The sequence below is a fragment of the Pipistrellus hanaki genome (assembly GCF_964339955.1).
Source record: "Pipistrellus hanaki genome assembly, chromosome: 7".
Lineage (NCBI taxonomy): Eukaryota > Metazoa > Chordata > Mammalia > Chiroptera > Vespertilionidae > Pipistrellus > Pipistrellus hanaki.
In genome coordinates, this window is record NC_140509.1 from 32570746 (window position 1) to 32642834 (window position 72089).

The following is a 72089-nucleotide window of genomic DNA, read 5'->3' on the forward strand; positions in this document are numbered from 1 at the left end:
AAGAGTAAGCTGTTAAAAGTAGGCACTTCAGGTACTTTCCATGCAAAAATAAGTGACAGAGAAAAAATAATCCTAGCTCTTTAATGGCATAGGAGTTAAGATATTCAGTAGAATTCACAAGTACATAGTGTTGCTGCAGGTTTCAGCGTTTAGGGACTATATGATCAACAGCTTTTTCTGCAAAATCAAAGTAGTTTATATTTTCCATAATTCCTTTTTGTTAAACAATATTTTCTGTGCACAAAATTAGTACCCATGACATAGTAAAAAATAGAAGTGTATTTATGGGGAATAGGACAGAGTATTTGAAATGGTACCGTCATAGGAAACTTTAATATAAACCACTCAGCAGGATCAGGCTATATTCAGTATAGATTGAAAACACTTGCATTCTTAATTACAAAATGGCATCGGGCATTGGAAATTATTAATAGTCTTTAATATCTCTGAATCAAGCATCAGAATAAGATGAACTACTCAAAATTCTACAGCGCAGCCTGTGGAGTTTGCTCAGATTGGATTGTTGTTTTTCATTAGCTCGTGTATTGCTGACATGCATGGTTGGTCCATAAAATTTGGGGACACATATTAGCCATCCCCCTGGCCCACCCCTGCCAATGTGAAGGCATATATGAGCCATAGACCCACATAAAGTCAGGAAATGGGGAAATTTATGGAAAGTTCCTATACGAGTGAACCATTTACATAAGGCAATTTTCTGATGCGTTCTGATTACCTAGTGATATCAATATATGTGTGTAAACATCAAATGTGCACTATTATTTAAAGCTTTTTTGCCTTAAAGTGGTTTTGTTCCAGGACAGTGCTTACAGCATCTATCATGCGTGTGTTTCCAAGAGCCTTCCTTAGCCCATGGCCTGGGTTTAGTGCCACTGGCTCCTCCATTCTGGCAAAAACACAGTGAACACTGTGTAAGGAGAATTTCAATTTCTTGATTGACTAAGTTAGCTTCTGATTCATACTTCCAGTGTTTTTCTCTCAAGAAATAAAACATACATTTCTCTTTCAGTCAGTATTATATAAGCTGATGATATATTTATTAAAGAAAAGAGTGAATTATTTTTTTTTAAGTTCTGGCAGATTCACTCTAATAAAATTTATGTTGGACAACACAGTCTAGCATTCCCATAATGAATAACGGGATGTGTGATGAGGGCCTAGGATGGCCTAGTTGACTTTACACTGCCAGAAAGAGTGGCATCTGACTCTCAAAGCTAAGTCCTATGCAAACCGGTGACTTTTCTCTCCAGCCTGTCTGAGCAGGACAAGAAATTGCCTCCTGTGCCCATCAGGCAAAGCACAATCAATACTAGTGCCATCCAGAGGGCAGTACTGCTCTCCTTTCTCAAGCTATTGGTATTGTTTTTTAAGTTAATCTGTGCTCAGAAATCTGTTTCCAATTATTTTACATTTTAAGAAAAACAAATTGTCCCTCATCCTGTGAACCCTGAGTGGGGGTGGGGGAGACACCTACTAAAAAGGGCTCCCGATGGCTCACTGGCTCAAACAGAGAGAAGAGGAGCCAAGGAGCCACTTTCGTACAGGAGCCTCTCATACAAAACTATTCTTCATGGAGAAGCCTTCGCATGGAACCGCCGGCCTGCACGGTGCCTGCCACCTGAGACAGCCCTTATAAGGACGGAGACTTTTGTCATTCCGTTGGAAAGCTGTGCACCTCTGACCAGTCAGAGCAGCTCTATTCAGACCAATCAGGCTAGTGCCTTTGGACCAATCAAATGGCAAGGATGGGAGCGAACTGGGAGCCAATCACAAAGCGGGTTTTGCAGCCAAAGTGCATCGCAATTGAGCTGTTTCACAGCAGTACTTTCTCCACAGCCATGCTCTATCACTGCTTGTACTGAATAAAGTCTCCTACTTCACCTCACCCCAAATTGAGAATTCCTGTTGGTTAAAGAATTGGCATGAACAACAACCGATTGACAATCCAAACCAAAGGGAATTCACAAGCCTGGTGCAAAGCTGAAAATGGCCAATTACTGTAGCATGTAGTATGGCCAATAACTGTAGCATACTATAGCATGCTTTTTGTGCATGTGAGTAGAAATATCCTAACAGGTAGAACCTGAATATGAGGGCCATTTAAGGTAGTGGTATTTTAACATGATTATGAAAAGCAAAATGCCTTCTATTCATAGGCTGGGACATAGGTAAAATGACCTTTGAGTACCAAGAATGTGTGCATCTTTTGAGTAAGGAAACAAGAAACTTGCATGATATTTGGACATAATAAATACCATTCATTAAATAGCTATTGAACAAATTAATGTAAAAATATGAGCTGTGTGCAAAACTAAGGAATTTTGTATATATGTATGTGGTTTTTCTTTTTATTAGCAATCTAGGTTTATATGGTGAAATTTCAAGTAAAAAGATGGCAGTCTCTACTACTGGCTCTATTCCCATCTCTTATTTCTAGGGTTGCTACTAAAATTTTGTTCATGTTTTCTTCTAGGAGTTTTGTGGTTGATAAGTTCCTTACTTTTATGTAGCTTAAAACTTACCAAAATAGACACAGAGGCAGAGAAGCATCAAACAGACTGTCAAACTACAGCAGAAATGCTGGCAGGATTAGGGAGGCAGAGGAGAGGGAGGGATCTGGGGGGTAAGAGATCAACCAAAGGACTTGTATGCATGCATATAAGCATAACCATTGGATGCAAGACACGGGGGTGGGGTCGGTGGGGGGTGGGGAGGTGTGAGGACATGTGCTGGAGAGTAGGAGAGGCAGAAGGAAGGTCAATGGGGGGGGGGAAAGGGAGACATATGTATTACTATTTGTGATACTTCAAACAATATGATAAAATAAAATAAACTTACTCAGTAAATAAAATCAAAACAATAATGGCACCTCCATTTTGTCCTGCGGAACCACTCATTTGCTATTGTTAGATAATGTGCTTTAGGTAAAATCTAAACTCTCCCAGCTCTTTGAAAATATGTACTTAATCTAAGCCCAGACCCATTGGAGAAAATCACTGGTCACAGTGATTTTATAGAAATCACATAGAATCCATGGTGGCTCATCAGAGCTGCTGACAATTCATTCTGTTTTATTATTATTATTATTATTATTATTATTATTATTATTATTATTATTTCAGCTATCAGGAAAACAAACTATCTTCCCTACCTGGCCAGAGCCTGGAAGTGTAAAGTACCTGAGCTGTGGCCACCAATTTACAACCATTAAGTCAACTTTGTCTGTGATAATTTTCTACAATAAGTAGAAGGCAGAGCTAAGAGTTACAGAGAAAACCATGTCCTGATGATTTCATTGATGATATCACTGACCAAAGCTAGATTTATTCCTCAACTTTTGGGTTAGGTGAGGCAATAAATTTTATTTTGGTTCAAACCAGTTTGGTTTGGATTTTCATTCACTTGTAATCAAAATAAGTCTAACCATTACAACTCAGCATTAAAAAAAAATGTCTTGTCCTTTTACCCCAGACAGTAAAAAATTTGAAATTTCTTTTCTCTAAACATTTTATTGCAAAACTATGGTGTATTACAAAATTTAAAGCATTTGAAATCTAAGAAGAATGGTATTTTCATGGAAATAATTAAATGACTATCTATGGAAAGTTATAGTACCTTCCAGTCTGTTTTAAATTATGGTATAAAGTTCACATCTGAATGTACTTCAATTACCAGAACTCACAGAAATCTGGTCTTTAGGCTGTTACAAACCTACTGTTATTTCTCTTTTGAAATAGCAAGAATGTTACTGCGTAATTATTTTATTGGAGAATAATTGAAGTTCACTATTTATTGCAAAGTAGAATCTTCTAAAAAATTAAATAGCTCTTGTTTTTGAGAATCTCTCATTTTAGTGGAGGATGTGAATCTATAACCCACTAAATACACTAAAATCAGTGTATATGTTGCCTTGACCTTTATCTTTATATTTTAAGCATTGTTCATTGCAATGAATTCTCATGTCTTTCATCTGGAAACAATGACAACATTGCTTGGGTATTTTGAGGAATTTTTTCACGCTATGTATGGTCATTATTCAAAATCAGCTTGGAAATGCGGTATTAGACATAATCAGACTTTCAGACATGAGTAAATACGCTGCTGCTTTGCTGACCCAGAGTTTCCCTCCCACACGATTATAATTTACACAGTCTTCCTTGTGTGTACGCTTTGAGCAACCACAAGGATTTCAATTCCGGTGTTCTGTATTCTTTCTTTGTGGGGATAGTTAGAAAAAGAAGATAGTAGCAGTTGGCCATCAAAAGGAAACATAAGTTTGTAGAGTTTTCTTTTTATTTTTTTCCATGATGAAGATTTGAGCAATAAAGAAAATGGCAAATAATGACCCAAGTTTCTCCTAACCCAATTTTTAACATACGAAGCATGAGGCTAAAAATACTACTGTTTATAGCTACCTCACAGGCTTATTAGGAAGAGTACATAAAGTAATTTTTATGAAAGTGGGTTGTACATTACAAGTGCTGTACAAAGTTTCCTAGATGCAATGTGTGGTCGGGGCCAGTTGGGCAGGCTGTGTAATACACAAGGGTGTCATACTACATCATATAGATTTCTAGATATGTGTGAGTGATTTTCTGGTAAATGGCAATAAAAAGAGTCTTGTTCCAACAGGAAAGTGTACGTTTTAAAATTCCCACAAAGACCCTTTGTATGATGATAGAGGAACATTACCTTAGCCTCCTTTCTCTCTTTCTCCTATCCAATATTCACACTATAGCCTCATAATTGCTCCTCAAATGCCAATTAAATAGTGTTATTCCTCTGCCCAGACCCTTACAATGAGTCTACAATTGCCTTCAGAATAATGTGCAAATTTCTAAATATAACAAAGTTTGAAGCCCCTCCTGAACCCAATCTCCTCTCTCCCAGCTCCCTGCTAGCTCCACCCAAGCTCCAGTGTCAAGAAATACCCACAATTCTCTGAACAGCATGCACTTTCTTGCCTCTGAGCCTGAGGAAATACTCCTTATGCCTGAAACATCTTTCTACTCCTCCTTCCCTATATGGAGTTTAAATGCCACATTAGATGGCACCTCCTCCAGGAAGCAATCTCTGAGCTTCCCCTTTTACTAACCCTGTAGGAATCTTGTTAGCTTTTATGTTCTCACTCTTTAAAAAAAAAATACGTTAGGGAGAGAGGGGGGAAGAAGAGGTATAGAGAGAAGCATTGATATGAGAAACATTGATTGGTTGCTTCCCATACACACCCCAACTGGGGACCTAATATGCACCCTGGGCATGTGCCCTGACCAGGAATTGAACTTGTGACCTCTTGGTGCATGGGGTAACACTCAACCAGCTGAACCACACCAGCCAGGGCTCTGTGTTCTCCCTGGCAATAACCTTGTTAGTCATTCAACTCCCTCAATTACAATAAATGATGAGCAACTGGAGGACAGAGAGTGTGGACCACTCAGCTTTGTGCCTGGCACATTTTCAGTCTCACATTTATTTGCTGAATGAAATGGGATCTGGCTTCTAGTTGTGGTTGTGCTGCTTATTTGTTTTGTGACTTTGAGCAAGTAATTTAATCTCTCTTAATCTCACCTTTCTGCTAGAAAAATAAAAGTTTGAATTAGTTCATCCATAAAGAGAATGATTACACTTGGAACTATGCCCTCAATTTTTCAGACATAAACTCAGAATCCTCTGTCTTTGCTACTGAAATTGAGAAGAAAAAGAGGGAGATCTTGGTGGTTGAAACAAAATATATATATGAAATATGTGTGTGGATTTCCCTAACAATCTTTAAGAAGCTTTCTAACAAATAATTATGGTAAGAAAAATGCTTGGCAAATGAAATTCAGCTATTTTACAGTGGTTTAACATTTTCCACATGCCACATGTAATTTAGGTATTGGACATTGCACATAATTCTTGGGATCTCTTTTTCACTTTTACTATAAATGTATAGATTAAGCTTCAGGGTAAATGGCTTCACCACACAATCTCTGACTATTCTGAGACTGTGAAATGGAGAATTGTACAATTATCTCATTAATTTGAAAGTCAATATGCATAACTCAAAGGCCAACTCCTCCTGGATAACAGTGTCATGATCTTAGCCATCCTGAGGATTTCAGACTATGGTCAGAGCAGAGTATTATTAGGATATGAAGGAAGTAGCAAAAAAGGAAAGGGGCTATAGAAATTGGAAAATTATGGGGAGAAGAAAAGAAGTGAGAACAGAGAACAGCTGTTGAAAAATTCTAAAGCTTCTGGTACCTTAAGATTAACAGACTGAGCAATAATATCACTAACGAATGTTGACCAATGTTTTGTAATATTGCCTTTTGATACCTACAGGGCATGAATGCTCTCACAATCCCTGCCAATTTTTATACCATGTCATTCTGGAGGCTGATTCCCGGAGGAATCCATTGTCTTCTGTGTATCCCCACTATACAAGGTTTTGTTGAGCTTTATTAACAAAAAGAATGAGTATTTTTGTGGAAATAATTAAATGACTATCTACTTATTTTCCGTTGGTTATATTATAAAAACAATACTTTTACCAAATAAAAAAAAAACTAGAGTACAACCTTGAAAACAACTTTCAATATACACATGTGCTCTTCCTACAACTATGAGATTAACATATGCTCTTTAGCCCTCTACTATAGAATCATAAATATATTGTGTGTTAAAGAAGCAGCATGTACTGTAAAGAATGACAACCAAAAGAAGAAAATACAACTGAGCTACATTTGATCTAGAATTATTTCTGAGTACAACCCTTGAATCATTGAGAAGTTCACCTCACATGAGATGAACACAAATCCCCTGGCAGTACAGAGTGGTCACACATGTTTGTAAAATGAATGTTGGATTGAAAGTATCAGTTGTGCTATAATGTGACAGCAACAGCCATAAAGGCATCAGTACAGAGAAGGGAACACATTTTACTACTGTGTCACCCTTTATAGAGTCACACATGCAGGAGCCTGCCATATATTTTTCAGTTGAATTAATCAGTGGTTTTTCAAGGCCTGTCAGTGAACCAGTGCCATACTGGCTAGATAAGAATCACTGAGGAGCTTATTATAAACTAGAGGCCCAGAGCATGAAATTCATGCATGGGTAGGGTCCCTAGCAGCTGTTGGCTGCAGTCCGAGGCCTCCCTTCCGCTGGCTGCCTGCTGCTGCTGCTGCCCAGGGCTTCCCTTAATATCTACTTTGGCCTGTCACCGCCCGCTCATCTGCTCCACCAGCCTGCTGCTGTCCTGCTCTTGTCAAGGCCCATCGGGGCTGGCAGCACCTTCATTGCCACCCACTGCCAGTGCTGCATAGCCAACACCCGCCATGTTCTGCATCGCCCCCTGGTGATAGGCACACATCTAACTCATGGTCTGTTGAATTCCTGCCCCTGAGGACAATTTACATATTAGCCTTTTATTATATAGGATAAATTCACCTGAGTGAATTCTTTCCTCAGCACTCTTGAATTGGAATCCTTATGGAGAGAGTCCAGAAGTCTTTATTTTAAATGTGTTTTGGTGGGAATTCATTTCACCAGCTTTTGAAACCACTGATACATCTTATTTCACATGCTAATAGCTGTAAAATGAACTTTTGCTTTACCATGACGTTTTATGTAAGTACAATGTGTATTTCTTCTTTTGGAAAAATAACTGAAAAGATTGATGATGTCAATTATCTGAAGAAGGAAGCATTGACAGATGATACAGCACAGTATCCGAACTGGGGTATCCGTTGCCCATCCTCTGCAGATGAAGCAATTTTTATCTCTGGAATCTTAATTGCCCTCTTGGCAGGGTCACGAAATTGGAATCTTCCTGAAGTGGAAGTACATTAGTAGACTTTTACTCATTTTCTGGAACAAAATGAAAAAGTCTGTATTCATTCACAGCAGAAAAAAAAAAATGCTGTCTTTAAGTCAAAACGTCTTAACACTTCAAATGAGGCCAGACTTCACTACTGCGCAACACAAAATATTTTAGAAGTGGTAGCTCATACATCACCCAAGCACCCATGGTTTTAGTTATTCAGTGCAAGTAAACTGCAATGAAAATTAGAAGTATGAATTTAAAGATGAAACTTTGACCTAGTTTCTTAATATCAAAAGTATGGGACTTGAAGGGAAGCTGAAATGCCAGACTGTTTATACCAGGAAAAAAAACACTATTAAATGTGAAGCTTTACAAATGTACATGAAAAATTATTGGGGGGAAAAAACTATTTATCAGGTGTTATCATTTCTTCACTTTATGAGAATGTGAGCTTTACTAGAAAAGTCATTCATTCATTCACCTATCCAACAAATCTATTTGAAGTTTTTAAAAGTCACCTCTACTATACCCAGCACCCTGATTAGCTTGTTCACTCAACTATATAAAATATATAGTTTGCATTTAATTCTTTCCTTTACATTAAACAATTTTTTATAAAATCTGGACAGAACTAAAAGATGTATTTACTTATTCATTCATTCATTTGAATAGTTTTTCTTGATTATCTTGCATAGCACTGTGCTATACTTTACTTAAAAATGTTAAAAATGATATAAAGGGCTTCTAACAATTTATAATCCTTAAAAACTCATAAAATGACTGTATGCCATGTTCCTCAAATAGTAGAAAATAAATGTTTATACTTTCAGCTTCTTTGCTTTTTTTTTTACAGGAAGATAAAAACAGTTGTGAAGGGAGCCAAAGAAATACAGGTACAAATTCTTTCCCAGTGAAGGTCTATAGGGTTGATAAAGCATGCTGTTTCTCTTAAATTATCTGAGTGGGTAATCTTCTAGTGTAATATTTATTTGTCCATGAGGTGGGATTTCATGATTATTCATTATACTAATGCCAGCTGGACATGCTCTTGAGGAATGGAGCAAACCTGTTCATTCCAGATGGATTTTATAGTTTTTGCTTAAAATTTTTCCATTGGGTTTTTTGTTTGTTTGTTTTGTTTTTTGGCATTATATCGTCTTACAAGTTGGGAAGAATTATTGACATTCTTTTCAAATAACATTTTATTTCTTATCATTCAACTTTTCTTGTAAATGCACTTGTTAGCTATACTAAAGTATAGCTTTATTTAGTTTCATAACCTGTTTCTCATTAAGAGTAAGGTTGGGTATTTGTATATTCATTGCTCTTGTTATTAAGAGCTATTTGTCATTGTTTTTACAGGTAATATATGGATAGTATGATTTGTGTTTGGGGGATTTTCGGGAGAGCAAATTTATTTGGCATCTGTGCTTCTTTTAAAATTCTTCATTATAAGAGCATTTTAAACTAATTTTCTGGATTATACTGTATGTCATAATTTTGTCTCTGACTATCCTTTGTGTCAGCCATAGAAGGGTTTAAAAAAAACACACAAAGAATTTTGTATAACAATAGGACCATGAACCCTGATTTTAGTGAGATGTATTCTAAGATTTTATATGGCCTGTGTATATACTTGTCCGATGGTCTAAATTGTAGGACATACATGTTTCACCCATGTTACTCCATCACTTCCTCTAATACTACATACTATTCCTATATACAGAGCATACTTTAAATTAGAAATTAAAAAATTAAATGATTTAATGAAAATAGCACTTGGAATAATGACTATATTTTTACCTCACTGTTGCATTTTTCTATTGCCTTGTGAAGACATATACTTGGAAAGAATTCAACGTGCAGCCTTTTCATGGAGCACTTGGCTGTATGTTCTGAGTAAGGGAAGCCCCATGGAGAAAGCTGCTTTGAGATAATTCTGAAGAGGTGGAACCAGCATGAATATATTGCTTTAAAGCTGAGACATTTTATACCCTTCTGTGACACTCGAAATGGAAGCAATAAAAGTTGGTGACAGAAAAATTGCCAGTCTCACAGGTTCATTTCTTCTCTCTCAACCAAATACTATTGGAGAGAGGATTGGTGCTGCCAGAGATAAACTCATAATCAGAAAACCCCAAATAGAATTGGGACTACTCAGGAGCAAGCCCACCAGTGGATTTCCCTACTAAATAATTAATATACTTCAAAAGGTTTTCTAAGTATGGAGGAAGGGACTGAAATAAGGATCCATTAGGAGGCTTTCATTGGAAACATCTCTGGCTCACATGCATACACACGCATGTGCACACACACCCACACACTTATCTTGGTGATTCTGCTTTTGTTAAACAAAGAAAATCACATTCTTTAAACACGCAATACTTAATGATAAAGCCAGATGTCAAAAAGCATGTGGATACATTAAGATTGAATATTTGCCATGGAAAATCCAAATAGAGATCAAGGAATTTTTTTTAAGTAAAACTTATAACAGTCTATTTTTCATAGTCAATGTAGAAGACAAGATATCCTATATGCTGTGAAAACAGTCATTGAACTGAAAATAATATTGATTATAACACCAATAACCACCTTCGTTATAACCACCTTTATTAGAATAATAAACTGACAGTACTTGCATTCATATTGTCAAATTAAACATACAATCCAAACCCTTTCCCCAGTTCTGATATTCTCATGAAGTCCACCTTCTTCAAAGTCTAACATCACACTCTGAGGCTAAATACATTTGTCAGTTTCACTTGAACTACTCTGTCCTTGTAAAAGCATCTTATTTTCCTCATGTCTGAGGACAACTTTAGTTTGGGGGAAACATGGAGGGTTTTTTGGGTTTGTGTAAAGGAAGGGACTCATTAATAAACACGCTTTGTTTTAAGATTTTAGGGAAAGCTCTCCAAAAAATTACAGCGCAATGATAAGCTGACACGTTATTTTGTCTAAATAAATCCATGTGTTGAAGCACGGATTCTAGGATATCTTCCAAAGCTCCAGACCTTTGGTGCTGCCCTTGTTGCGTGCCTGTGCATCTGCTGAGCTAGCATGCTATGCTGCTTTGACTCCAAAGAGTTGTCTATATCCAGGCATTAAGTCACTATACCGAACACGCACCGCTGGAATGCTGTGACCTACATACGGTGTATGTGGTTTACATTTTCAGTAACTGGGAGGCAATTTAATTGTCTGACTCAATTACAGTAAGCGAGAGCCAGACTGCCAACTCTTCATTCACCTCACTGAAAACGGACCCCTCCAAGGCAAGCCAAATTCTCGGCGGAGAAGCTGGGTCAGCAAAGCTGCTGCGGAGGCACATATGTTCCAGTCTGTATCTTGAGAAAGCTGTTGCTTTTCCTTGATCCTCCACTGGCAGCTCTGGCTCTCGGAAACCGGTCAGGCTCTAGGATCAACAGCACTATTGAGTTTGACTCTAGCAGAATGGAGGATCCTATTTTTTGGGCAACTGCTTCTTTGATTAAAGCCAAAGGAAATATTGCTCAGTAGGAGGAAGCTTAATAAAGCCGGATTTTAATTAAATCGGAAAGTGTACATTTTCCAAGCAGCCCTGATATGCTTGGAATTCTACATTAGCCTTAATCTTTGCTAGAAAGGGGAGCCTGGGCTCCTGGGGCTAGACTACCTCACATCCTCTGTGGTTTGTCTGAAGATTGGCTTGTCAACCGACTCATTCTTTGACCTGCCCAAACTGACTTCTGACCAGAAGGTGCCGAGTGTGCTCAGCCAGAGAACAGCCACTTAGCGAGAAACAGCCCAAGGGTCCCCTGGGAAACCACTGGGCTCACTCTCGGTTCCTGATGGAGCAAAGGGAATCTGTCCAAATCTTTCTGTGGAACGAGGCAAGCAGTAGGCATTAGATTTGAAGTCTTCCCTCTTTGGTAGCTATCTTAAAAGAAAATGGAGCTAATCCCAGCAGGAGTGATGATCAAGCCCGGTCTGCTGTAAGAAGCTAGAGAATGGAGGTCCTTTTCTGTTCATCAGGTCTGAAAGCAAATAATCCTGAGGTATTTACAGTAACTACGAAAATCCCCACAACTTGATATAAGCAGGTGGGCCACTGACACTATTGAGAACTACTAATCATTGTGTTGAAGACTTGTTTCTCTTTCCCTCACAAGATGAGTTTACATAGTGAAAGGAAGGCCCCAAGTGGGGCAGAAGAAAAGGCCACCAGAGAACCATCTGACCTGTGGCTGATGCTTTTTTTGTTTTTATTTTCAATTGTGGTAAAAGACACATAACATTTATTATCTTAACTTTTTGTTGTTGTTGTTAATCCTCACCTAAGGATGTTGTTTTTCCCATTGATTGTTACAGAGAGTGGAAAGGGGGGTTGGGAGAGAGAGAGAGAAAAACATCAATGTGAAAGAGACATGTCTATTGATTGCCTCCCACACATGCCCAGACAGGGGCTGAGGATCAAACCTGTACCCCAGGTATGTGCCTTTGACCAGGAATCAAAACTGCAACCCTTTGTTGCATGGGCTGATGCTCTAACCCAGTGGTCGGCAAACTGCGGCTCTGGAGCCACCTGCGTCTCTTTGGCTCCTTGAGTGTGGCTCTTCCATAAAATACCACGCGCAGAAATCAGTTTTCAGCTCTCAAAATAAATTTCAATTGTTGTACTGTTGATATTTGGCTCTGTTGACTAATGAGTTTGCCGACCACTGCTCTAACCATTTAGAAACACCGTCCAGTGCTATCTTAACCATTTTTAATGTACAGGTCAGTAGTATTAATCACATTTACTATTACACTGTTATGCAACAAATCTCTAGGGCTATTTTCATCTTGAAAAACTGTAACTCTATATACTCAGCAACTCCTTGCTGCTTTGTTTTCAAATTGACATTATATCTTATTGAGAAATCTCAGTGAGTATAAAACAGAGAATTTTTAAATTGTTTAATCTGGTAAGATACCTACTGATGCAGTGGAAGGCTTTATAAAATGTAAATCTAAGCAGTGCATTTTTTGTTTATATATTATGAACATCTTTAGGATCACATGGCTATATTTGAAAGACTAGCAGACCAGGAATTAACATAATTTAGGTTCCATGACATTATGTCCATTTAAAATATGGTATGGAGAAGATATAATAACATACAACAAAATGGTAAGGCAGATAGGCATTATCTGTCAGCACCAAATTGCTGAAAGCTGTTCAACTTTATGAGGAGGATATTAGTCATCAATGCTGGCAGGCTCTTTTGGAGTCTTCCACTTGCCTTTCCTTATAGCACATTTTTCAATATCTCATAATTTGTTAAAAATGCATTAATGTTAAGATTTTTTTTGGAAATTGTATGCCTTAAAATATATTCTTAAAGCAAATGAGTCCACACAGTTGTTCAGGGAGAGTGATAAGGAGTGGGGGAAGGTAGTTGTGTGTAGTAGACCAAGAACCAGATGAATCTGATTTTGGATCCAAGCTCTACCATTTTGTAGCTGCTGCCTACACCTTTCTATTCTATTCCTCAGTTTCTTCATTCATAAAATGGGAGGAAAAATGATTAATGAAATAATGCATGCTATATAGGAAACAGTTAACAAAAGTTACTGATGAATATTATCTTAAAAATAAGCAACTCAGCAAACACACACACACAGATTGTCCTTTATTCACCCATCGGTACTAAGATACCCATGTAGTTCTTTAGCAGAAGGACCTTTAACATTCTTGTTTTTAGATATAAGTTAGAAAATACTTTACAGGTTAAGTAAGGGAGCATCTAAAAAATGTGGTTTCAGGGTTCCTGGAAGAGACCTCCTCACATGCTGAGGGGCTGTTGCTCCAAATACTTTAAGCTTCATCCTATTCAAATTTTATTTAATAATATCTTTAAATTAAAGTTTAAATAACTTCTCTCTTCTTCCCGTCCTCTTCTTTTCCCACTCCTTCAAAATCTCTCTTCCCCTATCTGGGCTGTCCTGGTGGGCTTCCCAAAGTTCCTGTCGATGGTATGAAGCTGGTACAAGCTACCCAGGGTGCAGATTTACTAAGCAGACTTGCAATGTAAGTGCTACCATCTGTCAATTATTATCTAGTTTAACTGTAAGATGAAAATGTTTTCAGAGATAGATAGTTTAGTCTCTAGAGGATTGCAATATGCTTTCACTTTCTTCATTATTTGTATGTTTTTAATTAATTCATTTACTTATTGCAATTAACATGTATCATTTTCATAATCAGAAAAGTAAATGTTTAAAAATAAATAAAGAAATTGATAGCATGATTTAGAATGATAAGCCAAGACAGGAATCAATCATTTGTTCCCTTTCTGCTGCTTCTACCACAATTTCTAAGACTCGTGGGTGTGTGGAAAGTGTTGACTTGTATATCTGGGTGTATTTTATGGTTCTTGTCTTTCATCATAACATTTCTGACAGTTTTCCTCAGGGGAAAAATGTCAATGTAAAGTACATTGACACATAACATTTTTTCCCTTCCTGGGGTGTGCCCAGCGTATAAATTAGATAGCAATTATAAAAATCATTTGCTATCTTTATCTGCTGTTTGACCTCAGAGGTTTCTTCACACTTTTATTTTTTTCCTTCTCTGCGTATGACAATTCTATTATGCTACATGCTTTAACTTTTACGTCATCTTTTTTTGAAACTTTCAGTGTAGCAGATCAATTTCTCATGTTCACATGGAATTATATTTCAATAGAATGGCTCCTCAATTTACATGATGAATAAGAGTAAAGACTAAAAGCATTCTTTGAAAATAACATGCAAAAAAATAAAATTTACAAATATATTTATAGAAATCAACTTAACGTAGCAATTTCTCTAGTACATAGACATATTTTTCTTTTTTGAAATTTTTATAAATTTGCATCTATTAATTTAATAAAACCAATGAAACAGTTATGATTTTTTTTCCTAGGAGAAAAAATGAAATCGAATATATCAGTTGTTCCAAATGCCTGTTTGGCAGTGATGAACTCCTTTAGCTTTTTCTTATCTGTGAAGCTTTTCTCTGAACTTCTATTCTGAATGATAGCTTTGCTGGGTAGAGTAATCATGGTAGTAGGTTCTTGCTATTCATCACTTTGAATATTTCTTGCCACTTCCATCTGGCCTGCATAGTTTCTATTGAGAAATCAGCTGACAATCGTATGGTAACTAACTGCTTTTCTCTTGCTGCTTTTAATATTCTCTCTTTGTCTTTTGCTCTTGGCATTTTAATTATGATGTGTCTTGGTGTGGTCTTCTTTGGATTCCTTTTGTGTGGGGTTCTCTGGACTTATAAGTCTTTTTTTTTTTTTTACCTGGTGGGGGAGATTTCTGTCATTATTTCTTCATATATGTTTTCAGTATCTTGCTCTCTCTTATTCTGGCACCCTCATAATTCAGATGTTGATATGCTTGAAATTATTTCAGAAGCTCCTTACACTATCTTCATATTTTTGGATTCTTTTTTTTTGCTCTTCTGGTTGGGTGTTTTTTGCTTTCTTGTATTTCAAACCTTTGACTTGATTCTTGTAATCCTCTAGTCTGCTGTTGGATCTCTGTATATTATTTTTTATTTTAGTCAGTGTATGCTTAATTTCTACTTGGCCCTTTTTCATATCCTCGAGGGTCTCACTAAATTGATCGGCTTTTTCTAGAAAATTTTTGAAAAACCTAAAAACCACGGTTTTGAAATCTATATCCACTCATTTGCTTTCCTCCATTTCTTTCATTTGTGACCTGTTTCTTTGTCTCTGCATTTTGGCTACTTCCTTATGTTAATAGAGTAGCTTTGTGTGCTAGGTGTCCTATAGGGCGCAGTGGCTCAGCCTCCCCAGTTACCTGAGGTAGACACTCTTGGTGCACTCCTTTGTGGACTGTGTGCACAATCTTGTTGTAGTTAAGCCTTGATAGTTGTTGGTATCACTGAGAGGAATTGACCTCTAGGCCAATTGGCTGTGAGAATCAGCTGTGTCTATGATGGGAGAACTTCTGTGCTGGAGGCACCCTTATGAAGCAAGACTTGCTTCAGTGGGGCTTTGGTGCTCACTGAGTCTGCCCCCTTGAGTGTGTGCCTTATAAATCTGAGAAGTTGTAATCTGGATGATCCTAGATACACTGGCTTTTGGATCTCTAAGGAGGTGCTGATTGAGCCTCAACCTGAGGTCACCCAGCAGGAGTTACGGAGACATCTATAGATTCCTCTTCTTTGTTTGGGTTTTGGAGGTGTCCCGATGAGGCCCAGCTGTGAAAGAATGCAAGCTGCTGTGAAGCCTTGGGCCTTTTTTTAGATGTTCTGGGTCTCACTGACTCAGCTGCAGTTTGTTAGGTAAGTTTAGAATTCAAAGGACCAGGCCATTCATATGCAAAAGCCTCTGTGCACAGCTGGGGTGAGGTGGAGTCTCAGGGCAGAGCAAACAGCAATGGCTTCCTGTTAGCCCTGCCCTAAGAGGCCCCCAGGTCTCAGTGTCCCTCGGCAATTGCTGCAAGCACCTCTGAGAGAAAGCCACCCTTGAGTTCTGCCCACTGCCAGACAGTCGAGTTTCTTCTCATATGAATCTGGGTTCTCAGAGTCTCCCCTGGAACTGGAGTTCAGAGCAATCAGGAGCTTTTGTCTCCCTCCCGCTTAAAAAAGCTTTCTGTGTACTCAGCTGTCAGCCTTCTCCGTCCATGCCGCTGTACCTCTGCCTTTGCTTCCGCAGCTCCTCTGAGACTCAGTGTGATTTTTCTCTTTCCTTCTAGTTGTAGAATTTCCATCCGGCCACCCTTCCTGTAGTTCTGGATGATGTCTATTTTGTCTTTCAGTTGTAGTTTTGAAGTTGTTGTGTGAGGCAGCAGTTTCAAGTGTTTACCTATGCTGCCATTTTGGTTTCTCCCAGGTTCAATTCTTAAATCCATTTTAAAAAAATATATATATATATTATATATATATATTATTGATTTTTTACAGAGAGGAAGGGAGAGAGATAGAGAGCCAGAAATGTCAATGAGAGAGAAACATCGACCAGCCGCCTCCTGCACATCCCCTACTGGGGATGTGCTCACAACCAAGGTACATGCCCTTGACCCGAATCGAATCTGGGACCTTTCAGTCCGCAGACCGACACTCTACCACTGAGCCAAACCGGTTTCAGCTCAATTCTTAAATCTATTTTATCACACTGCTTTGACCTGACTTTTCCTTTGTGAGGCAAGAACATTAGAGTATTAATTAGCTTGACATTAAAGACAATGAGGATACTATCAGTACACATGTGGCCTTCACATCACACCTGCTTAAAGAAAAAGTAGCATTTTTTCAGACTCAGAAAAACACTTTTCAATTTAAAAAAAATCACTTGTCAGTAGTTAATTAAGAGAGTGACACATATTTTTTAAGTACTGAAAAAAAAATAACTGTCGACCTAGAATTCTATATCCAATAAAAACATCCTGTATTAATAAATGGGAAATCAAGACATTCTTTAATGAAGAAAGAGTAATATAATTTGTAATGAGAAGACCTACTCTAATGGAATGGTAAAGTAAATTTACTAAATGTAAAGAAATGAAACAGAATCTTTGAACTTTAGGAAGCAGAGAGAATAACAGAAAAAGTAAAAATATGGGTAAATATAGTAGAATTCTCTATTATTCTTAAGTTTTTAAAATTATATTTGACTATTTGAAGCAAATATTATAACATTATCAGATATGATTCTGAATGTGTATATTTCCTTTATATTAACTTTATTGGAGTGACACTGGTTAATAAATTACATAGGTTTTAGGTATACAATTCTGTAATACATCATCTATATATTGTGTTGTGTGTTTACTATCCAAGTCAAGTCTCCTATCACCACTTATCTCCCCCATATCTTCTACCACCCCTAGTTCCCTTTGCTTCTGGTAATGACCATACAGTCTGTGTCTATGAGCTTGTTTATTTTCTTAATTTCTTCTCCTTTTCACCCAGCCTTGCAATCTCCCTTCTAAATTTGAATATATATTATAAATAAAAAAGGGTAAAAGAATGTAAAAGGAGATAAGGTTTCTATATTTCACATCAACTGATAAAGTATTAACAACAATTGACTGTGAGTTATATATAAACTAGAGGCCTGGAGCACGAAATTTGTGCACGGGGATGTGTGTCCCTCAGCCCAGTCTGCACCCTCTCCAATCTGGGACTTCTTGAGGGATGTCTGACTGCCCATTTAAGCCTGATCCTACCGGGCAGTTGGACATCCCTCTCTCAATCCAGGACTGCTGGCTCCCAACTGCTCGCCTGCCTGCCTTGCTGATTGCTCCTAACTGCTTCTGCCTACCAGCCTGGCCACTCCCTAACCACTCCCCTGCCAATTTGATTGATGCCTAACTGCTCCCCTGCCAGCCTGATTGCCCCTAACTGCCCTCCCCTGTAGTCCTGGTCTCCCCCAACTGCCCTCCCCCAGACCTTGTCACCCCCAATGTCCTCCCCTACAGGCATGGGTCCCCCCCAACTGCCCTCCCCTGCAGGCCTGGGTATCCCCCAGCTACCTTTCCCAGCAGGCCTGGTCACCCCCAACTTCCCTCCTCTGCCAGCATGGTCACCCCCAACTGCCCTCTCCTGCAGCCTGATCACCCACAACTGCCCTCCCTTGCAGGACTGCTCCCTCCCAACTGCCTCCCCTATGGGCCATCTTGTGGTGGCTATCTTGTGTCCACATGTGCCATGATCTTTAACCACATAGGGGCAGCCATCTTGTGTGTTGGAGTGATGGTCAATTTGCATATTACTCTTTGATTAGATAGAATAAAATAATGATGCACTAATGGTATATATGATTTAATTTATATAATGTTGAGATGACAAAATTATAGAGATTTAAGTTGACAGACATTAGGGATAGTAGGGGGAAGGAATGGGTTTAATTATAAAGAGGTATTAGGAGGGAGATTTTATGATAATGAAATAATTCTGCATCTTGATTGCAGTAGTAGTAAAACAAATCTACAATCGATAAAATGGCACCAAACTATGTACATTCATTGTACCAATGTGAATTTCTTGGTTTTAATGCTCTGCTATCTATAATAATAAAAGCATAATATGCTAATTAGACCAGACATTCTTCTGGATGAAGCCGGGGCTGTGAGGGAAGCCGGGGTCCCGGGTGCCAGAGGGTAGCTGCTGCCAGCTGCCAGGGGGGAGGAAGGTCTATTCTTACATGAATTTTGTGCATCTGGCCTCTAGTTGTTACATAAGACATAAAGACTGGGGAAATAGGATCTCTTCATACTATCTTTGCAACTTCCTGTGCACCTGCAATTGGTTCAATATAAAATATTTAAACAAAACTTGCGTCATCTATCAACTTGGCAATAAATTAACTAACTTATATGATAGGCTCAGAGTAAAGAGACTAAATATATTTTTTCCCTCTGAAATTTAAAGCACAACAAAATGAAGTTATTCCAGGAGAGGTATTGATATGCAGAACTAGATTAGACTGTAAAATAAACAATATCTATGGCTGACCCAGAAGAAAGTCCTCCTTTTCTGTCATATGAATTTAAGTTAGAGAAAAACATATTTTGCTGGTGTTGGCAGAGTCGATACAGCTTAAATATCATTAGCTTTTGTATTTGCCTTGAGCCTTGGGACTTCCTGTCAAATATTACATGGGCACTCCAATGTAATGAGCTTAATATAAATTATTTTTCCTCAAAATGGTCTATGAATTGTTTAATTTGGAATTTATCTAGTTATCATAATCTATTTAGATGAACAATTCAGATAATTTACATTACAAACTATAAAGAAGTGACTTCTGAAATTTTCCCTTTTTTTGGAATTAGATATTGAAATAATGAGAAATACAAGAGAAACACATTCACTTTTATAGTTAGAAGAGACATATAAATGCACATGAAAATATATACATGCATGACAAATATGACATATATATAGATATATGTGTGCATATATATAAAATTAATATATATGTAGATATTATGAATAGGTATATTTCTTATGTGTGCTAATAAGCACTTCTTTATGCCAAGCACTTACTGAAAAATATGCTTATGGTCTCATTTCATCCTCATATAAACTTGATTAGATATATAATAGTATCACCGTTTTAATAGAAGAGACAACTGAAGATAAGAAAAGTTAAGAGACTTGCCCACATTCATCTGCTAATAAGGGATAGAACCAGAATGTTTAAAAATAAATGCCTTTATATCCCAATACTCAGGCATTAGGAACCCCACCTAATTCCCCTGAAGCTCTCTAAACAATATATAAAGAAGTATATATTTCTTAAGCTTATTTACCTTATTTTTTTTAACACAACTTATATTTCTTAAATGGTGTGTTTAAATTAATTCATTATTGAGAATTCTTTTTAAAAGCCATTGCATAGCTTTGAATTCAGAATGGAAAAAAGTGACATTTTCAAGGAACAGAAATTAAGCAATCCATATGGCCATGTTTCCACTCAGATTGACACATTCTGGCTCACTGCTGGACCATGCATCAGAACCGGGCAGCCTTTCGCACGTGTCTCAGAGCCACTTGATGATTGTTTTAGCAGGAGGCACCAACACTTGAGCAGAGTTAAAGCAGGCATTGTGCAAATAAGTCCTGGCTCCTCCTGCACAAACAGCTGATGGGAGACAGACTTCACGTGTTCTAATGTGGGAGAACTTCAGGGCATGGCGTGGTGTTTTTAGTCACATGTTTATGTATGAGCTGCTTCACAGAATGATAGAACTGGAAGCTGTCAGAGAGAATGTCTCATCTGACTTCCACAGTTTGCATTCAGGTCTAGAGAAGAAAGTGGTTGGATCGGAGACAAAGCTACTCAAAGGCAGAGTTAGGATGAGAACTGAGGTCTCTTGACTAAAATACAGTGGTTTCAGCCCCCTAACATCACCTGAAGAGTATTCTTTTCATTGCAAGTGTGAAATGTTTCATTGAAAGTGTTGGTTCATGTAACTGAAACAGCCACAGGATTCCATTATCAGGCTTCTCTCTGTAGCAAGAGAGTTTTTATAGCTATAACTTCAGTATCTCCTTAAGTTCAAGTGCAGAAGAAATGGTAATTTTTCTTTCTCCAAACGATTTCAAACTAAAATCTTGGGCCTGACTTTCACTCGTTGGAATTGGATTTGCCCCAATTCTTGAAAAAATATCAATGCTAGGTCAATAAAATGCATCAGTTGCATGAGGCAGGGTCTAGGTTACATGTCTTTGGGAAGCCTTACATTCTAGTTGGAGCAGTCAGTAATCCTAGAAATAACAAATAAATTTATTATATAACTAGAGGCCTGGTATACAAAATTCACTGCGTTTTCTCAACTTATACTACCATATTAGTCCCACAGTTGTTCCTTCAAATATATTAAGTTCAATGCCAGCTGGATGTGATGTAATTTTTTAAAAAAAACGTATATTGAGTGTTTCTATTTTGAAATGCATTGGGAGCATAAGAATAAGTTGTATATTAAGAATTATTTATATTTTTCTTTGGCAAAACAAAATTAACTTTTTATAATAATTAATGCTGCAGTTTACCATTTGGTCTTTTATAACCTTTTTTTTTTCTATTTGTGCTCAATGATAGTTTATTTTTAAATGGATTTTCCATTGAAAGCTTAGGTTGATGTCTAATGGAATTAATGCATTAAGTTAGGGGCAGACAGCATGAATTATTCATTGGGTTCTCACACTTGCCTTTATGGTTAAGTCATCATAATATATCATTGTTACCATGGAGAATGTTAAATTTCTAAAACCAAAGATTATTAGTCTTTTTAAAGTGACTTTTATATTTCATGTAAATATATATGTTTTAAAATCAATCATCAGGGACTAAGGATTATTACATATTGGTATCATAACTATAAATAAAACATAATTCTTATTTTTAATAAACTTAGACTTATGCACATAGTTTCATAAAAATAAAATACTTTTAAAACTTTTAACTTCTTTAAATACTGAATTTTAATGTATTTATTTTACTATATAGTCTATAATTAATTCTGAGTTTTATATCCCTTAAGATTATGCATAAATATAAAGTAAAGAAAAATACCAAATCTGGTCTGTAAGACAGACACTAACTGTTTTAGATATTTGTCTTTTAACTTAATCATTTTAATTTTAATTAGTATATCTTAGAGTAGTACTAAACTGTTGATTCATTTCTTGGGCATGTGTCTAAAAATTGGGTTTACAGACAATGAGTACCATTGCACTTAGAATAAAATATAAACACATTTAAAGTGATCATTTTGATGAATTTGTGAGTTCACACTGATAACTATAAGTTGTTATCTGTCTCTCATGGAATGCAACCTACATGAGAATAGACACTGGTTTCTGCCTCTGTTGGTCTATGTATCCCCATCACCACAGTCAATGAGCATGCCCAACACAGAGTAAGCTATCATTAAATATCTGTAGAGTGAATAAACCAGGATCTTCTAGGGCAGGGATTGGCAAACTTGTTCTGGGAACAGAAAGATAATAAATATTTCAGGCTTTGTGGACATATTGTTTGGTTTTCTTCCTTTTTTCTTTTCTTTCTTTCTTTAACCCTTTAATGAAAGACCATGCTTGGTAGACTTTACAAAGACAGACAAACCATGGGACAGATTTTACAGAGTCATAGGCCATGGTTTCTGGACCCCAGATCTTGGTGGTTTGATATACAGTAGATTGCTCCTAGAGATGCCTGAATCAGTCTCAGGATGTGGAACCCAGAAACCTGCATTTTCTCCATGGAGCTCAATCAATTTTCAGTCACAGGTAAATATGAGAACTAGGGGATTAAAATGAAGTGAATAAATTTAATGAGTCCTAGGAAAGAAAATAATAAAATTCCACTGAGCAATAAGTCTTTTTTAGTAAAATCTATACTAATAAAAGGAGAATATGCAAATTGGTCAGGATGCTTTCACATAACAACCAAACATCAGGCTGCATAGGGAGATAAGGCTGGCAGGGGGGTTAGTGAGGGCCAGCCAAACGATGGAACAGCAGGGTGTGTGGAGTGACCAGGCCAGCAGGGGGGACAGTGAGGGGTGACTACACAGTGAGGGTGACCAGGCCAGCAGGGGGGACAGTAAGGGGCAACCAGGCTGGAAGGGGGGGCAGTTGGGAGTGACCAGTATGGTAGGGGGTCAGTTGGTGGTGACCAGGCCAGCTGGGGGCAATTGGGAGTGACCAGGCTGGCATGGGGGCTGTGAGAGGTGACCAGACCAGCAGGGAGGCATTTGGGGGTGACCAGGCCAGCAGGGGGGCAGTTGGGTGACCAGGCTGGCAGGGGGCAACAAGGCTGGCAGAGGGAGAGAGTTGAGGTGACTAGGCCTGTAGGGGGTGCAGTAAGGTGTGACCAGACTAGCAGTGTGTGTGTGTGTGGGGGGGGAGTTAGGGGCTAATAGGCTGACAGGGGGGCAGTTAGGGGCAATCAGGCAAGCAGGTGAGCATTTAGGAGCCAGTAGTTTCAGATCATGAGGGGGATGTCCGACTGCCGGTTTAGGCCCTGGGATCAGGCCTAAACTGGCAGTCAGAACATCCCTAAGAACTCCCAGATTGGAGAGGGTGTAGGCTGGGCTGAGGGGACCCCTTCCCCATGCACCAATTTCATGCACCAGGCATCTAGTATTAAATAATAGCTTGATTTTTGCAAAAATTATCTCAATTTAGCTCAAGCCTCGATATCTAATGAGGAACAATACTTTATCTGGTTTTTTAGATGCCAGGAAGTAGCATTTCATATATAATTCATTATAAAAAATTTTAACTTAAATATAAATGAAAAATTCCAATGCTTTGTTACATCAATTTTCAGACACTGCAGTAGTCACCAGTGCTGGCTACAAAGTCAAACTCTTTGTTTAGTAGAAACCTGACATGGAAGTGGGTCACTGAGAAGAAGACAACTTTAACAGGACTTTCTTCAAAAGGTTCTTAAATTCTGTCTCAGCCAATTGATGCAGTAGCATTTCAATGGAATGCAAAGCACAGCTGTGACTGTTCTCACTTTCAACATTAATCCTTCAGTGCAGGCCTTGAAACCATTTTCCTTCTATAGTTGTTGTTGTCAAATTACCAGACACTAGGAGCAATGTGAAACATAAAAAGTAAAATAATTAAAAGTAACAACTGCAATCTATTTTTAATCATTCAGTGCGCTTTTTCCCAATAGTATTCAAGCCTGGACTATATTTCCTCATGATCTGACATCCAACATGTCTAGTCCAAAGCTTTGTGGTTAATATAACCTGCTATTTGATTATTTATTTTTATAGTTTTATTTATTAGTACTATTTATACCTTTATTGCTGTTTATAATGCTTATTTTAAACATTAATTATGTTCCAGGCACTAAACACTGCCTAGACATGATCTGTTTTCATCCCCTCTCCCTGCTTATCCTGCCATCTACATTTTATGGACATCAACCTAGGCCACACCCCTGGAAAGCAGTGGAGCTGGGTAGGTATGAAATATGCCAATAGAATGAGAAAAGTAGAGAAACCAAGGGTCTGGACAAAAGTAAAGAAGAAAAGACGATAAGCAAGGTGGAGAAGGAGAAATTAGAAAAGCAAAGTCTTGGATTCATATCAATTAGACTTCTCAAGACAATAATAAGCAATGGTAAACAGCAATTCTCTGCAATATATTCTTTGTTTCCTGTCTTTTTACCTTCAGGTGAAAAGTATTATAATGCTGCTGAATATGAGGTGCATCTTATAATTTTTCCTAAATTCTGTGTATTTTGAAGGAAAACTTTACCAAAAACAAAAGGCAAATCTTACCCAAATCATTTTTATTACATTTATATCCACTCAATGTAATTTTTACTCTAGAAAATGACCAATTAAATAACAGATAGATAATAATCAATCTAGACAAAAAGTTTATATTTGATTGTGAGGGACTTGGATTGAACATTCTCTCTTCAATGGAAAGTTTTCCCAGCATACAAGTCATTTCATAATAGATCCTCTAAAGTGCAACCATGATATGCTAAGAGGCCAGGATACAACGTGGAAAGTTGATTAAAATACGGAGAGTCACAGACCTACAAATAAATCTGCTTGCACGTGCACATGCATACAAACACACCCAGCTTTCTCTCCAGGAAATGTTTCAAATATTTCTTCAAACGCATAGAAGCATATTTCTATGGTCCTATCAATGTTCTTGGTTTGTTTTTTTTTTAAGCTATTATTTTACATTCAATGCCAACTTTCTAAAACTATGGTTACTTATTGTGAGATATAAATGACAAATAATTGAATTTCTATGCCTCTGAAATTTGCTTACTTGAATGAGGAAAAACTTTTACTTGATAAAGAGGTGATAACAGACACCTAAAAGACCAGGACCTACAATTATCATGTTGAGGATTTTGGCATGAAATAATCTCCAAAGCAAATATATATATGGAAATATTAGTATCTCCGTAAAAGCTATACACATTGAACATTTTCCTCAGGCTCCCTATATGTCCACTTGCAAAGCACAATGTGATGCCATGATTATTTTATTCTATGCACTTGTGATGTTTAGTGAGTCCCCAAACTTGATCTGATTACACTTTTCCGAAGCAACTAGGGATCAGAGGGTAACAAATGTGATCTCTTTATAGTGTAGCTGTGTTATTCAATAAATTGGAATAAAAGTTATTACTTTGGGGGGATAGTAAAAAGAAAAATTAGAGTATTCAATAATTTCAAAGCGTCTTTGACTTCCAGAGTAATTTATATTATCATAATTACCGTTAGAACTACAAATTATTTAATGCCTTCATAGGATAATGATAATTAGTTGATAATTATTTACAACTCTAAAGTTACTTAGCACAAACATACAGACTTTTATTTTTTATAACATAATAGACTATAAATCCTGACATTTTTATCCTCATAAAAATCTTTAAAATATTAAAACATTTTTTAAAAGATGACATCCAAGCTCTTAAGTAAAGAGAATTTTCAGAAGGCAAAATAAAGTGAGAATGCCAATCCACAGTGGTTAAAAAGATGCCCAAAGCCAGAAGCTTGCCCTGAGGACATTGGCTGGTTTCCAGGATCTGTAAGTCTTAATGGAGATCATAAGCAACAAGAGACAAGGACTTAAAAGTGGGGATTCCAGTGAAAGGTCCTTTATGTTACATCAGAGTCCCCAGAGGGCTAAGCTCAGGAAAAGGAAGAAACAGGAGAGGAAGTTGTCCCACAAGTGGAAACAACTGTGCCTTGCTCAGCATGGCCAGGAGTGAACCTGAGGAGCAGCAGTGAAGGATTAAAGAAGACAGACAAGAGAATAAAGATGGGTCTGGGTAGGACACTGCTCTTGGATGGAAAGACAGTACCACAGAATTGCAAGCCGAGTCTTTATTCTATAGCCAGTTTCCATGAGGCAAAGTAAGGGCATGGTCAAGATGTTTACAATGTTCTCTCCAGTTTCGAATCTACCCAATTACATGCACCTGAACTCTATCAAGCTTTGTTTTGGGAGCACTTGCTACACCTCCCACAGCCTACCTCACTTAGCTACCTGAGACCACAGCTACAGACCATAAGGTCAAGCTTACAACCATAGTCTTTGACTATAATTATTGCCCTCCAGTTGGGACCTGCACGTGGCTTTGCCATGAGAGGCTTGACCCTGTCCAAATGCTGTAGCCACTCTCCACAAACAACAAGGAAGCCTATCTGACAAAGCCTTGGATCTCAGGTAAGGTGTGGGGGTGGGGAGGATATTAAGTACCTGAGTTAAAATTTATAGTAATTTCAAGGTACCAGAATAACCCCACAAGTCTTTAACTGATAACTTAATTTATGAGTAGCCAGGCAACATACCTAGGTACCTAACAAAAGAAAGAAAATTAATTATTCTAAAATAAAACAAAAATAAATCCCAACATCTTCAACTCTTTCTTTCGTTCTTTCTTTTCCCTTTTACTATTATGAAATAACCGCTGTGTTTTTTCAGAGATGCCATATTACTCCATATAAATCCTCTGGGAGAATTTATAAGTGGAGCATTATTACACAATAATAATAATGATATTAAATATATTATATACATCTTACTAGATCCATATTAGTTTTTTTTTATTAAATTATTATCTTTGTACATATACCATTGACCTCCCTCCCCAGAGTTTTGAGTCTATTGGTTGTATTTATATGCATATATACAAGTCCTTTGGTTGATCTCTTATCTACCCCAGATCTCCCTACCCTCCCCGCTGTAATTTCACATATTAGTTTTTAAATTTAAAAAAATGGAAAGATATGACTCTATAAATGTCATTTCTCTAGCTTCACAGAGCCTCAATATGCTTAACATACCCAGACAGTGGTGTGGTGAAGGTCTAGGGAGGGGAAGGAACCAAGTGGAGGGGGGTAAATGAGGGGAAAAAGAGGGGACATCTGTAATATTCTCAACAATAAAGATTTTTAAAAAGGAGAAATATAAATAGAAAGACATAATCCCTTTCTCAGATTTTACAACTTAGTTGAGAATAACCAATTGGAACAAACACACATACCACCATTTCCATAGGAACAGATATACTTTCCTAAAGAGAAGATTTCTCCTAAGATTTCAGCCAAGATTTGAAATTACTAATGTGCTGTTGAATTAAGTTTCTCCAGCCAGGTCTACATTAATAAGGGGAGTAACTCTATTCAGTGTGACCACTGCTTTCTTACAGATAAAGTTTCAATAAGCTCAAAGTCACACAAAAATATACAAAACAGAAAAACACCATAGTATCAAGTAAGAGTAAGCAGAGACACTAAAGAGAAGAATAAAAATTTCAAAGATTTAACAATATTGGAATTGTTCTTGAACTGCAAAATTAGTGTGCTTGATATGCTTATGGAAATAAAAGAGGGGATTAAAAACATGCCTAAAGGTTATCACAAATGGTTAGACAAATATAAAATAAATAACCTAAGCAACTACTATAAATGTGAAATATAATAATTAAACGGCAGATTGGAAACTGCTCAAGATATTTAACAAGTTAGGAGATAATTCTGAAAAAAAATTACTCAAAATGCAAGAAGAAGAAACAAAAAAAAATTGAAAAATTTTATAAACATAAAGTGAGAAGCTCTAATATACACTTAGCCAAAATTCCTAAAGGAGATAATAAAATTATGGAAAGATTTAAAGATATAATCACAGAGAACTTTCCAAAATTGATTAAGGGACATATTTTTAGATTTAAAGGTGTCTTAAACAAATAAATAAAATAAAATTCACAACTTGTCATTTTATGGTGAAATTGCAGAACCAAAGACAAATCAAGCAAGGAAACAGATTAGCTACAAAGTAACAATAGACCGCCAACTTCTCAAAATAAAAATTGGAAGACAGACTGCTTCCCAAGCCCAAAGTTCATCTTGCAAAGCCTCGGCCAAAAAGCTCACTTCTATTCATCACTTCATCAAGATGACTTCTAATTTGTTCAAGTTCCCATGCCATTTTGCACAGTCTTAGCATTATTCACAGTTTATTGCTGTTAATAGCCCTTCATCTCCCTTTAAAAAGTGTTCCCCTCAAGGGCAGGGACTTTATCAAGTTTACAGCATCTTCAGTACCAACCACCATAAAGTGTACTGAACAAACAAATGAATACTTCTGGCCATCCCCATTCAAATTCTCCTCTCCCAAGCACTTTCCCACTAACCCTTTGAGGGAACAGGGGTTGCTAATCCAATTGCTCAGAATATAAAACAAGTGGGTCCCATTCAGTGGTGTATCAGTTTACTCTACCTTATGGGTAACACTGTCTGTCTCGCCTCCTCTACTACCAATGCAACAGGCTCTCTTCTTTCTGATTCCACCTGGACAGGGCTTCTTTTTACTGGGAGAGCTTTGTCCTCTTTCCTTTCTGATCCAGCCCTTAGAAGGTGAGGCTATTTAGGTAAAAGATTTGGTATCTTCCCCATAATCACAATTCATAGCACTCTCACCATAGGCGTGTGTGAGCATGTGGTCTTTCACATTAAGATTCAGAATATTCAAGGGGAAGCCCCAATTTGGCACGGTATCTAGGTCACATTAAACACACACACACACACACACACACACACACACACACAAAAAAAAAAAAAAAAAAAAAAAAAGTCTGCCAAATCTTCCCTCTGTCATATTGAATACTTTCCAAGGAACTGGCAAAATTGTCCTGTGGTTTCATTCATGGCAATTATTTTTTGTGAGCCACCATGTCTTCTTAGTTGAGAACTCCAAAGTGTAGGAGGATTAATGAAAGCATTTGGGTACTCAAAAATGTTACCCCAAAACTTAACAGGTAGTTCCTAATATACCCCTCCACACCCAAAGTAATACTTTGTGTGTAGTATATACCCTGTTCTTAATAAATAGTCCCTTATTTGTAAATATTTATTTAATAATCAGATGTAAGGAAACAGAACAAGTTGCTTTTAGGCTACAGCTAGGTAAAGCTACATAAGAATTAACTGGCCTTAAGGTGTAATCTGGGTAATGAGGGTAAAAGGACAGCAGTGAAGGAAAAGTCAGTGAAAGCTAGAGAATCAATGGATTGGAGATCTCTGTAGGGCTGCAAGATTGATGGCATTGATGTTTTAGAGAGAAAGAGTTTGAAAGGTCAAAGGTATTGGTTAGTAATTGGGATACACAATAAAAATTATTTGGAGGTTCAGTTAATAATAATGGCAAAGTTTAGGGAATTGCCCTGGGAGTGAGTAGCTAAGGAAGTGTGGAGAATAGCAGCATTGGAAGAAAGGAAGATGCTACAAGGATCATATACTTGTATAATAAGGTTAAGAGGGGTATGAAAAAGTAAGAGTGAGTTAGGGGTTAAGATCATGAGGATATGAGAGGCAATTACCTGGTGAATGGCAGTAGCAGAATATTCATCTGACAGCGTGGGATTTAAATATGAATATGGGAGGTTTTAGGGAAGGGCATGGAGAGATCAGGAATGGACAAAGAGACACCCAGACAATATCTCAGTCTCGGAGGACAAGAGCCATAAGAGGAAAAATAGAACAGACAGACAAAAATTAGCCACAATTTGAGAGAGCTCGAGGGGTAACAGGGTACTCTCGGTTGGGAGCCGGGCTTATCATGAGGCTGAGAATAGGTAAAAGGGCAGAATGAGTTTGGTCTATTGGACTGAGGACAGAGTAGGGGTCAGGCTGGGAGTGCTATGGAGCAGAGGAGTGGGTTCTGCGACGCAGAGTGTCTCAGTCCTAGTGTCCAATTCACCCTTGGATCCTGGGAGAGATATTTATTTTTTCTGAGCCACTATTTTCTTATTTTAAAATGCTAGCAATAACTGTGATCAGTGTTTCCCAAAGTGTGGTATGCGTACCCCCAGGGGTAAGGGAAGAGTTTGGTGGAGGTACGCGTTGCACCAGAGTTTGGTGGGGATATGCACTGCATTGTGCTTAGCTACGCCTAATTCTATGTTCTCATGAGTACGAGGGGTACTCAGTGTTACGAATATTATAGAAGGGATACACATATGTCAAAAGTTTGGGAAACACTGACTGTGATAATGAAATGAAGGAATATATAAAATGCTTGATTGAGTGTGCCTCTTAGTAGACACTTAGTAGATGTTGTTACCTGTTTCTGTTTATTCCCCCAAACCTTAAGCTAATCATCACCTAGGAAAGATCAAAGCCCATTGTTTTGTTCTTATGGTTAGAATTCAATCCTCTCCCACTCAGAAATATGCTCGTTGACTTCCAGAAATTATTTAAGCTTTACCAAACATGTCCTGAAGGTAAATCATGTAATAGTACCATTTTAGCACCTAGGGTGGAGAAATGGAGGATACCTGGAAAAGGCATGTTGGTTTGAAATTAGTTGGTAGTCATGGTTATGTCTGTGACATTATTGAATACATTATCTGTTGTGTCCACACATTCTATTTTTGCTCTAACCAATGATACTCTACAGACTTCCTGACCTGTGGCACTCATGGTGAAACTAATTGCTGTAATTCAGACATTGTAATGAAAACATAACATGAAAATGCAGTTTATTCTTTCTGAGATAAAAAATTGATAGAAAATGGAAAAATAATACAGATCACATTGGCATGCTTTTTTTCTTAGAACGTCATACAGAAAACTCATACAGGAAGATGACTATTTAAACCTTTGAAGGGATTTGATTTTTACCAATAGCATTTCATGTTACTCAGTCTCACCTATATGCCTAAAGGATAAAGAAATACTGATGCCAAGAAACTTCGATATTAAATTATGTGTCTTTTCAAGCAAAATCATCTAAATACAAAATACCTTCCAGTGCATGGCATCTAGAAAAAAATAATTTTAATGTGTACTGTTTCAGTAATTTAGCCGTATAGTTAATTTTTTTCATTAAATATATAAATCATATGTTTTAGCTCTTGAAATAAATATTTGAAACAATACTTAAAATATTTGGGGCCGAGTCAAAACTGGTTTGGCTCAGTGGTAGAGCATCGGTCTGCGGACTGGGGGGTCCTGTGTTCGATTCCGGTCAAGGGCATGTACGTTGGTTGCGGGCATATCCCCGGTAGGGGGTGTGCAAGAGGCAGCTGGTCGATGTTTCTCTCTCATCGACGTTTCTATCTCTCTCCCTTCCTCTCTGTAAAAAATCAATAAAATATATATTTTTTAAAAAATATTTGGGGCTGAGACCAGTTTGGCTCAGTGGATAGAGTGTCGGCCTGCAGACTGAAGGGTCCCAGGTTCCATTCAGGTCAAGGGCATGTACCTTGGTTGCGGGCACATCCCTGGTAGGGGGTGTGCAGGAGGCAGCTGATCGATGATTCTCTCTCATCGATGTTTCTAGCTCTCTATCTCTCTCCCTTCTCTGTGAAAAATCAATAAAATATATTAAAAGATATATTTGGTGATATATATAGATGTTTTTATACTATTCTTTTGCTTCCTAGAAACTGTGACTTAATTTGAAGTAAGGTTTAAACTTTTCTTGAATCTCTGCACTAATAGTTTATTTTCATTTGCTTCAGAATTGTTACATTTTAAACACAATTTGCTTTAGATTTTCTATTCTAACATTTTTGCATGATCATTACAAAAATACATAAAAGAAAGAAGTAAAGAAGATTGAGAAAATATTATTACTGTGCTCAGTAACAATACAACTTTTGCTAATACAATGGCATTATTTCATTCTGAATTATAATTTCTTTTTGAAAATGTTTTCTAATTTTCTTCACTAGTGTTCTAATAGGTTGTGAATATAATTCATCAATATGAAAGTATTATTTTCCCATTACTTCCCAGTTAAAATGTATAAAAACAGGTTTAATGAATGGTTAAAAACTAACTAAAGCAGTCTCACATGCCTGATGTACCCTCTCTCCATCCATTGCTCTTCAGAAACAATGGCTTTTACCTTTACCTTTTACCTTTTCATGTGATTATTACGTAAGTTAATATATACATATTATAAGTATATATGTAAAAATCTAGATGATATGCATATTCATATATATGTATATTTTTTGCTTAATTTTATTGTCAGTTGGGTCTTCACTTACATTACTATAAAAATAAAATAGATCACTCCTGAGCCATATAGTAGTGATCATCTCTTCTATAATTTATATTGATTTTCCTGGAATTGATCATTGTTTTATTGTTTTTCTTAAACAATTGACCATTGTTTTTCTTAAACAGTGTTTTAGTTTTTCCTCAGATTTCTCTTAGTCTTGTGACCAGAGCCATCATTTAGCAGCATTTGATTGCTTTCTCCTAGGTCCCATATCTTTTTCCTTTTTGGTTCATCCCTCATTTTGCTAGTTGCAGGCATAGGAGTAAGCATTTGAGGTCTGTGTGTTTGGAAATGTCTTTATTCCACCTTCACAGTTGACTCATAAGTTGGCAGGATATAGAATTCTGATTTTCTCTCAAATTTGAAGCCATTGCTTCCAACTGCTAGCATTTTGTAATTCCCAGTGTATTCGGCAGGAGCAGCAGAATCCAGGAACTGGTTAGAACAGACCTCTGGCTCCACCTCAGAGCCACTGAATTAGAATCTGCATTTTAACAAGATCTCTAGGTGATGTGCATGCACATTGACATGTGAGAAGCACTGGTCAAACCTGCGGTATTTGGTCTTGTTGCGTTCATTCAGTTGGAGATGCAGTGAGTCATTTAAGACTTGAGAATCGTGTTCTTTGATTCTGGGAAATGTCCTTGTATAATTTCTTGGTAATTCTTCTCTGCCATTTTGGTTTCTACTTCAAAGATTTTCTAAATGGATGTGGAAACTTCTAAATGAATCTTCTAAGTCCTTATCTTTTTCCCAATTTTCTCTTTTTCATCTTTTTCTTTTTCTTTCTAGGAAATTTCTTACACTGTCATCTTCCAACTCCATTGAACTTTGTGTATAAGCTATCAAGGTTGTGATTTCAGTGAGCTCTGTCTTTTTCCTGATTATTTATTTATATATCATTGTAGAACCTGGTCATAATGCACACTTACCTGCATGGGATGCTGAGAAATGTTTTGTGTGTTTTTTTTTTTTTTTATTCCAGGAAAATGTATGGCCTGCTAAAAATTAGTATTATGTTACCTAGCAAATGGAGAAAGTATATTTTCATTGGCAAATAGCTACCTCTACTCAAGTACCAAATAACTAACTTATTTAAGATAAAATAATGTTTAATCAGTTTATCTATTTAGTTTACATTTGCCTATAAGTCTTCTTGTCATGAAGTAGAATAATGACTAGTAAGAATTGAAGAAAAAATATTTTAAATAGGATAATTATTTGAAAACAAATGTGGTGACAGATGCCATTGTCCATTCACTCTCTCTTATCCATGAATTTATTCAGACTACATTTATATTCTTCCATTTGGTCAGCTCTTGAAAAACACAGTGAAAATCCTGGAATAATTTAAATTTACATACAAAAATCTGCCATGTGGCAGTGAAACAATCCTACAACCCTAAAAATTAAAATTCTCCATTTCTCACTGAAGAGAAAGTATCAGTGGAACATGCAAATCTAACCGTTATTTGAAATCTTTCATATTATTTCTGTATGCAAAACCTCATTCATTTAGCTAGAGAATATTTTTAAGTGTGTACAGAGTTACTTCAGCCACATTAAATTAATATTGATATTTCTACCTATTAAAATATGCAAGTTAGAAAAGAATTATGATCGACAGAAAACAAACAAAATGACTAAAGAATCTGATTAGAACACATAAGTTCTCAGTATGCTTACTTGTCAGTTATTATTATACTTAAATATTGTAGGTTCTTTCTCTGAAAATTTACATAAACTCCAGAAATTTATATTTCATTCATAAAGTTGAGCTTTACTTAATTTACATTTATATTATTATGATAGACTACATTTTTCTTACATTTCTAATATGTTTTTTGTACAACAGATGTCTATTATATGTGCTATCACCTATTTCTCATGCAAATATGGAAATCTCCTTAACATATAGATCTTAGCTCTGTCCAGTCTTTTTGAGACATTAAAAAAAAAATAGGAGAACTAAGAGGAGCAGCAAAATTTAGCTAGGTTCATTCGTATTACTGGAAACTTTGCTCCTGGCATAGCAATTAACACTGATGCTTGTGACTGCCAGAAATAATGAAGTTTTGGATTTATGATGAGGAACTAAGAGTTATGCCCTATTTTATTTTTAAGGTTGAAAGATTTACGGTCGATGAGGCTTGAACTGACGTGGCTCATTCATTCCAGAAATGTGGGAGTGAAGGAATGCGAGTGCCAGGCCAAAAACTGCTATTGTGTGCAGGTGGAAGTGGAGCAAGAAAAAGGAAGCTACTAATTGGGCGATTCGTTGTAAAATGCGTTGTGTAAAATGTATAAAACCCTCAGCTCTTTGGTAACAGAATCAGAAAACTTAAGTTAGAGTTACACATTTATGTCATTATCTTCTTTATCTTTATTTCCCTACAGATATTAAATCTCACAGCAAGGTGTTCTTCATTAACCTCTAGAAAACTCTCAATTCCCCAGTGAAGCCAATTTACATAGAAAATAATGTTCAGGAAAAAACAGGTTCCTGCTTTTTCTTCATTGACCCCTTTGCTTTCCTTTGGTTTTTATCCTGGTGTTTTTATCTGCAGCACAATTTCTACTTAAATAATCTGTGTCCCAATAACCCTGACTCTTCTTCTGAGAGGTGTGGGGGGGCAGGGTGTGGAACTAGGCATCTGTAATCGTTATTATTTAACGATTTTCTTTTCCTCAAATGTTTCTAAACTTTTGCTTTTAGCTTCCTTTGGGTTGAGGCCCATGGATTTAAGTTATTTTTCAGTTTCCTGGTGCTATCTGGGTTTTCTGAGATGGTAACAATTATGCCTGCCATGCATTTGGAATCAAGGGTCTGGAGGACACAGTGCTGTGTTCACATCCATTCAGAGCTTTAATGGGGGAAGGGGGAATTTTTGTCTTTATCTTTTCCTTTTATATGTATCCAAATGATGCTAGAATAAAATCTCCCTTAAGCCAGGTACAGCTTTACTTATTTAGACACTACTATTAGAGCCACACAGGTTAGATAAAAATGGATAATAATTTTAAATTAGTAGACAGAGATTTACTGAAAACAAGCACATTATTTTTTCAATGAAAGATGAATGCAAGGTTCAAAGATATCCAAAAGGTTCCTATGGAAATATTCACTATGAATAATGTTCTCCCTGCTGCCTTTTATTTTAAATTTATGTCATTATTTTTAACTGAAGTGTAAATGAACATGTAATGTTAACATATGTACGTTTATGTGCAACACATAGATATATAAGTATACTTATGTGCATGTCTCTGTGGTATTTTCTTGTTTGTGAGGCTCTCTTTTGTCAATTACATGTGTCCTTCTTGAACAGAGAAATCTACATCACAGAGGAAGAGAAGGGTGAGGCAGAAATGCAGATAGAAGGGATCAGAGTCTGTGCATCCTGCCCTGCCAGCGGCTGAGAGCTGCAGGCTACTGAAGATGACCTATTCCCAGGAAACATTGGACTCCTTGTTAGGCCAACCTGCTCAAGGAATCCTGATGACTTGCCAAACCTTTACACTGCATACAAATCTCAGAGGTGTCCACTCGATCTCCTCCAGCTTCTTCTGCACTTGGGGTCCATCTGTATCTTGGTTTCCCATCTTCCCCAGCCTTTCCAGCTCCATCCTTATTTCCTTTGACATATCTTTTCCCCTAGTAAAATTTCTGCATATTGGATCATGTTTCAGAAGACCCAGACAAATACAGGGTTTACATGTGTGAATGCACCAAGTAGTCCATGACCTGATGCCTCAATAGCAGCTGGTTTTTAGAGAGCTAGGGATAAAACTGTTCTGTATGGTATTGGAGTGGTAGGATGTGCCGATATGCATTTGTCAAATATTCTAAAGGCAATACATCCTCCAAAATGAATTTTAATGTATGCAATTAAAAAAAATCACACCACAGCCTATAAATACAGAAGGGTCCTCCTCAGTCAGGGAGAAGATGTGATTAGAGCATGAGCTCACACTTCTCCATTTCTTGATCAAAAAATAGAGTTTCAGCCCTACTTTACCGAACTTGGTCTTGTTCTATTGGCATGAATGGCACTGGGTCCCTGGCCTGGGAGGGTCAGTAACATAGTATATAGAATGGTTAAAACACAAAGAAAAATCTATTTTTTTTTTAATCCTCACCTGAGGATATTTTTTCGATTGCTTTTCATTGCTCTTTGCCCTGACACTTAGGGCAGGGAGTGAACACAAAACCCAGGTACCTAACCTTGACCAGGAATCAAACCTGTGACCCTTAGGTGTGTGGCCAATACTTTAATCACTGAGCACACAGGCCAGGGCATATCCCAAATAGTTTTCTGAATTAAATTATTTCAGGTTAATAAATTACTATAATAAATAACATAATACCCCCCACACACACACACACACAAAAGCACCCAGTACTCATATCTTGATTTCTAAGTACCATTTGGAAGGAAACAGGAATCCTGAGAGAAATGGCTGAGTCTAAAGCTGGTTAGGAAATATATATGAGGAGCCTGGATCATCTCATACTGCCTAAAAGTAAGGAAGTACTCAAAAAAAATAAATAAATAATGGGTCAGGAAAAAGGAATGCTGAAAACAATTGGATAGAGCTTCAATGACCAAAGTTGGAAGAAATTGAGCAACCAAATAAATAGTATGACACAATATTACATAAATATCGTAAAATAGTATGACACAATATTACATGGATATAAAATAAATATCCACGGGTCCTCACTAATATAAATAAATGACTGAGCAAATAACCTAGAAGGGATGAATCTTTCATATGACAGAATTCCAAGTAATAAGCAGCTACACCTCCAAGAGGGGGAACTTAGCCCTTGGGTGTGGGTTAAGTTTAGTAATTCACCTTCAAAAACTAATGTTTAGGGCCCAGATGGCATGGCTCAGGAGGTCATGGTTCAGTTCCCGATCAGGGCACATGCCTGGGTTGTAGACTCACTTCCCAGTGTGGGGTATGCAGGAGGCAGCCAATCAATGATTCTTTCTCATCATCGTTGATGTCTCTCTCCCTCTCCATTCCTCTCTAAAATCAATAAAAATATTTTTTTAAAAAAAACAAAAAATTGTGTATAGGCCGAAACCAGTTTAGTTCAGTGGATAGAGCATCCGTCTGCTGGCTGAAGGGTCCCGGGTTTGATTCAGGTCAGGGGCATGTACCTTGGTTGTGGGCACATCCCCAGTGGGGGGAAGAGGGGTGCAAGAGGCAGCTGATCGATGTTTCTCTCTCATTGATGTTTCTAACTCTCTATCCCTCTCTCTTCCTCTCTGTAAAAACTCAATAAGATACTTTTTTTTTTTAATTGTGTATAGGAAGCTGAATCCCTCCTCACAGACTGCTTATCTCAAAGTTACAGGCTATGACCATCCTCCCACTCACCCCTATCTATTAACTGGTTCCTTCTTTCCTTGTACTTGATGCTGCAGACATACCTGTCTAGAAACCTCCTGCACGCAAATCCCTGTCTCAAAGAAACCTGATCTAAGATATTCTATATTGTGAAAGGGAGGAGGCAGGCAGAATATAAGAGGTGGGTATAAGGTGAAGAAGAAGGTATAAAATGAGGGAGTAGATATAGTGGTGAAACAGAAATAAAAATGCACAAGTAAAAAATGATGAGTTGGTTTACTGGTCTAGATAAGGTAAGTTATAGGGCAAAATGTGACGGAGATGCACACATTTGAGGGAAGGAAGATAGAGAATTTGAAGACCACAGGCATGAGCTGATCCTGAATGGATCCTCTGCTCTCACATTACACAAGATTCCCTAATGCCCTTCGCATGCACTTTACCTGCACCAGCATCCCTACTCAGCCTCAGCCACTGCTGTGGTATCACTGGTGTGACCTGTCCCTATCACAGTTTAAGGGTTACCTTTGGCCCAGCCCAAATTGTCTTGATAGCTTAATAGTCTTAATTCTAGTTTAGCAGAAATATAAACATTATAACCAAGTTTCATCAAGTCTAGTAAAGTCTTGTGTGGGATTTAAACAGACCCAGAACATAGTGGAATTCTTTATCTTTAGGGCGAAGACAGGAAAAAATTGAGAAAATGCTGGAAAGTATACGAAAAATTGTGAACCGTGTTGCATAAATTGAATACATGGCTACAAGGTGGAAATGAATGTAAAAGGAAACATGGACTAAATTGTGTTAGACTAGTTCCCATAGGGAGCAGGCTCAGCTGAAACTCCTTATGGGTGGCTCTAGGGCTCCAAGGGGTAACAGGAGTTATTGAATTCCTACAAATTAAGATGGAGGGGCCAGCATTAAAGGAGACCAGAAACACTAGAAATATAATAATAAGCCAAGGGTCGTAAACAGACAAATCTAGTTTCTCGGGTTGAACCTTGTGGCTTGAGAAACTATTCAGTAAGATGAGAATTCCAGACCCTCAAAGGCTAATGTACCATTCCATTGCACCCTTTCCTCTATTAAACTGTGAATTAAGACCATTCTTTTCTGAATTGCCACTTTTACCCACAGTAAAGAAATATCAAAAGAAATCTATATATCTTGTTACAGGCTCTTGATGAAATTTATTTATGTGTGTGTATCATCTAATTATTGAAGATTATGGTTAGAGAAAGGATGGGCTCCAAAAATACCATACCGCAGAAACAAGTTTATTTCCTAATTGATTTCTGCAGAAAATTAGTTTAATCTGTAAATAAAATCAAGAATTTCCTGCCCAGCTGGTGTTGCTCAGTGGTTGAGCATTGACCTATGAACCTGGAGACCATGGTTCAATTCCCAGACAGGCACATTCCCTGGGTTGTAGGCTCAATCCCCAGTAGGGGGCATGCTGGAGGCAGCCAATCAATGATTCTCATTATTGATATTTCTATCCCTCCCTCTCCCTTCCTCTCTGAAATCAATTAAAATATATTTTTTAAAAGAATTTCCTAAATTCCCATATTGAGAACTGACCCAAAGGTCAAAAATGTAATCTGAAAGTAAAATTGAAAGTCAGGAAATCGTTAAGCCCCCAAGATTATTCAAGAAACAGATATGATTTTGCCCATTGCAAAGATTTTATTTGAATTGTATTTTTCAACATATTAGAATTCCAGAAATTCGTTTCTGTGAGGATGATGGTAGTGGCACAGGCAATTTTCCTAAAATGTATAGTGGGATTTTAATGGTCTGTATTTTTCCTTCTTCTTCCTCTTTATTTCTATTAACCAATTTGTGCTTTCAATGAAGTTATTTACAAAATAATTGATAGTTTTGAAAAGTTGTTATTTCTGTTTGCTTCATAAAGTTTTCCAAACCTAATCCTTTTATTTTAAACATTTTGTATTTGTCAGTATCTAATTGTTATTAACACTAAGACTTTGGAAATAAATGCCTTAACTGACAAATTGTTTAAATTTACATACACACATAGAAGTTAATTTTAGATATTTCAATAGCCACCATATTTTATTTATTCATTAAATTCTTAAGAAATTGGAATACTATAAATTAGAATGCATATGAAATACTAACAGTAGAAAAATATAAATTTGGTTCTGTGCTGGAGTTTTCAGTTTGTTTTAAATTTAATTGATTTTTGTTCATAAACAACCCTGTTAATTTTCCTTTGCAAATATCTATAACAGATACAATCTCCAATTATTTCTTTTTAACTATGTTAAATGTTCTTAGAATAATAAATGATTCATATGAGATACCCATTTCCAAGCATGCAAAAATAATTCATAGAAATATGTACTATGTGGTAACCACCTATTCATGGCATTTCCTTTTTTTGTGTGCATTTAATTCATTTTTCCTTTCCCTTTCATTTATTTTTACATTTTATCCCATGCACAGTTTTTGTGTGAGTAAACTATGTTTATATTATTCAGAAAATATAAATCAGCTCATCACATCCAATTTTCCTGAGTTTAAAATGAGGAACAGAAGATGGTAAAATTTTTAGCTGCATCTAAAGTGCTCTGAACTATCTTGTTAGCTTTTTGACTAATTACACTGAAAGTGAATTAAATGTTACAACTAGCATCACGAGTTTCAAAGATTTTCACTAGTCACATTGGGAAACATACCAGAGTCTGAAATTAGTGCCTTAGACTATCTCACATCTGAAATTGCATTTTAGAAAAAGGCAGAGAAAGACACAATAAAAATAAAATACTATGAAATTAAAGAATGTGACCTCGTGACCTTTTGTTTTGTGGCAAACCCTTTCTCCATAACTGCTGAGCAAGGTGCAGTTTTTACTGGAGAAGTTCTATATTGTTTCTCCTGCTAGACATTACAAAAAGCTTTTTCTTGTTCAAATTCTATGACAAGCTCAAAGAGTTTTGGAAAAAGAAAGAAAAAAAAAGATGTCTTACTGATTCTGAGAATGATCCAGAGAACACAAAATATGATATAAAATGAAAGTGTAATCTTTCCAAATATCAGTACCTCTTTTACTCTTGTGTCCAAAAGAGCAATGAAATTGCAAAGAGAGTTATTGCAAAGACATCTACATTTAACGGGGGAAAGAAGTAAGCTATAGGAATAAACTGTAATAGTGGGACTTCACACATCACTCAGCAAGACAGGGAGGCCTTCCTTAGAAAGACAGTGATGTTGTGGAGAGAGCACAGGGTTAGGAGGGCTTTAACGTGGATCCTACCTCTGTTGCCAAATAATCCCAAGTAAGGACAAGTTTTCTACCCTTTCCTGAGCCTTGGTTTTCCTAATTGTAAAAAAAAAAAAGACAGAATAATAATTGCCTCATCTGGTTATTTTGACTTTCAAGTGAAATAATAAAAAGGTGGAGCATGAAATAGGTGCTCAATGCTAATCTCTACTGAGTCTGCTCAGAGAGCTGTCTTCATATTCTGTGGTGTTTTTTTTTTAATATATTTTATTGATTTTTTAATATGGTTTTATTGATTTATTACAGAGAGGAAGGGAGAGAGATAGAGAGCTAGAAACGTCAATGAGAGAGAAACATCTACCAGCTGCCTCTTGCACACCCCCTACCAGAGATGGATTTAAATTCAGTGAGTTGAAGAGTCCTAATTAAGAGTTTTCTCCTACCTACTCCTGAGGTTTGGGGGAACAAGTAGTAGTAGTTCCCAGCATTTGTGACAAGGGCATCTGATCCTTGACCATCTCTTCACATCACCTTCCACTGGGATACAATGCTTCCTATTCTGTCATTGCCAACATGTGTTCAGTAATGCTGCTGTGAGGTCCCCAGGTTCACTAGGATGCCTGATGTCCTAGTCCTCAGAGCTCTTCTGCTGTACCTGAATTTTAAAGGCACTTGCAGCTCTTTGGCTTCCTTCTTTCATGCTTCCCTGGCATCCTGAGGCTTACTTTTGGGCCTACCAGCATCAACCTTCTGCCCTTGTGGCCACCATTGTACCCCATTCTGGATGTGGGGTTTCTTTGCAAGGATGATTACCTTCTGCACCGCACATGGAAACAAGTCAAAGGCATTCTTGCACTAGGATTCTCTTAGTGTTACCTTTTCTATTTCATCCCCTCCCCATGAGCAAGGCTCAAGTCCCTTTAGAAATTTAATTGGTTCTATTTCACAATAGTTGTTAACATTCCTGTCCTCCTTTCCAAATTTGGAAAAATATCTTTTGGTCCAGCCCAGAAAGGACACTTATTTCCTTTCTGTGTGTAGGGAAAACTAACTAACCACATCTTTCCAAGGAAGTCACTTATGTAGGTCACTCAGACAAAGAATAGTATGACTGTCTCCCCGGATTCCCTGTCTCTCTCCCTAAAGGAAAGCAAGAACAGGCCCTATGAGTGAAGGGCAAGGGGCTTGGTGTACACATTAGTCATGGAATCAAACAAATTCAATCTGTGAATGTAAGTGATAGTGGCTGTGTTTACTCAGATGATCCACATACACTCGAACAGCTAAACTGGGGAAATTCTACAACATTTTTTTAAGTTGGCTCTTGTATTTAAAAATAATGTATAAAGCCCTAGCCCGTTTTGCTCAGTGGACAGAGCATCAGTCTGCAGACCAAAGGGTCCCAGGTTTGATTCTGGTCAAGGACATGTTTCTTGATTACAGGTTTTCCCCTGCCTAGGCCCTGAGAGTAACCAATTTTTCTCACATTGTTGTTTCTGTCTCTTTCCCTCTCTCCTCCACTCTCCCTAAAAATCAATGAAACATGTCTTCGGGTGAGGATTAACGAAAAACAAATAAAAAAATAATAATGTATAAAAATTAAGAAGTCCAATGAATGGTTATTAATAAACTGTCAGGCACGTGGCAAGCTTTTTCACATGAAATATTTAAGTTTCACAATCATTCTGATGGAGATGTTAGTATCTTCATTTTTGGGGGAAAGAAAACAAGATTGAGTTAATCAAGTTATAATAAAACCCTATTATCAATTAAACTGCACTCCCCCCCGCAAAAAAAAAAAAATCGGGTCTTTTCAAATGCAGTCAAGTTTACATGAGGCCCTGCTGGATTACCATGGGCCCTATATCCAATGACTGATGTCCTTATTAAGGAGAAAAATGTTTAGAGACACTCAGTTACACGCAAAGGGAAGACAGTCATGTGAGGATAGAGGAGGCTGAGGTTGGAGTGATACAGTTACAACAAGAAATGCCAAGGATTGTGGGATACCATCAGAAGCTAGAAAGAGACCAGAAGGACTCCTCCCTTGGAGTCTTCAAAAAAAGCCTGGTCTTGTGACACCTTCAATTGTCTAGCCTCAACAACTGTGAGGCAATACTTTGCTGGTTGTTTTAAGGTCCCCAGTTTGTGGTAATATGTGGTAATATGTTATGGTAATCCTAGAAAATTAGTACAAAGCCCAATTCATTGAATGCCTACTAGGTTGCATACATTTTTTTTTGTCATCTCTTATATACTACTTAATTGAATCCTCATACCAATTATCACCTCCAATTTATAGAGAGGTTAAGAAAGGTTAAGTAACTCGCCTACATTACAGTTTTCAAGACACAGGGTCTGAATTTTAAAGTTAGACTTTGTTCTCTGGATAAGGCCAGTGTAAGCAAATTAAAAAATACAACTATCCGCCGAAACCAGTTTGGCTCAGTGGTAGAGCGTTGATCTGCGGACTGAAAGGTCCCAGGTTTGATTCCAGTCAGGGGCATGTACATTGGTTGTGGGCACATCCCCAGTAGGGGATGTGCAAGAGGCAGCTGGTCAATGTTTCTCTCTCATCGATGTTTCTAGCTATCTCTATCTCTCTCCCTTCCTCTCTGTAAAAAATCAATAAAAAAAATACAACTATCCATTGTTTATCGAAATAAAATAAAGGAGCATGATTATTCATCATTTATATCAAATTCAATTTGAACTGGCTAGCCTGCATTTTATCTTGCATTCCCAGTGGGGTGATGTTCAGGAATTATGTTTTAACCTGCATTTCAGGTGGTTTTTGTTATGGTGTCTTGATTATAGGGCTCTGAAAAGTTTCCATTTTAGCCAAATCTACTCTCTATTTGACACTTAAAATGTTCAAATCAGCTGTGTGCATGTCATTAATTTCATTATTAGTTATTATTTATGACTACTTTTTATGTCTTCTAATTGTAATTATGTATATTGTTCTGCATATATTAGATGCATTTTAGTCTATCTTTTTGTTGATTACAGCACTAATCTCTACACTTATTTTGCTGGTTTTCAAATTTTGGAGCTCATAATCATTGTCTTGATTTTAGAAATTAGAAGGAAAATTTCACAAGACACCCTGGAAGCTGTAACAGTGGATCTTTGGAGGTGAATTTAACAGTCTTTTTGACCTTGGATATATGACATCATTGGAATCAAGCTGCTTAATGATAGATATGATGTGGTAAACCTTGACTCAGTTTTGTCCTCAGAGGATCCTCAATTCTGGAATGTGCTTCTTCTCTTGGACCAATGAAACTTGAGTTTCCTGGCTCCAAGAATACCTTTAAGGGCCAATTGTTTACAAAAACACTTGCCTGAGGGATTAAAAGTAGGGGTTCAGATGATAGATGACATTTTAAATGCTTTTGCCATGTATGAATCCTCGAGGGATCAGGAATGAAAACAATTCAAAAAAAATAATACCAGTAATTAGGCACGTTGGCTTATGAAAAAGCAGTTTCCTAAGGTTTGACATGTCAATGACTCCCAGATTTCTAAAATCAAGGTGTGAGAAACTAATTGCCAAAAATATAGAGATGGATTTAATAAACATAACTCAGTCCAGCTTTAATAACCCAGAAGCCGAAGAAAAGTTCAGTACTTGACTTCTCAGAACTTCTACGACTTTTGGGAACCTTCCATTAAAGGAAAATGAAGCAGATTTGCTTTAAGTAATTCCAGCCTTCAGCGATAAATAAAAGGAATTTTTCATACGCATCAGAGATCTTTGAAAGTTTTTTTCTCTTTCTTTCTAAAAGGCCCAAATGTTCTGTTGGGTTTTTTAATTATTTTCATAGATTTGGAGGAGGTTTTGGTTTCTCGGGGCCAATACTCTGGGATTAAGGAAAGATACTGGGAGGGAGACCTTCCTTCTGGTAGAGCCTACGTTAAGTATAAGGAAGATATAAGATTGAGCTGATATCTTCCTTTTAGTCAAACTAGTACTTGAAACCCACCAAGATTCTATACGATTGTACTGAATAACTGGCTACTGGAATTCTCCTTAAACTTTTTACCTTCAAACTTTGTTAAAAACTTCAGATCACATCTCTTCCTCCAGTCCTCCTCCCAACCTCAAATGGTTTAACTCCTAGAGGAGAGAAATGATTACTTTCCTAAAACAATGATTCAGGGCTATTTTCCTCCACAGTATACTAGGGATTTGAATTCTTCAACATACATTAGAACACAGAAGTTCTGAGCTGAAAGATGCTCAAGGGTATATGAAGTGTTAGCTCAAACTTTAGTAGTAAAATGACAAATTTCTGAGAGTGAGTATTGTGATATCTTGGGCAAACTTCCTGATATCATTGGGTTTCTTCAATAAATGTTTCTACTGAATAATCTCTAAAATTAATTACAGCTCTAAATTTTTCATCTCTCCTTCACAGTATAAGAGTTGTATTGCAGCATTGGTATCTTTCTACTTGAAAAGTTCAATTGGGATTGTTTTAAATTGTCTTGAAAAAAATTAATATAAGCACTGAATACAAAACTAAAAAGAAATTAACAGGATCATCCTGATTCTAATATATATGTTGGCAAGTAACCAGGGCAAATAGTCTTCCCCAATACATTCCCAGAAGATGCACTACAACTTCAGACAAAGCAGAAGAGAGAAATGGGTTCAGTCTTTCCCTTTCTAACTGTAAATGTGATTAATTTTACTGATATGGGAATAATTGCATGTTACTGTCTTTTCTAAAACTAAGTTTATATTAGAATTTTTATCCTATTATGCACAAGATTTCTAGACCCCATAAATCTTCTGCTTTAATTTGTTTGGGTAAAATCTATTTACCCATTCACATGTTGATGGACACCATAAATTTGGAGTAATAGACTAAGAAACACCCACCACCAGTACCTGTTAATTGTATGAGCCTGGGAAAACCATGTAACTTCTTGAAGACATAATCCCTTCATTTCCACGTCAGGAATAATTTAGGGCAACCTATCTTTATTATGTGTGTATGAGTTATAAATTAATAAATATATTTGGAAAAAAAAGTTTTAACCATAAAGCAACTTACCAATGTAATATGTATTTTATTGTAGTATCCATAGGATACAGGACATGTCCTCAGAGACCAAGGAATGGAGACATTTTACCTATTTTTCTGAGTGGCAGAAGACTCTAGGAACCAATGGAATTAGAAAACTTGCATAATAATAGTACATCCTTTAGAAAGAGGAAAAGGCAGTTGGTCAAGTCAGTTCTGTAAGCAACATCAACTTTCACAAGCCATGAAGTCCAGCTTTTCTTTGAAAGGATGAGAATGTTTTAAAATGTACTTTATTATTTTTTAGGTATAGCAAAGCCAACAGACTAGGAGATCATTGGCCTTTTAAAGATCGTTGTTACAGTTCCCAAGAGGAAGGGGCATGGCATGTCACACAGGGGCACATAGGAAAGCACCAGAGCTGACCAGGATGCAGGGGAGCGATGAAAACCTGGGCAAGAGCCTTTACTGTGGCTTCTGCAGGCAGGAACTGGCAATGCAGGTGGGCATGTTTAGGATTGACTAGTTTGAATAATTTCAGTGGATTCAATGTACAGGGTTGTTCCTAGTGTTCTAGTACCTGTCCCTGGGATGATTCGGGCAAAGGAATATTGGCTCTGAGTGTGAAAGCCCATTCATCAGAGGAATTGGTGGGGATTGGGCTCTGGATTGGTTGGTTTTCATGTGAAATGTATGATCTATAAGTCATCTTTTATTATTTCGAGGACTTAGCTAGCACCGGGAAGGGCAATCTCTCTAGTCAACAGAATCCAGATACCAAAGCCTCAGAAATACAGAAAGTAAAATGGCATGATTAATAGAGAGAACAACATTTAATGAAAAGTCAAAGAAAAAAAAATTCTATCTATGACAAACAAGTTAGTGTTCATAGCTCCTCATAAGAAAATTCAAACATGATTTATATCAAATAAGTGAATAAGCATGCTCAAAGGAAATCTTCCAGAATTTCTCATTCGGTAACTATGCAGGGGTCTTCAAACTACGGCCCGCGGGCCACATGCAGCCCCCAGGGGAGTCTGATCCTGCCCGCCAGGTTTTTTGGGCAGTGAGCGCAGCCAAGGTGTTACAGTAGGAATTAGTAGTTCATATAGTCCGGCCCTCCAGCTCTCTGAGGGACCGTGATCTGGCCCCCACTTTAAAAAGTTTGAGGACCCCTGCATAATTCTAATGACTGTTTTCATCCTAAGAGTAATTTTCTGTCTCTGTTGTATGTGTCTGATACTGATCAGATTCTGGTGGCGATGAGCTGGTGTTGCAAGGAATAGTGAAAAAGAAGACAGGAAATAACCAGAGAACATATTTGCTGAGGAGCTCCTCCAGGCCTGGAATCTCTTCTTTTTCCATCATGATGTTTCATGGTGCCTTGAAGACTGCTTTCTATAAGTGTCCAGGGGATGTTTCCTGAATTGTCTTGAAATGACCTCTTAAGAACTTTAAAGAATATAAGAGAAACCCAGTTGGGAACATACAAACAGTATGAAGTATCTGCCAGATGGCCACAGAGAGAAGTGTTGTAAATAGCTAACTATACAAGGTTTGTAGCTCACAGGAGAGGTATCTTTAAAACAGAGACTCGAGATATCACACGGCAAGAATGGAAAGTGAGCCTGGCCAGGGTTGCTCAATGGATTGAGCATAGTCTCATGCAACAAGAGGTCACTGGTTCAATTCCTGGTCAGGGCACATGTCTTGGTTGTGGGCTTTATCCCCAGTAGGGGATGGGTAGGAGATAGCCAATCAATGTTTCTATCTCTCTCTCCCTCTCTTTTTCTCGCACTATAAAGTCTATAAAAACATATTTTTTAAAAGAAAAGAAAAGAATGGAACATGAGAAGAAGTTTGAGGAGTATCCCACATGCCAAGAACCCATGGTTTCAAATGCACCATGATGGGAATGGAGCTCCCTGGAGCGCTGCAGTGCACAGCATGCTCCATCAGACACGGCACAGACAGGCATTCCATTGAAAAGTAGATCAAGAGAGTAGCCAGAAGGGAAAAAGGGGAGAAATATTTTCATTGGAAAACCATATCATAATAGACTTCATTTTTTAAAAAAAACATATCTTTCAGTGAAATATGTTTACCCTTATTTTCAGACAAATGTCATATTCTCCTCCCTGGGAAGAAAACTTTGTAAATACTTTTGTTTAAAGAGAAAGAAATGCTTATGAAAGGCTTATCACTTTGACTTTTCTCCTAAGAAATAATTGTTTTGCCAAGACTCAATGACTAGTCTCCAACTTCTTGTTTTATCTTAAATGCATTGATTTTTGTAATTTTTCCAAATTTTTAGTCAGATTTCTTTGTTATATAATTTATTTAAATTTCATGTTCTCCAAGCTTCCCTGCCCCTATTATATTCTTTAAAAGCACCTACACAAACACTAATTAATCGTAACACCTTTTCTTGGCCATTTAATGAAAAATTTGTCTCTTCGATTAGGCTGTATACTCCCGTGTCAAGAGCTGTATATAGTTTATTATTTATTGTGTCCTTGACACCTCACAGAATATATGACATAAAGGAGATTCTCAATAGATCTTGAATAATTTAATCAAAGAAAAAAGAGTGGATGAATGAATGTATCTCAGCTGAAGGACCACACATTTGATTATGGGTGAAGTCACCCATACAAGTTTTTCAGGTGAACAAAGATGCAATCAGCATAAAGAATGATGATGTTGAAAGTTACATATTTTCCTAACTGAATCAGTTGCTGTGTAAAAGCAATAAACAATACCCAAGAAAACTCCCTGAACAAATAGTTTGGTTGTTCAGAATGGGGAGGAGCTGTCCATCCAAATGTTTTAAAATGAGAATGATGACTGCCTTTTTCCACAAGGAGTGTGCCAATTCTGAGAAGACCTAGGAGTTGTGTCATTGATTTTACGCAATCCTTCTCCTTGAAATTTTATTTTCATTGCAAGTGTCAAATACTATATAAATCAAATGAAGGCAAAAACCTAAACATCCTGGTAATGATCTCAAAACCATATATTTAATTTTTAAACCCACTTTAATCTTGCAAAAATCTTAGTTTTTCTAATACATTGATGTAGTATTTGTCTTATTTTGGAGTTTTCCTCCATTTCAGTTTACTTAGTGCTATTTCAAGGCTTTCTTTGAATATGAGCAGACTTTCCCATGTTTGACATTAATTCAAGAAACTTTATTTGCTATTGATTTTTACTACCAAATTGTTTCTCAAAAATAATGAACTTAAAGTTTGGGCAAGCTGTCTAAAGTCTCAGAAACTTGTTCTATCCCAGATCTATTCCACTTATTTTCATTTGGTTTATTGAGGTAAAATTTACATACAATAAAATTCACTCATTTTAAGTCTACAATTTGATAAGTGTGAGAAAGTATATATCCCAATGGATATATTTCCTTATGCCACTTGGTAGTGAATTTCCTTCCTCCAGTGCCACCCCCTGGCAAACTCAGATTTGTTTTCAGTCACTAGATGTTTGTCTTTCTAGTAACATTTTATAAATATCTATGTGTGACTTTTACTTAATGTAACGACTTTGAAATTCATCCATGTTATGTGTGTCAGCAGTTTGTTCCTTTTTTTGGTGAGTAGTATTCCATTATAGAGTTATATAAAAATTTGTTTACCTATTTACATGTTGATAGATATTTGGGCACTGTCAAAGAGTTGGCTATTATGAATGATCATATACAAATTGTGTAGACATGTTTTAATTTCTCTTGGGTAAGTACCTAAGAAAATCTAGTTGGGTATTGCTAGATGTTATGGTAAGTGTATATATAACTTTACAAAGAATCCCCAAAATGTTTCCCAAATTGTCCATAGCATTTTTCATTTCCATCAGAAATGTATGAGAATTATACTAACAAGTTTGGAAATAAGCTACATTGGATAGAGTTCTTACTAGGAGAAAAGTCCATCAATTAATAATTTTTTTTAATGACCTGCCATTTCTGGATCTCTTTTTATTTATTGTTTTTTGTTGAAGCTGTCTTGTGTTGCATGTCAAATAGATTTCAGAAGACTCCAATTATTTATGCATCAAACATTGTAGGTGAGCCAAGAAGAATTTAGAGTTAAACTTTACCTGGCAGTTTTAGCCACTTAATGTAATGCCACATCCACAAGTGTAAGACAGACAGAAAAAGAAAATAGTAATGAGATTCAGCTGCAACCAAGATTGCTATAAAAAAGTATGCAGAAAGCAATTGGAAATGCCCAACCGAAAATATGCTAAGGAACAACGTCTGTTTTGTTCTCATTACTTTGACAATAAACCTTAATATTTTCCAGAAATTTGGATGGCTATTATAAGCAGCTATGTTTATATCAATGTGATTATATTTATTAAATTAAAAACAGCAAGAAGGTCATATATCCTCTGCTATTTTGGGAAACAACAACTAAAGAGACAGGTGCCTATAAAAGTTCCAGACTACTGTTGGTCCCATTCACTTTTTATAGTTGAAATTAGGTAGAGATTGCATGTTCTATGAGACCATCTTGATGAAGTTATCTTCCTCAATTATTCTCCTCCTGGTATTGACTTAGTTTCAATGACTCCTTAAAACCCTCTATAAAGCTACACTTTTATCTCCTTTATCTACAAGTAAAATATGAATTTTCTACTTATCACATAAGTTATATAAATGTCTAATAACCATGAAACTAATGTATTTTTAATATCTAAAAACAAATTTTAAAGTCAATATTAGAGCCAATGATATAAATAAATCAAATGTGCTTTTGCAGCAAATTATGTGCACAGTGAAAGGAAAAATACAAGTTGTAGCTGTCATAAAAACTTATATCAGTGGCTTTTACACATTTTTTCCTCCAATAGAATTCTTTCATTATATGACATCTCATGTCAAAAGCCACTAAATATGTCAGAGTTCCTCTTTAGAACCTGACTTTCCCAAGGTTTCTACCACTGAGCACTGTGCTCCTAGAAATTCGATGTAAAAACTACTGTTTTAAAGTATAAGGTCTCTTAAGAGAATGATACTAATACTTCTAGAAAACTTTTCATGTGTCAGGTATTTTACATGTCTAATTCTTAGTTAATCCTCTAGTCAACTTTGTAGATGGGATATTTACCCCATATTGCATCCAGGGAAGCTGAAATACAACACAATGAAACCTTTTACTTGGGCATGCTATTCTTGAGTGGTATAATCAGCTCATGTATGACCATTCCAAAGGTCCACTTTCACTTAGTCTATCACCAGTACTTCCTAGAAATAATAAAGTAGCAGGGGGGAGACAACAGTGCTGTGATTAAACCCTCCTATAAGAATTTGTCTTTATGTATTTTAAATAGACTTGCTGTTCTCTAAATAAAGACACTGTTATTGAGTCGGTAATTGAGAAGTGAGCAGTTTGCTCTATTAGGATCTAAAGATTGGTCACAGGATAAATGGTTTATGTTGAACCAAAATCTGGGTGTGCCCAGAAGTGTTCTGGACCCTGCCCAGCCCTGGGGTGGTGAAAAAATGTCATCACTGCTAAACTGTGAGGGAAATGTTAAGCAGTGGGTTTTTAAATCTGGGTGCCTATTAAAATAATCTTAGGAAATTTCTAAACAAAATAATTCTTTCCCCCAGCCAAGGATTCTGATGATTGGCAGGAGTGAGAAACTGAGCATTGGTGTTTTAAAAGGTGATATATAGGATAGTCAGGGCTGATGTCAAGAAAGAGCTCAGCTGGGGAAAGGTTAATTCTAAAAGTGCAACATTACCTGGGCTGTGATGGGGGGGGGGGGGGGGGGGAGTTGGAAGGCATGGATGTGGAGATAGAGTCTAGTGAAGTTTAAAAGCATATGTATTTTTTTGTTTTTTTAAAAAAAGAAACTTTGTTAAAGATTTTTAGAAAACTCTTTCCAAAAGCAGGTATAAATATAAATATTGACAAAAATTTCTGAATTCTTGCTAAAATTTCTACCTTAAATGCCTGTGTGTCAAAATTTTAAAACAGAAGAAAGAAAATTAGGGACTCACATATAGACCAAAGCAATTAAATTATAAATTACAATTATGGCCCTAGCCAGTGTGGTTCAGTTGGTTGGAGTGTCATTCAGTACACCAAAAGTTTGTGGGTTCGATTCCAAATCAGAGCACATACCTAGGTTGTGGGGTTGATCCCCAGTGGGCACATATGGAAAGGCAACCAATTGATGTTTCTCTCTCACATTGATGCTTCTCTCTCTCTCTCTGACCCTTCCCCTCTCTCTAAAGTCAATAAGCATGTCCTCAGGTGAGAATTAAAAAAGATTAAATTAAAAAATAATTATGAATTTTCAACCTTATTTTAATCAAGTTTTAAATTTTCTAATGTGAGAATATTTTAAACATTAGAAAATGTTTTAATAACAAATTATTTTATTATAGAAAAATTATTTAATGGTTTTTAAATTAGGTCATTAGCTGCTCTGAATAGATATTATTTTACATCATAAAGAGAATGAATTGTTCTGACCTTATTCATCCAACAATAATATTGGATAACAATAAAATATTTCTTTTCTTCAGAAATGTCTAAACAGTCAAAGATTAATGAAGATAATGGACAAGTAATGGATTACATGCAAGACTTAGAACATTATCCCATCCAAACAAAAACTACCTGAATGTTTTTTCTCAAACACAAGCTACTTGGAAACTTTAGAAGAATTGTCTTCTAAAGTAGAAATGTCTTCTGTTTAAGTAACTTTCTGAATTTGCTAATGGTTGGCATATGAAAAAATGACATGGAATGCAAATAAGTGGCACAAACATTTGACAAAATGAAAGCTAAAGCACCACTTTGATAAAATATCTAAGTTTGTGAGAAAAATCACATCAAGTGAAAAATATAGCAGTTAGAATACACCTTCTGGCCAGGATTTCTGAACCTATTAATGTGCATAATAACATAAGGCAATGTTTTTTTACATTTCAAATGTGTGTTTCTATGTATACCAAAGATAAAAATGAGGTTCCAATAATTTGCCTTTCTTTGATCTGCTCCTAGCCTTACTCTCCCTTCACTTTGCAACGTGTTCAATCTCATCTATGAAGAGGGGACTTTCTTCCCCAAATGCCATCACCACTAATAGGAAAACTCTGAAACAGAGCAATTCCTCTGCCACTTGTTATGTTTTTCTGGTTCCCTCTTAAGAATTTCCCAGCACTTACACCACTAATGGTGAAGGTTGATTTTCATCCCAGATAAGTAGATATTTGCTCTACAGAAAATCTTCAAATAGTTCAAGTATCCTATAAACTCACTGATATATATTTGATTCATAAACTGTACTCCATTATTTCATGCCTTTGTCATTGGGGAAGGCCAGGTGTGGGATGGGGGTTGGGTGGAGGGAGGCAAAAGGGTGGAAAATGGAGAATATTTGAAATACTGACAATAAAACATTTTAAATAATAATATAATAAAATTACATGTAACAAACAATTTTATAGACTATAAGGGCCTACCAAATAGACTTAATAAGACTTAATGTCTGTTTTCCTGCAATATGATTCCTTTTATGTTTAATGTAATTTTTCTAATTACCTTAAACCTGAGCTAATTAAAAGACTTGGAAAATTATAGTCACAAAAAGGACATGTTCACATTTTGGTTTTCCTGTTTACTAGCTCTGTGTCCTTGGGAAGTCAAAACCTCTCTGAACCTCACTTTCCTCATCAGTAAGAGGAGAGTAATATTGCAACTGGTTTCCCCACTGCAAGGCATTTTTTGCAAAAATAAGACAAAATAGTTTCTGCAGTGATGATTAGTACTTGACAGAGTGGCATATAAATATTGTTATTAGCATGCTGGGTATGCCATTTTATTTTGCACTGACTTGTTGATACACTTAAGATTCTGTAAATTTCCAATCTATATATATAAAAGCCTAAGCAACCATAAAGATCAAATGACCAGAATGACCAGTTGCTATGATGTGTACTGACCACCAGGGGGCAGACACTCAACACAATGCACTCCCACACCCAACCTCCCCTGGCCAGGGCTTGGAGATTTCCTCCCCACTCCTCTGGCCCCAGGCTGGCAGCAGATGCAACCATTGCCTCCTCTTCTGACCCCACCAGGGCCTTTAGGCCCTTGATCAGCCCAGCCCTGATCACCAGCCAGCCTAGGGATCCCACCCATGCACAAATTTCATGCACCGGGCCTCTAGCTGTATATATAGTTGTGCTTCTTGTAAATTACTAGAAGCAGGGGAAGCAGAGCTCCTAACATGAGAATTCATGTATTCAACAAATATAATTTAATAAACACCACATTTTTAAGATACTTTCCAACAATTCACATTTAGAATTCCCTAAAAATTAAGACTGAATTTTAACATAAAAGAGCAGACAGTTATATTCATCATGTTGGGCTAGATAAATTCATGCAATGTTTATTTTGTGAAGTCTTGAAGACTTCACATATAAGGCTCGGCATATAAGGTTGATAAATTCTTCCCCATTTTGTAGGTGATCGAACTGAAAAATAGAGAAGCTAAGCACCCACCCTGTGATGGAACACTGTGGGAGGTAATGTGTGGAGAGCACCCAGCCCCCAGGCTGCCCCAGAGCCAGCTGTTGCCTTCCTAGTTTGGACTTGACCCTCACCTGGTACTTAACAACGTGACCTTTCCTGACATACACTGTGAACACTTGTGTTTTATTTGTAGTTCCATATTAGTTCACATATTTCTGGAACATATTTGTCTATTGTTATAGAATTAAACTGGAAGAAACACTCTGTGGAAGGTGTCAAAGCAAATATCATCAGAGAAATCATAAATACTTCAATGAAATTTGGTTAATCACACAAGAATAGCCTTGATTTTATTTATACCAAGTTAATAATGTCTGGAAAAGAATACCTGTGCCTTATTTTGCAATTTTGTTTGTCTTTAGCATACTAATACTTAACTAGGTTGTATAGAAGCATGTGTTGTCTGATATGGACAAAGGTAATTCCTAGAACAAAAGAAATCATCCTCATTGTGGCTACCTATAATAATAAAAGTGTAATATGCTAATTAGACTGGATGTCCTTCAGGACAACCTTCCGGATGAAGCTGAGGCTGCAAGGGAAGCCTGGGTCCCCGAGGCCTGCCAGTGGCCAGAGGGAAGCCCAGGTCCCGAGTGCCAGAGGGAAGCCTGGATCCTGGGTGCCAGAGGGAAGCCTCTGCCGGCAGCTGGGGGAAGGAAGGCCTACTCTTGCACGAATTTCATGCATCAGGCCTCTAGTACTGTTATAATCATCAGGACATTGGCTGAAAGCTGATTTGTGTATTTATAAATTTATTTTGTTTTAGGCAGAATAATTCCAACCACAATTTGTCACTTTGAATAGCAGACACTTCTGTTTACAGGGTCAGAAGAATTTAAATGGGATGGGAACTCCTGGAAATTTTCCCTCCTTTAATTTCAAAAGCCTGTCAGTGTTCTCTGTTCTAGTCTATCAAGTCATAGACTTTTCAGTAAAACAATAGGAGAATAAAAAGGAAAAAATCGAGTTAGCAAAAGGTATTCAATGAGTCTTTTCTTTAAAACTATTAATCTTTTGGTGCAGCTACACTCAGATACATTTTTATTTTAAGACATAAATTTTTTTCATAATGCATATGGTCACATTCATACTGACAAAACAAAGCTCAAGATTTAAAGCTACCCCAGAACAAACACTAACCCTGCCAAAAATAGCGTATTCAAGATGCATTGTTATTAAGTTATTCACTGAAGTACCCCGAAGTTTGACTTTGCTGATTTTCACATGAACTCTGTCCTGCAGGATTCACTAGCTAATGCCAGCGGCGAGTTAATACCACATGTTTATGCTTGGTTGAGAGTCCTGATTTGAAGCCTCCTTGGCAAAATATAGTTGTTTATTCCAGGAGTTTTTCTCCTTGCTCATCTAAAAAAAAATGTTTTAAATTTATCTTTATTGTTGAAAGTATTACAAAAACCCCCCTTACCCCCATCGACCTCCCCTCCTCCCCACTCCTGTCCCCTCCACAGGCCTTCACCTCACTATTGTCTATGCGGATGGGTTATTCATGTATGTATATATACATTCTTTGGATGATCTCTTCCTGACTAAGAGGACTCTAGGTGCCCAGGACAGGTTTTCCGGAAGCCCCGAGGCTGGCAGGATCCTCAGAAATCAGTGCAGGACACTAGGGCTGGGAGGCCCTAGGGCCAGCGGAGGTTTCTGCAAGGGCGTGGTGGGACAGCACCTGGCGCTGGAGTGCGGGTCCCTGATCTTCCAGCGCTGGCCTGTAGGAGTCCACCCCCTTACAGTCCAAAAGCTCACTCTTTGAGTGACAGGGGAAGCTGGTGACTCTGTCTGGGGCCAGAGGCATGTATACAGAAGGTCCTGGGACAACTGGGATGCAGGACCACCCTGCTGGCCTGAGCCTGCCAGCGTCTGGGGGGAGGGCGGAAGGAAGGGGCGCTTTAGAATCACCCTGGGAGGTTTAATTTAAGTTACTTTCGAATTGGGGTTCTGTCACCGGCATTCAGGAATCGAATCTGATAGATGTCGATGTGAACAGGTGGTTTCATGGTTGACAGCAGAGTGATCAAAAGTCTTCTGAAATGATGCTTAAGACTCTGAATCCACTTTCAAGATGTAGAGGCTGGTTTTCTTTAAACCTTAGAAGCGTAACTGGGTAATGTGTCCTAGTGATCTCAACAATTTGGAAATACTTGTTAACACTGGGAGAGGAGGTAGGATTATTTGGTTTCTTCATTCCAGTGGTTCTCACGTGAGCTGCATCGGAATAACCTGCAGTTCTTGTTAAAATACAGATTGCTGGGCCACACCTCGGAGTATTTGTATTTCTTTTTTTTCTTTTCTTTTTTTTTAAAATATATTTTTATTGATTTTGTACAGAGAGGAAGGGAGAGAGATAGAAAGCCAGAAACATCGATGAGAGAGAGTCATCGATCAGCTGACTCTTGCACACCCCCTACTGGGGATATGCCCGCAACCAAGGTACATGCCCTTGACCAGAATCGAACCGGGGTCCCTTCAGTCCCCAAGCCGACGCTCTATCCTAGGGGTGTCGAACTCAATCAGAGAAGGGGCCAAAATCTAAAATCCAGCCTAAATCGTGGGCTGAATGGTTTACTGAACAGTCATAAACTGACAATGTCATAAACTGACAGCGGAGTGCAGTGATGCCAGCGCGGTGCGGGCCACATTGCAAGGCCTGGCGGGCTGGATTTGGCCCGCGGGCCTTGTGTTTGACATATGTGCTCTATCCATTGAGCCAAACCGGTCTCGGCAGTATTTGTATTTCTAACAAGTTCTGATGTTGATGCTGCTGACCTGGAGACCACGTGGATGTTTGATATATTAAAAGACAATTTAACATTGAGCTTTTAAAATTATGAGTATACAGTGCTATGAAACTCTTGATGAATTTTATTTTCCATTACAGATTATGTACCATACAGTGAGCAAGAAAAAGTGAGTCATTGGCCTTGCTGAGAAGGAGAGATCTATAATCTCTCTCTCACTGAGAGTTAGAACCCAGGTATTTTGGGCTGAGCCTGGAGTCTTAAAGCCTGAACATATGATACCTTGGATTTTTACTTAAAAACACATATATCCAATAAGTAAGCCATGGTACATTTAAACAATGTTACATTATGCTGCTACAAAAAGAAGGAAATTTTACGTTTGCAACAGCATTGGTAGACCTGGAGGTTATTATGCTAAGTGAAATGAGCCAGACAGAGGAAGATAAATACCATATGATCTCACTTATATGTGGAATCTAATGAGCAAAATAAGCTGATGAACAAAATAGAAACAGAGGCATGGACACGTGGAACATACTGACAGCTGTCAGAGGAGAGAGAGGAAAGGGGCACTGGATGAAAAAAAGGTGAAGGGAGCAACCAAAGAACATATGTGCATAATCCACAGACACAGACAATAGTGTGGTAATGGCTAGAGGGAAGGCGGTGTGGGGGCTGGGTGGAGGCAGGCACAGTGGAGGCAAATGGGGACATTTGTAGTAGCGTCAACAATAAAAAAGAAAATACACTTATATCTGAGTATAGGCTTCCTTCTGGTGCATCACATCACACACTACATGTGAATCCAATGCCAAACTTGATTATAGAGTCGGAATTAGTCTCTCATCTTTGTTCTGCTTCTTGTGTTATTATTGCTTGAATACTAGATTTGTAACCATGACTTTCCCATATCAAAACACATTTTTACTTTGCATGTGAGTAACCATAGAATCAGATGATTTTTTACTTGTGATTTCTTCAAGCAGCTTTGACTTTATAAATTTAAATGAATTTTAACCAAAATTTTCGAGAATGTGCTATATTGACACTGGAGGAAGCCATGAAGGCAATAATAAACTCTTCACCTGGTTCTCTTTTTATGGCCAGGAATAAGATACTTACACAACTAATGACATTACAAAGCAAAACATGTATTTGTTTCAATCAAGGGAATATGTTTTTGCTTTTCCTTTCTTCTGTGACAACCTACTTTAACTTTTCCCAAGTGCTTCTCCTTTATATGTTTATAATGTACACCGTGGCCTTTAACATTTATTATTTAACATTAGAGGAAATCTAAGTTATTTTTCCAAAGGAAAATGTTTGTTTATATTTTCCAATAGTTTGACATTTGAAGTGTTGAATTCCCTCTACTGAAAAAAAAAAAAAAAAAGGTGAAATTGCTTACAAGACATTGCCATTACTTTTCAGTTTCATTAGAAGACTCCTTTGCCTTTAGTCATTGAAAGTAGAGGGTGAAATATTTATAGAGGGTGATTACTAAGATGGTTTTGATTTATTTTTGCTATATGACCTTGCTCTATGATGGTTTTACTTCAGACCAGACACCGTGACCTTCTTCAATTTCAGGAACATTTTCTCCATGATTGCTTCATGTTAGAACTGTAGTTCTTTTAGCACATGTTTCCATCTGGAAATGAGTCACCCAGCAATCCGCATGTGCCATCCCAGCTGAAGTCAATCTGGAGCCTGTCTCCAAAGGCTCTGCCAAACATAAGGATATTTCAAGCCAGGAGAGGGTGGCTTTCCTGTTTAATCAATGGGGACAATATTTAAATTTGATATGATATTTTAAGGTCAACATTAAAAGCAAAAGGCCTTCATTTAGCCTACCCTTAAATGGTAGAAATGTAAATGTGGATTAAAATGAAAACCTGCTTCATATGGAAAGTAGATGATTTCTAATTTTCTCCCTTATCCTGATGAAAAAGAATTTCATTTATTGATTTTCATTTATTTCAAATTTATTTCTCTGATAGCAAAGAATTTCATTTATTGAATTTTATTTATTTTTCTTTTCTGATGTAAATTTTTCCTCCATTCTTTAAAACAAAATTTAAAAATAATTTAACAAATCAAAATAATATATCAAATCCATCGTATTTCAACAAACATATCTATCAAAGGATACAATGTGTTTTAGGAAAAAAATGAGACTTTTAGACCACATAGACATACCAATTCTGCTATCAACAATTATTAGTGAGCACAATTCTTGCTGCCTGTGCAATTGTTTTGGTTATAAAATTGATACCTTGTTAACCAAGATTACTATCACTGAAGAGCTTATTAAGTACAATAAGAATGATAATTATAATTTCACTTACAACTCCATAGCCCTTGGAATAAGACATTCTGTGAAAAAATATATATAGTCTCTATTCTTCCCTCCCTTATCAGATGTAGAATATGAGTTTTGTATCAAACATGATTCCTTAAAGCTAATGTACTGCATTCAAAAGATAGAAAGCTAAAGATTTATCGTCTACATTATGTCTTACATAGAGCATATAATATATGTCTTCATATTATATCAGCTTATGTATCAGTCCTCATCTTAGTTTGGGTTCTCCAGAAATCAGAGAGCCTGAGAGAAGAGTTTGCAAACAGGCCATTTGAGAAATGATCCTATTTGCTGCAGAGAAGGACCCGGGAGAATAAAAGTAGAAAGAGGGAAACAACACACTAATGTGCTACTAGTTGATCACCACTATGTGTGAGTAGGTGCTCCATACTGCTGGAACCTTCAAAATAGAAGGATATGCAATACATCTCAGAATTATCTGTTCATAATGAAAAAAAAAATAAGTGGTAATGTGTCAAGTACATACTCTTTGGTTGAAAATTGTCCCTTGGATAATAATGACCACATATCTCAAGGTTGCACCTGTGTGATTACTCACTGAGCTCCTGTGGCATCCCACCCTGTGTATCAGAAAGGTGTCAGGGCAGAAAACAAGAGAAACCACTGCTTGATTGAAGTGATATCATTTTGCACGAACCAGGTTGAAATTTGTGCAGATGAGTTACTATAGCTATGTCTATGGATCAGATGAGATCTAGATCTGAAGCTAAAGATGGCCAATAGAGGAGTTTTTAAAATAAAATATTTTCCAAACTTTTGATCTGTACATAATTGCTTCGTCTATTCAGTTATAATTTCTTCAGAGCAGCAATGCCACAAATGGATTCCTTAGAATATATAAATAATTATAACATTTGCAACCCCCCTTTTTTATGTTCAACTTAATATGAGAAATAAACAAAGTGAAGATTTCTTTATTCAACACTTTCTGAATATTTAATGTGTTGATGAGTTTATGATTCTCAGGTTTCTTCATGATCTGCTTCTTACAATGTTTTTTTGTTTTTGTTTTGTTTTTGTTTAATAGAGGAAGCATTTCTTCATGGAGTACTTTGAAGACTTAAGTGCCACAAACTAAAAATTCTTAATATATAATATGTATTTGTAGATAGCCAGGACAATGGACCAGGTACAGGTCATCAGAGTGAAAAAGCCCCAGGTGTCTACTGATAGACAATCAATTGTAGGGTGGCACCTGGCCCCCAGGGTGACCTTTTTCTCCCCAGCATATCTCTGGTCCTTCAGTTTGGACCCACTGACCTTTCCTCCCTCGAGATAACATCTGTGCCTCAGTTGTTTTTCATCTCCAGTCCCTGATAAGCAACCAAATCAGCACAGCTGACTATCAGGACCATCTGCATTGAATAATCACCCCCGGGTGTCAGTCAATCAGTGGAGACCACAATCCTGAAAGGACACACCTGGAAAACTGCTGAAGATTCTGTTAAGAACTTTTCCTGGGACTACCCCTAAAACCTCCACCCTAAAACCCTTAAGACAAAGAACCCAGTGCGCTCTCTCTCCCTGAAACACACTTCTGCCTTTTCCTCCCCGCTCTCTCTCCTCCCTGCCCCAGGCACATTACCATTAGCTTCCTCACTCCCAAGCTCCAAGGGCGCTCCCTTTTCCCCCATAATTTGTTTCCTAAGCCCATTTCTTCTGGGAATTACTTCTACCTCTGTGATTTCCTAAATAAAAGTTCTCTTACAGTTTGGGCCTTGGATCTGAATTCTTTCCCAGCCGGAACCCAAGTACCCAGCTTGCTGGTCCCAGTTTTGGTCTGACCCCCACCAGTCTAACGCCTGGTGCTGCTCCCAATGCCTATAGCATGTTAACCTTGTGTTATGTGCAGGGCACTGCTCCAAGAGCTTTATGCATAGTAATGCATTTAACCTTCACAACATTGTAAGAGAAGGGGAATTATTTTCACATTTTACAGAAGTTGAAATTGAGGCACAAAGAAAACTGGAAATTTTGCCTTAGAACTTTTAAAAAGATGGCCCAAGACAAGATAAACTCTATTAAGTTAGTGATGTATATGGCTTTGAAGATGGATTAACATATTTATTTCCCAATTGACACCAAAGTATGATTTATCTAGAAAATCAATAATTTGGAGCTTATTTTAAATATATTTTATACATTGCAAATTTGAAATATATGCTCCATACATTAATGCATGTATTATTAAAATATTCCAGAGAGTCACTCTCTTTTTCTCTCTTTAGCAGTCTTTTAGCCTTACTAAAAACATCTAATTTTTAATTCTAGGAATGACTCTCAATATTTATTTTGAAAAATTATACATTATTTTCATAACTAACTTTTTGTTACTTTTAGAGTTTAAATATAGTTATGTTAGTAAATTAAGTTGAGCCCACTAAATTCTTAAGGTCTGATGCTTTTAAGAAAATAATATTTTAGAAATTTTAATTAACTGAATTTTCCATTCTAAGATTAAATAAATGCTTCATAAGGCTGGATTGAAAAAATCTCAACCTAAATTGATGTTAGTTTAGTTTTTGCTTTGTTAAAATTCCATTATATGTTACTTCTTTCCAAGTCTTGTCTGGCTTTGTTAGGTAGAAAGTTAAACATGAGTGGCTGGGGTGGGGCCTTCCCTGAGGTCCTGAACAGGGATCAGACCAACATTGTCTTCAGACCGCCTCTCATGGGCGGCCCAACAGGCAGTTTCGGAACCAGCTGGTTCTTGGCGCAAGCTCACAGGAAAACTACATGACCTCAATGAGACCTTACTAGGGTCCTGGACTAATTATAATAAAATTTGCAATGCTTATAATAAAAATTTGAACCCCCCTCCATGGGTTTTTCTGTTTGCATTATGGGTAATGGCATGACCAGAAGAAATATAGTTATATAACCCTTTTCTGTCAATCATCCCTGAATGCAAATATAAGTCTCCATTCAAAAAAATCCCTCATTTAAACCATATAACTCAGGAGTTAGGGGCCGCTGTCTCTCTCAACTGGCCCACTTCTCCCTTGGAGTGTATCTTCAATAAATTCCATTTTGCTTGATTTTCATTTTCGTTGACCTTATAATCTTTTCTGTGTAGAGGTCCGAGGCCCTAGCTGGTAACTCCAAACTTTAATAGCTCCTGGTATTCGGTTCCCAAGATAATTTCATTCATCCTTATGTCTTTACCAATAATGACTTCAGATAATTATTCATAAAATGTTAGAATAAATCTTTAAAAAATATAGGATGGATTAATGAAATTTAAAACTTTTATGTCTTGTTACAATGTATTTATTCAAAAACCTGTCTAATCCATTCTCCATATATACACCAAACATTTATTTTGCTCCTCCTTCCAGATGTTATGTTCCAGAATTACATGTCCAATTCCAGTTTCCCTATCTGCAAAATGGAAATAATGATACCTTCATCAGCAGGTATTATAAAGAACTAGAGGCCTAGTGCAAGCAAGTGTGAGCCCAGCTTCTGGTTGAGTAGTGCTCCCCCTGTGGGAGTGTACTGACCACCCAGGGGGCAACTCTTGCATTGAGTGTCTGCCCCCTGGTAGTCAGTGCGCATTATAGTGACTGGTCATTCTGTCATTTGGTCAATTTGCATACTAGCCTTTTATTATATAGGATGGGGAAATAATATGTATGTATGTATCTCTATATATGTACACTCACACACACACACACACACACACACACACCTGTGTGTGTGTGTGTGTGTGTGTGGAGAGAGAGAGAGAGAGAGAGAGAGAGAGAGAGAGAGAGAGAGAGAGAGAGAGTATCAGAAACAGTGCAGAGCACCAAAGAGACTAGAAGACCATCAATAAGAGAAAAAAGAACTGAGCCAAATTGTGACAGAGTTATAAGCATTTTAAATTGATAAGAAGGCTTTCTCAAGAGTCTAAATGTTAGTAATAAGGCAAATAAGGAAGAAAGAAAAGAATGTATACTTCTAAATGTGAAATCTTGCTAAGTTATAGCATATACTTCAGCCAAATGTAGTACTTTTATTCTTATTGAAATCAAAATCAGTCCACATGCTGACACTTGCTTTGAGAGAAGTGAGAACAGAGCTCCAACCCTCCTTTCATTTCTGCATGGCAACATAGGGAATGGCATCCCAGACTGTAAGATTTGCTTGCTCTCTAATTAGGAAGAAGTAAGAAACTGGGAATACCTGGCTACAAATTATGTGAGAAGATGCCATGAAATCAAATCAGGGCTATTGCTTGCGTAATTAGTTATCCTACCCCAGACAGCACTCAGAGGAGGTTCCTAGGAAGATGTTCAATGACAGTAAACTTTCTGACAACTCTGGTAACCATATGAAGTAGAAAAAAAAACCTATGCATACTGAGCACTACCTTGGGACTATTGAGTACATACTCTGTTTTGAATTTACAGCTTTTCCTCTGAGATTTTTGAGAATAAAATCACTAGTGGGAGACTTCACTCCAGCCTTTAATGTGTTCACAACCCCTTGTAGAAAGGCCTTAGGGACCTTCTACACATTTCTGTTTCTTGGACCTATCAAGTCCATCTTTGTAATTCTTCACTTACATAAAGCTTAATATAATCTGGAAGGAGGATATTTGTCTCCTAAGATGCCATATACAAGCAGGATGGAATCTGTATGAAAACCCATATAAAATTTTATTTTTAATCAGGAAAGAATTTTCCTGGCAGGGGATTTAATTCACTCATTCAGCCCCACCCTCCTTCATAAGCAATGCCTAATTATCAAGTGGGTTTTTTTTTTTTTTCCTTTTAAAAATTTAACATCTACCAAAGATCTGCTTTCAATTTTTAGAGACCATGCCTTTTCTCTCTTAATATTTTCAAGTCTTTAAATAAAACAACATGGAAAAGACTTTAAATAGAAATGCAAAGTGGTTTTATCACTCCAGCAAGACATCCATGCGGTCATAATACATGCATAGAACTTGAGACCTCAAGTACTTTGGAAACAACAACTCCATATAAATGTCTAGATTTAAGTATTCAAATCCTTTTCATCCCTGACAATTGTTTTTTTTGTTGTTGTTTTTTTTTTTTTTTTTTGGTGCATTTAAGTATTAGCTAACTTGTATATCACATATGCATGTATTTTTTGCCCTTTTCCCCTTTCTAACTATGAACACTCAAAGAATTTAAAATATGTCTATAGAAGTGTCAGCACTCATCCTACCAGGCAGTAGTGTGCTTCTGTGATTGTTTAAATCAACAGAGATGGTGGAAGTGGTGCTATGCAACTGCAGAGGTCATGTCATAAAAGGAGACACAGTTTATGCCTGGCTCACATTCCCTTACAAAACAGCCAGCTACCATGTAAGTGGGTAAACTGTCCTGAGGCAGCCATGCTGTGAGGAAGCCCAAGCTAGATATGAAAGATTACATGAAGAGACAGAGAGATGCCTGGTGAGCTTCCTACTGATACAATACCCTGCTCCAGTTTCACTCACCATCTCATCTCTCTGTAATTGTTTGACAGACCTCAATGCAAAACTCCCAGCCAAGCTCTGCCCAAATTCTTGACCCACAGATACTGTGAGAGATGGTTAACTGATTTTGTTTTAAACCATGAAATTTTAGGGTAATGTATTTCACAGCAGTAAATACTAAAATACTCAGGTGACTGTGTGCTTTTCATTACCTCTAGCTGCATAGAATACGTTGGGACCTGGAGCTCTCCATTTGTCTTTAGGCCACAGTGGCAGTGGCCATTGGCAGTAATGAATCTCTCTAGAAAGAGAGTAATTAGAGAGATAGAAGCAGAAGCTTGACAATATCTGCCCCCAAACTCCTCTGTGTTCAATTATTTTTACTGGGTCTATTCATAGACTTAAACAAAAACTCTGGAGACAGGTTAAATTAAGCTCTCTGCCTACCATAGCAATACTTTATGTTGATTTATAATTGTGGCAGAACCATATCCAGTTAAACTGGTTCAATTCACTGGGGCTTTTGACGGGCTTGGGTTCAAATTCTTTCTCAACTATTCCTTAGTTATTTCACCATAAACATGCTGTTTTCTAAAGGGATAATTTTATCCAAGTGTTCAGAGTGAAGTTGGAAGAACCAACATCAAAAGCCCAAACATGAATTTTAGGGAAAAGTCATAAGCATGATGGATTGGAGGTTAGAGGCTGGATTGGAGGATTTTATGAGGATGGGGATGGGGACTGGGAGGGAGAAAATCTGATGGGTAATTTAATAGTTAGATGGCAGTTAACAGCATCACCATGCATTTAGTTTCTTAAATTATTACTCTAATTTGTGTATCAATTTTTTTTATTTAAAGTATTTACTAAATATTTATATTTATTATTTTAATTATTGTAGTTTTATAAGTTAGGGTAGATTGTGAAAGTCTTCCATATCTGGGTAACCTAATAGGTTGGTTCTCAATACCATAAACCTCATTCCAAAGAGTTGTTTGTGTGTTTAAAAAAGTTGACTATCAGCATCACCTATAGTACTTATTCAGAATTGAGATTCCTGGATGCCACCACAGATGTGCCAAATTTGAGTCTCTAGGAAGGAGGTCCTGATGTCTGTGTTTTTAGAAATTTTTCAAGAAGCTGTGAGGAACACTGTTGGAAAGTTATTATGGAGGTCAAAGTTATGAGCAACTGTCCTATTAATAGTATTTGTCATCTTAGTTTCACCTTATGCCCTTATTGCTGCTTATTATTTTATATTTGTGTCTTCTTGTCAACCTCCCTTTTATTGAATTTCCCTCCATTCTTAAATCTCCAACTTCTTGTCCTTGCATCCCATTCTAGCTACCAGAAATTTTTCTTCTTACTTTAAGAAGAAGATAGAAGTCATTGAAATGAACTTTATTTGTATTCCAATTTTAATACATCCTCAGTCTGGCTGTATGTTTCCTTTCTGTGATTCTGATGCAACAAGCCTGTCACTAAAGTCAATTATTTTAATTCTCAGTTTTCATTTTTCTCTACTGTAAAATGTGGGACTCTACCATTCATCTCACAACCAAAATTAGAATTATTTATCTTGTCATAACAGACTCAATGACTGGTTCCCAAATTCTATTTCCAACTATATTTCTCTTTCATCGGTTTCACCGAATTTTTCTTCCAGTTTTGGACTTAAATTCCTAGACTTTTCATACTTATTTGCTGATAATAGACCATGAAAACTACACCTTTGTTTCTCCTCTTATTGGAACATGGCCCCCTTTCAATGTTATTTCTTTGTTTAATGAAATCTTACTGAAACTCCACAAAGCATAAAATCTTACATATAACTCTTCTAGAGCACTTACCATATTATATATCATCTACCTAAATATGCCTGTCTCCATAGATCAGGCTTTAGGTTTCTTCACTCAAGTATCCACACTATTTAGGACAATATGCACTTGCCCCAAGTAGATGGTCTTGTCCAGTTCTAAAATTTTATGAAGGTTGACCAGTTAGCAGATATCTAAATTTTACACATTGCTAAGCTTCTAGGATGAAGTCTTATAAATCCCAAACTCTAAGTATTAATAACAATCAATCATGTGATGAAGAACCTTCTGTGCCATATGGACCTGGATTTGAGTCCCAGTTCTAGTCTTTCCAAGCTATCAGACTGGGATGCTTAAACAGTCTAAGCCTTAATTCCATCTTTAAGATGGATCTTACCCCATAAAAAAACACACACATCAAATAGCTAGCAAAGCTAACATCTGAGCAATGTCTAACAAATGATTGTCACATGTCAGTGAAACTAAGATACCATCCATTAAATGATGCAAATTAAGCTGTAATACAATGTTTTTTTTGTATTGTTTTGTTTTGTTTTGTTTTTTGTTTGTTTTTTTAGTCAATCAGAATTTTTATTTTAAACATATTCTAAGAGTTCATTTTATATGTCAACTTCACCTGGCCATGAGATATTCAAACATTTGGTGCTTGTGCTTGGCTGAGGAGCCAATAAAGCAAAGCTAACATCTGTGAAACAACAAAGTTTGATCAGGCCAAATTTATTTATATGGGCTCAGTAAGCAGAGATTCTGCATTTAATGTTGCAGCTCAGATAATCAGAAAGAGTTCTGACAGTTTGGTTGCTCAGCTGAAATATGGACCAATAGAAGGCCCACAGTGAGTAAATTGGAAATGACAGATCTTTCCTGACTTGATATAAAGGAAAAAAGTAAAAGGCTTAGGATAATTGGAATGTTAGTGTGAACTTGTCATTTAAGACTTATTCAAGCACACTGGAAGGGTCTAGGAGACACATATTTTACATGACTGTGAAAATTTAATTTGGGAGGGAGCCTGACATCTTTAAAGAACTGACTTTATGATTGCTCTTTTCTGTAGGTCAGACATAGAGTATAGACTGTAGTCACTGAATTGGGAAACCTAAATGCAATAAAGGTAATTGAATTCCAGGGTGGCAGGCATCAGGTGGCAGCACTCACCAGCCAAAGGGAAAGTGGGTATGGTTACTGTAATGGGCAGCAGAGTCAAAGTAGCAATCAGAATATTCTGACACTTAAAAACCTATGGAGCTTCCTAGTTAAACATGGTGTTCCTAGAAAGTGACACAGATAGGAAGCCTGTTAAATATTTATTTGATCAGTATAGTCAGAAAAATTCTAAATAATGAGCAATTGTCTAAACTGAATCATAAAAACAAAAAGTCATGGCCCCTCCATCCATTCCAACTTGAAGAGGTTTACAGAACCCCTTGGATGAAAAAGAGGTGGTAAGGTCTCTTTAAGGAAGGACCTCAGAACACTATTGAAAATGTATATTGTTGATTTCATTCCAGCTTTCCACCAAAGAACCAGGGTAACTGTGCTTTGGGGAAAAGGAAATAATCAGAGATTTTAGAGACTACTGATTCAGATCTGAAACTGATTCCAGGAAACTGAAATATCACAGTGGCCCATCAGTCAGAGTAGGGGCTTATAGAAGTCAGGTAATCAATGAAGTTTTAGCTCGTGCCTGTCTCACAGTGGGCCCAGTGGGTTCCTGAATATATCCAGCTTGCTGTTCTGATGTCATACAAGTTAAGCATTTTCATTCTCAGCACTAACACTGAAAGCAGAACCTTATTATCACTACTTTTGGCAGAAATTTTTGGATAATATTCTTCGTGGAAAAAATAACAATTTTTTTTTCTATTTTACAATTCCTATATTTCAGGGTGACCTTCCTTTGGATATGTTCTTTTACATTCTACATGTATCTATTCTTTTTATTTATAGTCTCTATTGAAAAACAAGGAAATTCTATTCCAAAAATAAAAACAAATTGAAATGGAGTGTCCAGACCATCAAGATGAAAGCCATTTAGACCTATCCACTTTTCAGCAATTGGATAGCATTCCTGGACAAATAAGCTGTATTTATTTTGAAGCTTGTTCAGTTAATATCATTGTTCTTCTATTTCATACATATGATGTATGCGTGCCAGTGAAGCTGAATCATACACTTTCCAGATGGTAAAACTTTCTGAAGAAAGTATTGTGGTGGTAGACCTGGCCAGCAGACTCCACCAATTCTTCCTTGTGCAGCTCCACTGGGAATAAATTAGATTAGGCATGGACTCCAAGAATGCAGTCGAGGTCAAATTTCTCTTAATTCTGCAAAAACAACAGTTCTGAAGAGAAAGAGTACACTGCATAAATCCTGAGTTGCTTTTCATTGGAAGTTTTCAGATCATCCAGAGAATATAATGTGGCTAATAGCAATCCAGAAGCAAGTTCTAATCTGTATCTAATTTCAAAATCTCTAGTAGCTTCCTGAATTGTTTTATTGGAAGTCTATCGTCTTCTTTTATCTCTAATCGTTACCCTGGTTAGGAATGCCTTTCCTTACTTTGTTTCCCTGTAAACAAGTAGTCATGTAGCAAGATTAAACACAGATTTGATTTATTATTTTCTAGTTCAGAATTCAGGTTGTGAATGCTTATAAAGTAGCTGGAATTTCTCGAATCATCACAAAAATTCAAAAATGAAAGATTTAATTTCCCCCTTAGATTGTCTACAGTCTTCACATCTGGCTTTTTAAAGTTATCTTGATCTATCAGAAAAAGGAAAGCAGCACAGAGAGCCAAAGCCATAGTTCTGAGTAATTCCTGACAGGTAGGGAGCTCCAACTGATAAATAGATTACATTCCAAAGGGGAGTCACAGGCATCTGCTTCATTCATTTATGAACCCTTGTATTTTTTTCACTCATTCACCAATTTGAGAGAGAGACTTACTTTGATGGACCCTGAGAATGCAAAAACAAACACACCACAGTTCTTGGTTCTACGGGATTTACCCTCCAATAGGTGGAGAAATACATGAAAACAAGTAAGGGCCATAAAATATTTTTGATACCACAGACAAGAAACAGGATCTCTAGGAGTGTGGTGGAGAGAATAGCCAGTTCTTCCAAAGGGAGTCATAAAACGCTGAAAAATGAACTGCTGTCTTAAAAAATGAGCCAATGTTTCCCCATCACCTCATCTAGGAAATCCATCCCAAACTGGATTGAGGGTATGGGTGGGAACAAGGGTAGGGAGTAGAGGATATAAGCAGATGCCCAAATGCATTATCCTTTTCTACATGCTCCCAGACTACAAAAATTTGATCTGGTTAACAGTAATGAGAGAATGCAGATTTATCCTAAAATGAGGCTAAACAATGGAATACTTTATTCACCATTCTAAGGCATTTTCTGCTGGGAACTCTAAAGGGTTTGTTGTTTGGAATTTATAACGCACACATAATAACAGTTAGATTCCCAGTCTCCTCAACAAAGGACTACTACCTAAAACAACTGAAATATAGTGAGGACATCACTATTATGTTTAATTCTTGAGAGCAGAGATTAATTTAGGAGTAAAGAAAAAAATTTAATTTCACTATCCTTTCCAGCAACATTGCAATTGTTTTTCTTTCTTTACAAATTCCCAGGGCATCACTGGTGTCCCAACTGCCTCTCTTCCTCTTCCCCCGTAGACCTTGAGAAGAGGACCTCTCCGTCTGTCACCTCTTTCCCTGCATCAGGATGCACCCCCTTTACACGTCCCATCAGTGCCCACTCACCTTCCCTTCTGTGGAGCCTTACAATACTTTGCTCCGGTGCTCCATGGACTCCTGCTGAAGGGAACCCTCTGAAGTGCCACCTGAGCACTCCAGCTGTGCTCCAGAATTACTTTCAGTACAAACTCCCACTCTCTGAGTCCATCTGATTTCAGTTCCTGGCAAAAAAAAAAAAAAAAAAAAAAAAAAAAAAAAAAAAAAAACCCACACACAACAATCTGATTTAGCTAATTTCTCCAACACCCCATATGTTTCCCAGAAGTATTTGTATCTCTAACTCAAATGAATTGGAGGAGTTTTAAACAATGGTATGAATTGAAGGAAGTGTATTCAGACTTTAAGAAGAAACACACTGATGAAATGGTGAGCTGCCTTGGAAACTGACAGTTTGTGAGTTTCCTAATATCATTGCAGTTTTCAGAGCGTGTCTTTATCTAACATTTAGAACCTCAAATTCTCTAAGAGTTTGAAGTATTTTCCACAGACTCACCAATGGCATCAATAACAGGAACTGAACAGCAGCTTACAAAGCGGGTAGGGCAGGAAAAGGAGGAAAGAGGTTATGACGACCTTATGTTCAATAAAGATAAAATCTTTCTCCAAAATAAATAATATTTGTAATCACATTCACGTAAAATTTCTGAAACATGACACACTGAGAGCACTGTGGTCTGTTAAGAATATAGGAAAATGTAGGTTAATTCATGTATTCATTTGTGTGTTTAACATTTTTTCTGCTTATTCAGTGTTCATTTCCATTTTTTATTGAGTTACATAGTAGTATGAACTCTGAGATTCAAATAAAGATTTCCATAAAGTTTTATAAAGCCAAATTTCAGAGAGATCTTTTAAAAAATGATTCTGCTTCTTCCAAATATTGTTTCTTTGTGTTGTACTATTCCATCTTATGTGAACTTTAAAAACCTAATTCATCTTACTAAATTAGAAATTCCTAAAGAGTAATAATAAATGTATTTGTACTAAATAAATTATTCTAAAAGCTTTTTTTAAAATTAGCACATTGGGAATTTTAAAGTTATAAACTATATTCTCAAAGTCAGATGATTGAATATGAGACTTCTGAGAATGTTAACAAAGACTGTGTTATCTGTTCAGAGAGCTAAAATAGATTTGACCATGAAAATTAATTTAGCATATATTTATTAAATAATTACTCATATATTATTTGTCTACAATTAAGTGCTCATGTCTTATTATTTCATTTCATTTTTAAGTCAGAAAGAAATATATTTTCAAGTCTTTCACAGTGGACCTCCTAATTTGGCTATT